Source organism: Cornus florida, unplaced genomic scaffold (genome assembly GCF_030987335.1).
Source record: "Cornus florida cultivar Cherokee Brave unplaced genomic scaffold, ASM3098733v1 CherokeeBrave_3.0.0_Hap2_Chr03, whole genome shotgun sequence".
NCBI classification, from domain to species: Eukaryota; Viridiplantae; Streptophyta; class Magnoliopsida; order Cornales; family Cornaceae; genus Cornus; species Cornus florida.
In genome coordinates this window covers 34,581,596-34,648,262 of record NW_026775573.1, presented here as the reverse complement: position 1 = coordinate 34,648,262, position 66,667 = coordinate 34,581,596, and the positions used below count along the sequence as shown (strand labels likewise).

Sequence of the window (66,667 nt, the reverse complement as noted above, 5' to 3'; positions counted from 1 at the left end):
AACAAAAGCAAGTTTAATACCAAATTACATCCCAAATTATCCAAAATTAAAGTTTGAAATTAACAAAAGATAACAAAAACAGAAAAGCTAATTTAAATCCCTTAAATGATCTATATGGCATCTACAATCTCCCCATGTTTTCAAGAGTGTTCATGAATTAATCAAAACTTGAAAATTATGAACAAAGGAATAATTTAATACATAAAAAAATGATTAATAAATTGATGAAAATTATGAACAAAGGAATCATTTGCATAGCAGCCTGACCATTTTAGAGAGAGAGAGAGAAATGACTGAGAATAGGCACATAATCAATGATTAGCAACTGTGTGTATCATAAATTTATAAAACATAAGCATCACAGTTAATAACTTAAATCATAGACTACATCCACCATCAGATCAAACAAAAATACATAGATTTACAGAAATCAAAAACCCTAAAAATCCATGACCAATTACAATATCAGAACCACAAAAATAGAGACATTATCATACGATTCATACATGATATCAACGAAATAACATTAGAGTTTGAAGAAACAACACAAGTCACGAGAGAGAGAGAGAAGGACAGACTACCTGATAAAAAGAAACAAAGCCTGTGTAATTGCGTGGATGGTGAATCTCTCTGCCTGAAGGTCCTGAAGGGCGTGATAAATGGTGTCTGGTAAGGTTTTGGACCTTTGGTGACCAGTGAGGGAGAGGTGGATCGAGGGCCTCAAGGGTTAGGTTTTTTGCTTTTTGCCTTGATGCGCCGCTCGGCTCTTTGTGAATTGTGGCATCAGGAGTATATATATTAGGGTTAGTTGTTGTACAACATAAATTATTAATATTATATATTATATTATATATTAAACATAAATTATTAATATTATATATTATATTATATATATATATATATATATATATATATATATATATATATATATAGCGGGGCGGGTATAAATCAGAACCCTTCTCCGCCCCGCGACCCGCGGCGGGTACAAAAATTATATCCATACCCGCCCCGACGGTATAATATTTATAACCATATCCCGTTATTGACGGGGTGGTAAAAATTGCCACCCTTACATATATACCACCTTCCTTGCACAACTATTTTGAAACCACATAAACCATGTCTTAGGGTTCCAAGTCTAAAATGACATACCAAATGACAAGTCCTCATTGTGATATAATGTACAATACAATACCACCAACTTATCAATTTAAATCATGCCTCAACAATAAACTTTATATACTAAATCTTAACATTAGAGTAATAAGCTTCTAAAATAATTACAATTAGTAATCTACAAGAATATAGAATTATCATCACATAAATATACTAATTCAAGTCAATAAAAATTGTATATGACATCAATAATTCTACACAATATACATACATATCATGCATGCTTAAATCAATAAATCATAAGTCACATGTGAGGATTTCCTATAATATGCAAGGCTACAATATTAAAAGCATATACACAATATATATTAAACTCCAAAGGATCATAAAACACTTAAAGCATAAACACACTACCTCCCCTACCTCAGTAGAGAATTGAATCTCTATAATCCAAAGCAACAAAGCTTAAAATGGAAGACAAAACTAGGGTTTTGTAGATGAGAGTGAGATGAAACTTTTACTTCTCAAGGTTAAAGGTCTAAGGTGAGTGGAAGAAGGCCAAAATGAAGTAATAAGCTCTAAACCAAGCTTTTCTTCAATGGAGGCTAGGTTTTGGTTTTGAGAACAAGGGAAAATGAAAGAGATAAAATGAAATGAGGTAGGTGGAGGATCTAGTATTCCTCCACTCACTAGGTGTTCTTACACTACCTCTCTCACACACACAATGCAAGACTCAATTTGGTGCCTACACTTATCACCAATCCATGGCTCCTTCCTAGGTTAAATCGTAAGCCTACACTTGTCAACCATCCAAGCCAACAAGTGCACCTATTCTAGACCAACAAGTGGGTGAATCTCCACCCTCCACATGTCATAAGATAAAGCTTCCACGTGACTCCACCCCAATGCCAACAAGTGGCTCCATGAGAGTGTGGCACTTGTTACACTTTTCAAAAATTGCAAAAAAGTCATTTTCTAAAATATCTTCCAAATTAATTTGCAAAATGGTCCCCAAGACGAAAAGTAATTATTTTACATAATTACACAAAACCCCAAAAATTAAGAATGTTTCAAGGAAACTATGCATCGATACCCTTTTACGAAAAAATAAGCAACTAATATGCTTTTCTACGAAAGTAAAAATACATATATTATGCAAATCAAATATTATGAATGCATGCAAAGTTGGAATCAAATCCGAGCACAAAAAGTGAGGTTATGTAATGAAAAACGATAAACGGGAAAAAGACGAAAAAAGAAATCATCGAAAAAGGAAAGGAAGGAAAATGACAGGGTCATTACATTATTGTTATTTGTTAACTACGGAATTGAAATTGACTACTGCAATGACAATTGAAAATGATTAAAATGATGTGAATAGAGAGACGGCTAGGGAATTGACTTCGCCATCCCCTTACAACTATGGCTAATTATGTTTATCAAGGGAAAAAAAAAAGTGAAATTCATGGCATTGATTCGTGTGGCTTATGCTCACAACGGAACCATCAAGAAGATAAATGCACATACAAGTCAAGAACTAAATATAGTTCATCTTTGGTTAGCACAAATTGTCAACCTAACTAAGTTAAACTAACATGTAGTACAACTTATCTTCCCTAAGTATGATATATCAAAGTTTTTGCTTTGTATGTCATGCAAACAATTGTATAACTTGTTAATTTCATTGTCACTTATGAAAATAAACATGTTTCCTTTAGAACAAAAGCTTTCGAAGACAAGAAAGGGTTTTATAATAAATGATTATCAACATTAAAATCTATTACAAAAATATTCAACTTGTAAACATCAAAGTAATACAGTGTCATACAAATACATTATTTTTCCCAAAATATACACAAAATCAAACCATAATTACTTGGAGATGGCTACATCAACTCCCTAGGAAGAGGTTTAGTTGTTCATGGTTAAGGTGGAGGCCTCCTTGGTGGAAGAAAGCATTATCACCAGGCTAAACTCCTTGGATGGCCTTCAATCTTCAAGAACCAAGCTTTCCCTCTCTAGAACTCTCTATTTCTCTCTCTATATTCCAATATATCTCCTCTATGCAAGATAAGATACATATATGACTTGTGTGGTCTCAAAGAGGTCAAATCTCATGCCCCAAAAGTCTACCATCAGATCTCCAAAAAGGGAAAAATTGGTGTACTTTTGGCCAACTTTTCACATACTAAAGTGTACTGGATGATCAGTTGTAACTTGTTAAGTTGGATGCCATGGCTTTTCCGCGCACGTATTGTAGGTTGTCAATGTGTTGTGGGCTGGAATTCTACGTCTGGTCGTAGATTTGCCAACTCATTGGAGTGAATTTGCAATTCGAATTTACAATTGATCTTCAAAGTCTAACATTTATGACCGGTCATAGGAATAATGCCTTGGAGCTATGACCGATCGTAGGCGTTGAATAACCAATGCTCCTTTTGGGGTTGTGTTTTTGCTTAGGCCTAAACCTTCCATTTTCAATCCAACCCAGAATTGTCCATGATTTTGGGCCAATAATCTTGATTGATATCTTCATTGAATTTTAGCCTAAGTAGAATCATCATTTGTAAGCCCGAACTTTTCGGTTTTAATTGCTTTTGAGGTTGAAAACTTGAAAATAGGAAAAACAAATAAATACCATAAAAAGCATAAAATAGAAACAACTAAAGTGCTAAAATATGCAAATAAAAGGGCTTGAATGTGTAACATTTGACGCTTATCACACTCCCAAACTTACATAATGCTAGTCCATTAGCAATACAACACATAAAATGAAATGAAACAACATAAATAAATCTTCTTTCATGGGAATGACAATTGCTTTTAACATATATAGCAAGCCTTTTGAACCCCTAGGCATTCTTGGTGAACGAGTGAAGTCTCGTGAGGGTTTAACAGAAATGATCCCCAATAATGTTAGCAAAATTGGTGCATGAAGATGCAGAAAGCTCATTCATCTCATGGAACATTTGAAACATTGAAGAAAAGATCATTATAAATATATTTGAACATTAATCTTGCAAATATCTGATAAACATGCCTAAACCTACCTTGAGTAGTCACAACAGTTGAAAATATGATCAATAGTCTCTTCATTTTTCCAACATAGAACACACTTTGAAGCTAAGGAATTCCTCTATTATGAAAATGTGAACTTGTAACCACAGCATTCTGCAATACCAGAGTAGTATGAATCGACCATCTAGGCCAAAATGATAACAGATTCACTATATTGCAAAACAACAAAATTCATACATTACAAAATAATAAGTATTCCTTACATTATAAGGTATAACAACACAAAACTTAATTCCTACTTGTATTTTACATGACAAAATAACTTAATCAATTACATCACAAAACAACTTATACGTCATTCGGTAGGAAGGAACGAAGATGGTAGAGAAAAGATTGGAAGGAAGGAACAAAGCTCCTTTATTTGGTAGATAGGAGACTAGGAGAAAAAAAGCATACTATGATGGATGAATCATCCTTCCCCCTTTACAAATTTTCACCTTTCTAAATATGGATGGAAGAGAGGAGGGAAAACAACAGAGATTATTATAAATGTTTTAAATTACAATACTATTCTTCATAAATTACATATTATTGATAGTGATAGGTAGAATGATAAACATAATTTAAAACTCTTTATTCCCTTTTCTCCTAGTGAACATAGTAAGTTGTTAACTTCTTCTTTTCTCTTCCATTCAACCAAATAAAAAGAAAGAATGACTCAATCTCTTCTCTAGGGATATCTCATCCATCCATTCTTCAATTCCTTTCATCCATTTATTTGTTTATTTATTTTTTAAAATTATTTAACGAAGCATTAATCAATTACATCACTTAGGACATAAAAGCTCACAATGCAATCACAACTTGAGAACATTGAAACCATCAAACTTCACAACTCCATATTTTGCTTCAAACATTTAAAGCTTTTACCTTAGGAATCAATTCTCAAATTTTATTTCACCATCTCAGACCTTACCTCATCAATATATCAAGTCTTATCTCAGCAACTTCAGTATCTGGGTAAAATTGTGGTTTAGATTCAACAACTTGTTCTGTAATGAAATGTATTAGCTTACACCATGCTCATAGGTTGCATTTCCTACTTGGACAAGCATAATACAACCTATCCTTATTTTTTTTATGAACCTGTAACCCTAGTTGCAAATGTTCTTCCACATCGACAAACCTTATCCATATACTTTGGTTCATCCACACTACTGCGATAGTACTATGTGTGCTTGTAGACATTGTCAGTGCGATGATCAACTAAGACATAAAGATGTGAGAAAAAAAATCCAATAAGCAATAAATTTAAGTTAGTAAAAATGGAAAAACGAAACCCTAAAATTGAAATATAACCCGAAATTTGAATCAAATTGGCTTTAAACTAACTTCGAATTAACTTGCTTCTTCTTCTTTTTTTTTTTAGCTTGCTCTAAACTGAAGTTTGCAAAAAAAAATTCGATCGAGAGCCATGGAGACGTATAATGGTTGTATTTGAAGAGGTAGAGATTTTATTGTCATTCAATGTCAATTAAGAAGGTTCAAATAGTCATTTTCATCCAATGAAGGGTAATCCTAAAATTTCTACAATTTTGATTACATGACGTCATTTTCTGTCGTTTGACCGTTAAAAAGAAGTTGAAATAAGTCAAAATAATTATTAAAATCACGGAAGAAGCCCGTGTAATTATGAAAAAATTAAGAGTAGGTAAGTTTAATTTAACCATAAATATATATATATATGTATATGCACCATTCCATCTTATTTCGACGGTGATGCCACGTCAAGTTTCCTTTCCAACCCTCGTGCTCCCAGCACCTGACACACACCCTCCTCTCCACGTGATGCTTAGCTAAGTGTCCTCACACTACCATCTCAACGTCCACAACTGTACGGCTTTGATGCTCTCTCTCTCTCTCTAAAAATACAAAAAAAAAAAAAAATTAAAAAAAAGAAAAGAAAAGAAAAAAACCGATTTCTCTAATTTTTCGAAAGTTCAATTGGGTCTCTCTCATCGTCATGTCTTAGCACACTTTTTCAAAATTATCCACTGCAAATTTACGAATAATTTGTGAGAAATTGTTACGAATAACGTGCGATTAGGGTTTCAATTTCTGTACCACTCCATCTCTGTTTAGAGAGAGAGAGCGTGGTTTGCAGATAGAAAAGTTAAAGAGCGAGATATATAGCTTGATATATATGCACACAGTGTAGAGTGATAAAGAGTGATGCTGGTATGATGGATTCGATGAACCCAATGCCACTTCAAGTTCGGCCCTCGGAAGGGCAAGAAGAAGACCACATGCAGGTTTCGATTCGTGTTGATGAAAATGGAGGTGGATTTGAAGCCGATGATGGCAGTGAAGGTTGTGACGATGATGCGATGAACAGCGCTGAAGAGGTTCATATGAATCCAACAGTCCCTGTGAATCACAGTACAGCTCTCTTGTCTCAGACGAGTGAGCTTACCCTTTCGTTCGAGGGTGAAGTTTATGTCTTCCCTGCGGTTACTCACGAAAAGGTTAGTTCTTACACCAATTTGTTTCTGAAATTTTCTTTTCTTAGCAGTTTCTGACAAGAGAATTATTTATATCAGTTTCAGCGGTTCATTTCCATGTAAATTATATGATTAACCCCAATTTGTCAGTAAAAAATGCTATACAACATGCTACGGATGGATTTGAAATTCGTGGGACTGTATTAGAACCCATTTGTGTTTGTGGATGAATTGATACTTAAAGTTCTTTTTGATTAATTATTAGTGATCTTCATATGTCATCTTTGTCTTTTGTGTAGTTAGTTGTTTGTGTCTTGTTGTTTTCCTATATTTGTGGGTATTTGTGTAACTAAATTGGGACAAATTTTCTTGTGCGCCTGGAAGGTCTATCTTTTTGGTTGGCTATATATAATTATGCTTTTGTGAATGTAATCCACATTATAAGATGTTCTCTTTTCACGTGCTTTAGAGTTGTACTGATCCATTATAGAGTAGAGGGTTAAACAGGTTTGTTTGGTTAATAGGGACTTAAGTTGTCAAATTTGGTTGATCAAAACTAGAGTCCGTACATTTACTTTTTATTTTTAGCTTAGTTATAAATTCAAAAGTAAGTTCGTGTCCTGGAAGTCGCATCTCGCTCATGGTGGAAGATGGCATTCAAGCTACATTTAAGGGTAAATGAGTAATCTTCTACACCTAGGGTATAATGGTAATTTGACACTGATGTACTCACCAATATTGGGATTCATGCATGCATGCATTAGGGTTTTTAGTGTCTCATGATTTGATTTAGAAAATCCTTTTGATATGCATGCAAAGTGTTCTGAAACTGCCTAATATGAATATTTTCCAAGTATAATTGTGCACACGAGTTTTGTTGATTGATAGACAGGTTGATCGATTGACCTGTTCGAGTTTTCAGTTTCCTTTTCAATTTAAAGCACTGTCCTACTATCTCTACAATACTAATTTACCTATAAATACACTACTCTCACAGAAAGAGATTACACAGAGCATAGAGAGATTTGTATGTTTTTGAGTGCATAAATTTTTTTCTTTACATTCGTCAATTGTATTAACATTGGCGAGTGTTATTAAAGTGCATTGACACAAATTGTTGTGGAGCTAATCGGAAAAGTTCAACACCAAAAACCTATCAAAATTTCAAAGGTTGGGTTGGATGATTAGTGGCGGAAAATGAATCACTAGTTGGAGCAACACTTTTGTGTGGAGCGAAGCCTGTTGACGAGCAGATTCATGAAAATAAGAAATGCTCATTCTAATGGTTCTAACATGTTTCTGGAGTGGTACCTTCCGAAAAAAAAAAAGAAAGTTTCTGGAGTGGCAAGTTGGCAGCAGAATGTTCGTCTTTGACGGTATTTGTTTAACAATCATCATACAATGGAGTTAAATGCCATGTCTGAAGTGGGTGCACACTTTGTTTTCCTTGCATGCACCTGGTTTCACTGCTTACTTAGTGCTGTCCATTGGGTATAGGTAGTTATGATAATAACAACAAAGGGAACTACATTTCATCAAGATAACTTGTGTTTTCTTGGTTTATATCATAAAAGTGGAACAACATAGAGAATACTTGTATGGTCTCTGCTCAAGGATCTATATTTTCTTTTAAATAAATACATAACCTACCTATGTCTGGAATTTATTAGAAAATAGAAACATTTGCTATATAGGCTTAAGTCATGGTATAAAGACGAGTATGTGAAAGTGTGATGTAATGCAAAGAAATTTGCTATTTTATTTATTTAGCTGTTTTTGATATGAAGACTCAAGGAAAAGGGATATACTTTTTTTTTCTCAATTTTGATTCAATGTTAGTGATGTTTGCAATGGACATAGGATGTCATAGTCACTGGCACGGTCATTTTGCCTTCAAACATATCTTGAATGTGGTCATTGTAGTGTCAGTCTATTGGCCTCCAAATTAAGTGCTAATTACTTTGCTTTATTTTACTACATTTTTGCAGTATATGTTAGTTAAAAACTTAAAATATCAATTCTGTTGGCCCTTCTCATTTTATGCTTATTTTAAATCATTTTGTTGACTTCCAGTTCAAACTTCAAATGGCTTTTGACATAGGAATCTTTCATTTTTTTTTTTTCTCTAATTTGTTGATATGCTTGGAATTGCTTAGATATGTATACTTAGTGACTAATTTTGCAATAAGCATGCATCATTTAGAAACTATGGGTGTAATTAGTCATCTGTCAGATTCTGATTTTCATATTCACTATCTAAGACGGATTCGCCACCTGTCACAAGTCCGTAATTCTTGGAAATATGCAATTTAAATACGTAGTTGGAGGTGGGGATGTGCTGATATGTACTTAGTGATCTCATTTCAGTTGGCTGGGGTTGGACTTGATGGTTCATTGCAAAGATGAGTATTAATCTTGATTAAGTATCTCTTATGTCCATTTTGCTATGTTTTATTTATATATTGCTTTACATCAGAGTGAAATTTTCTGCACATTGCAATCTTAATATGAAACTGTTTGTGGATAATATCAACTGCTATGCACAATATGCTGCCTGGTTATCTTGATGAAATAATACTTGATTTCTTGTAATATGCATAAGACAGGTGCAAGCAGTGCTATTGCTCTTGGGAGGGCGTGAAATACCTAGTATTGTGCCTACCTCAGAATTTTTGTTACAACAGAGCAACAAGGTATTCCTGAAACCACACTGCCTTTTCTCTCTGAGTTTTAATATAGCTGGTATATTGCTATAGTTTTATACTATTATCCTCAATGTGCTGTAGAGTGTTGGTGATGTCTCACAACGTCCAAATCTTTCTCGAAGAGTTGCATCCCTTGTTAGGTTCCGTGAGAAGCGAAAACAGAGATGTTTTGAGAAGAAAATTCGGTACTATTGCCGAAAAGAGGTTGCTCAGAGGTAGGTGAGGCAACACTAATTTGTTTTAGTAACTTACACTATCATCATTATCCTTGCCTTTCCCTTTCCCTTCCCCTTTCCCTTTCCCCCATAGGGGAAAGAAAAAAACTATCATAGATGATTTTGTGCAGAATGGATATGGTTACTTGCCGATTTGTTTATGACAGTAGCGAGTCTCAAGAATATTTCACGATAATTATTGACGATGTTACAATGATGTTTATAAGGACTATAAATGGATATTATACAGGCAGTCCAGCACTGAGCACTATTTATTTTTTAATCTATGTAATAACAGTAATCTGTGAGTAATGTAAAAGCAATAATTACCGATAAGCTTATTTGATAACACCCCCCAATCCCACACACACACAAAAGAAAAAAAAAAAAGAATAATAATAATAATATAAATAGTAGTTATCAAAACTTTATTGTGGGATCGACCAATAATATGTTAGTAAAAATACGTACAGCGAGTAATTTGACTTTTTGAAAAGCCAAAAAAGAATAATAAATTTTCAAAACTTATTTTTAGAATCAACAAGTTATTATGTAATGATAAATGGTGTGAAGATGTTCCCTTCAAGAGTATACTATTCCTTATTAGTTACTTTAGGAGTCTGTGCAGCGATTTATTCTCCTCTTTTCCTTGGAAGCGCATTTAGAGATCCAACGTTCTATTGAACATCACTTCTTTGTTTGAATGGCCTTTTGAGGGATGGTCCTCGCAGTTGATAATTAGATTAAGAAAAGAAAGTTCCTAATGAATTTGGGGTGTACTGCAAGAGATGGTGGGGATAGCTTCGCTAGTTGGTTTTTGGTTGTCTTGGTGCTACAGTATGTTCTTTATGGAGTTTGGTGCTTCTTGGTCTGTTGCGGTGTATTTGGAGTGTGAGGAACAGAAGGCATACGAGGATATATGGCATTTCTGAGTTCTGACTGCAAAGTTGAAGCAATTGCTTCAGATTGTCATTGTTTGTACACTTGGCAGTCAAGGGGAATTGTTGTGTCTTAAATGTGTATTAATTTGTTGCGTTTTTAAGTGAGATGGATTTAATCTTCGATGTGTTGGTGTTTTTGTTTTGTTTTCTTTTGTATAGCAGTCCCGTGTGCTTAACTTGGGCATGGGATGGGCTCCATTTTTGTCACTTTCTTTTGTGAGTTAATATTTATTGGGGAAAAAAGAACCATGTCCCCCCTTTAAATAACTTCTGCAACTGTAACCTTGAGCGTGCACGAGGCTTAAATGAACCTAAACGTTGATGTGAAAGTATTTGTTCTCTTTAGGAGTTGAAGGAATATAATTTTTATGGTATTCTGCTTCTCATTTGTTTTTTTTCCCCTTTCTGATTTTAGACAGGAAACAATTGAATATATGAGGTTCCATCCTTTTACCTTTTCCTTGTTTCAGGAGCTTTTGCTCCATTTAGAGTTTTGATCTCCTTCCCTATAAATTTATCATTTAATAATGGAATGTTTGTTTGATATTCATACTTAATTGTAGGGATGTGGATTACTTATCAAAAAAAAATTGTAGGGATGTGGATCATGAGGTTATCTTATAGTTGCTTTGAGGAGGATTTCTTGTCCTGCTTCCTTGTACTTATTTTTTTCCTTTTATGTAATTGTCTTTTTGTCATAGTAGAATAGTGGTACCTAAGAAGCATGGACACGGACATGGACACGATACGACATGGATATGCTAAACACATCAAATTCTAAAAAAGTAGGACACAGACATGGTGTGGACACGACTAATATAAATATAAATTTTCATTTATATATCTATTGGGTAAGAAAATTATAAAACTTTAATTACTTTATAATTTCTATACTAAAGTTTCATAGGTTAAGTGGTGAAGCTATTTGAATATAAAAAAGAATATAGTATATTATATATGATGTTACTATTCTATCTTGACATTGCTGTAATGTTTTTGTTCATAAACATACTATGACATGTGTTTAATGTCTATTTTTTTTAAAGAAAAAGAGGTTGGACACTTTGATATATGTTCGTAATGTTGATTTTAGGACTACCATATAAGACAGTGTGGGATTTGTTGTCGAGTGTTTGGAATGTGTTGATCAAGTGTGTGACGTCAAGCAAGTGTCCAAGATGTGTCGACCAAGTCTCCGAAATAATAAAAATTAATTTTAAATTATGGACACGGTCATGAAGTGTTAGAGATGTGTCCAGTAGTGTCCATGAAGTGTCGGTGTCCGACACAGAAACGACACCTCATAGAAGTGTCCGTGATTCTTAGAGAGGTACTTTCCAATAACTCTTGATATGTGGAATTCTGTTGAAATCTAAATTTTGATACTTGCATTGACTGTTTGTGATACTTTCTGTGGTAGCTTTTTACTCGTTACTATAATGATTGTCGATTGCTTTACTGTGCCTTTTCTTAATTTTCTTTTATAGGTGCATTATTTCACATTTAAGTGTTTTACCAAGCTTCTACTTCTTGAATGAATAGGCACCTTTGCTTTTTGATAGAATACTGAAGAAAGTGAAAATGTCTTTAGGAACCCATTCTGTTATTTTTGTGTGTTCTGGACCGCATTCTGCATAATATATTTGATTAGATAAAATAATTTCTAGTCAACTTGACTGTCTCTAAATTTCTACTGTACACTAATAAATACAACTGGAGCCCTTTCCATTTTGATTATTGTTGTCTCCAATTTTCTTTTTGTCGTTTTTGTTGATAGAATTTTACTGAATAAGTTGCTTTCCATAAATAATATTTATCCTGCTAGGATGCATCGTAAGAATGGCCAATTTGCAGCATTAAAGGAATGTTACAAAACCGATGCTAGTAGCTGGGATCCAAGTGATGGCACTCCTCCAGAATATGTGTGAGTTTGAAGTTTCATCTCATATCAACCCACATTGTCATCTCATATATCATATTTAGTATCAGTTTCTTTATTTTTGTGTCATGTCTTGTTACTCTTGTATTTTATCGTGTACTGTGAGATACATACAAATCATAAAATATTGAAAATAAATAAAAATATTGAAGTTATGATTTATATGAGAAACTATGCTCCAAGTGCTGATTCCATTATATTTAATTATATGTTTTTGGTTGTGGTTACTTGCAAAAAAAACCCCCTGCACGATGAAAAAACTTCTGCAACTTGTATATCTGCATTGTAACTTGCCTCCTTCAACTATTGAATATGTTGCAATTTGCCACCCTCCAATTTAGAGTATCCTTCAACATTTTCAACAGTTGAGGGGGAAAATTGCAATGAGGGGAGCAACTTGCAAAAACTTGTATAGTGTGTTATATATATATTATTTTATATTTTTTACTATTATTATAACCCTTTAGGTTTGTTTATATTTTCAGAATCTAGCATTCTGTTACTTTGATTTGATTAAAATTAGGATTAATTCGAAATTCTCTTTTAACTATTTTAGAGTTATAGTTACACCTTGTGTAAGGTTGTTGCGAAAGATTAATCATGGACTTTATTCATTAAGTATTGGATTTATTATTTTTTATAAATTTGGTACATCCTTGTTCTACGATTATTACATACAAATACCAAACGTTTTAGATTTGTCTTAAACAAAAATTTGTCATGACCTCAATCAATAACACACCTATCGAGGTCACGACTGATACTCAAACGCATAAGTTTTCATTAATCAATGATCAAAAGTACAAAGTATCACAGTTGTTCCTCAAAAATCTCACAGAGCTTCTCAGGTCTTCTCTTTTTCATCCTGGAAACTACCATGTTTTCATCCTTGTTCTATGTACTCACGTGGACAGTTAGACATTGATGACCAACACAGATAAATTGTGCAGGACTCCTGATTTGATATGCCTTCTAGCTTTTCTTGTATTGACCTGAAATATCATAGAGATGAGCACACAGCCCGTAAGAATTACTTCATCTAACCTTAACAATCATATAACATATATATATACACACACACACATACATATACATGTAGCTAACAAGTGCTTCATCCACAGAAAGTGTAAGGGAAACTAATTTGAAACTAGATTTTTATTTGACTAATATTTATAAGCATTACAAGCCTTTTATTAACTTGATGCTTCACAGAATATTATTACCATCCAAACACTCTCAGTGATGAACATGCAGACTAATGTTGCACAGTATATAATTATTAGCCAACGTTCTTGAATGATATACTGACTGGATGCTTTCAATCGCACATTTACAATGAAATTTTCTCGCACATATGAAGCATTCACAAAACACTATTTGATACAACTACTACAAATAAGCTGAACTCGCCCGACTCAACATACCAGTAGATTTACAAGAACATCTTAATACATATTAACCAAAATAGTCACCATTTAAGACAGGCCCGTGGTGAATGATATCTTCTTCATACAGTCACTTTGCACTAACACAGGCTCTTCCTTCAAAGGTTATTGAGATATTCTGGAATCAATTCCTCAATCCGAGCTTCCCTGAGTGTAACACCAGAATCCTTTCCTTGTGTGGTCAGCTCCAAAAATCAATATCTTAACTCTGGGATTACCCCTAAATGTCATCCATCATACTTGATCTCCCCTAGAGAGTCAGCACCTGAAAGAATGCAGATCGTCCTTTGTGTACGAGCATCTTTCTAATGGATCACTCTTTCAAAAACTCTTCCCACAGGTCATCCTTAACGCGGTTTGCCCAAGGTTTTGGGGAGTTGCTCCAAACATGTTTCATGTCTTCCCCCAAACCACCCACACCACACAACCTTGCCTAATCAATTCTATTTCGGATATTTTCCACAATTCAAACTTCATTCACAATGCCAAAAGATGATTTCACAGCACAACTAGTGCACAACTCAATCCAAAAAAATTTCTTGATTCGTTCATGCCACTTTTCCTAGTTCCTGTGAACATGCAAATATGTTGATTCAATTCAGGATCTTACAAGCTTCAATTCATAACTATTCACATTCATGCAAAATTATAATTAGAACCAACTCAAGAGGTCTTATCAATATTTTTTGCAAAACAAGAGATAATAGCTTGGCTTGTTTGGGTTGAGGAAACTGTGGATCACCTTCTCCTCCATTGCACCATGGTTAGAGACTGCTGGATTTTGAGGTTTGGCTTGTTTGGGATTCTTTGGTTTATGCCTGGATCCGTTAGAGGGTTGATTGAGGCTTGGAGAGGTTGCCATGTGGGGGCTCACATTCAGGATGCTTGGAGGGCTACGCCTCTTTGTGTGTGGTGGGGTATTTGGCTTGAGAGGAATAGGAGATATTTTTGATGGGAAGGAGATGTCGATTTCTACTCTTAAATTCTCTATTCTTTCCACCCTTTTTTGCTGGGTTTCAGGGAGAGATCATAGATCTTTAGAGGAAATTGTCGATTTTTTGGCCTCTTTGAAGGCTTAAAGGTCCTTTGTGGCCTTGTGTATTTCTTTTGGGCTTCGCTCCCCTTTTGAGCGCTTTTATAAAATTTTACTTATCAAAAAAAAAAAAAAAAAAAAAGATAATAGCTAAATATACGTCATATTTAGCATGCAGATAGTCACAAGAGGAATTGAAATTCAGACAGGAATTAGACAGAGAAACATAAAACTTGTTGACACATTTTCTAGCTCCTTTTAGCCTTCCCCCTTGCTCTTATCTTTAACTAACTTTCCTCTATTTATAGGGTGAGATTGCATGAAATTCAACTGGTACCTGTCAATTATTTTTCTTCATCTAGTACAGTTTTGCTCTCTGATTCTAATCATTTGTACTATTTTATTTTTGTCAGTTTAAAATTATTCTAATCATGGTTTTGGTCACTGCAAAATGTCTTGGTTTAGCCAGTGGGTGCCTTAATGCATTCATTCTTTTTCCATCTTGTTGGAGTTAATTGGGAAAGACTTGCCATGGTAAGGAGGAAGGAAGGACAAACACACTTGAGTAGTGCAACACAACAAAGAGTTGTTTGGTGTATTTGGGAAGGATGAATTTCTCTCGAAAAGGGAATTTGTCTCTCTCCATTGGATGGACTGCAGGTGCAGTGACAAATGAGCTAAAACAAAAGAAGCGTCTTACTTATTAAGTTATTATATGGTGATTTTTAACTGTCGATATACAGAATTGAATAAAATCAACTAGAAAAAACTTGAAACCAAAGGAATGTTAAATGATGGAATTGTGGTATGAACAGAATATAATGAAAGAGAACCACTTTGAGGTTCCATATGGAATGAGACATAGAATGGAGCCACTTTGAAGACGTTTCAAGAGTTACGAAGGAAGCTATGCGACTGAAAATACCTTGAACTGGTATTATTAATTGGTTTTACAAAATGTAGAAGGCGAAATTCTTTTGATAATTTTTGTAACCTTTAAAGATATTTTACATATTAGAAGACACAGCGATGCTTCTTTCATAGGAAGATGCAAATGAGTATCAGAGTGTTTCTTAAGTTTTTTTTTTTTTTTTTTTTCAAAGTGCCTTTACTACAATAGTTACTTAATCTCTAAAGAAAAAGTTTTGTTTTTTCTTCCAAAGTAGCAAAATAAAGCTATCATGAGTTGTATTTGTGTGTGACACATGGTGTATCAGATGATATAGTCTGGAAGCAGTATGTATTTTCATTATATATTGTTCTATGTATAAATTGCATCATATTTTACTTTTTGTATTTTTATGTTTAATTATGACAACAATTATCCAAATTGATAATGTTTTTTTTTTCCTAGTTGGTACTGACACACCTCACCTCCAAGAAATTGTTTGCACCTAGCAAGAATCTAACCTGAGACCTGAAGTTTCATGAGGATAATGTTTTTGATTTATCCATACTAATAAAATTGTAAGCGTTTTTTATTATTTATATACATTTTTCACTAATTTTTTTTTAAAAATTATGAAATTTAAAGAGGCCACATCAAATAGCCTATCCAATTTAATTTTTCAATTTTCACAAACAAGTGACCTTCTCAATCACTATTATATATATATATATGTAGAATAGGGTTTTTATTATTTATTTATATATACATTCTTACTACCTTTTTAATCAAAATATAGAATTTATAGAGCCACTCCAAGTGACCTTTGCAATTTAATATTTCCTTTTTAACACACAAGTGACCTTCTCAATTACTATTATCTTTATCTATATTTATATCTATACTATACTGTTAAAATGTATGAATTTCTGAATTTTTATATCCATTTTTTTTTTTTTTTGTAATTTTTTAATTTCTAATCAAAGAATATATATATATATATATATATATATAAAGCAATAAAACACTTCTAATGAAAAAAACTTTGAGTAGACTTTTAGTGAAAGGGAAAACTTTATTTTTGTATTTAAAAAAATGTTTCTAAATAATTAAAAAAACCTTACACTTTTATAAGTAGTATAGATTTGATTAGAAATTAAAAAATTACCAAAAAAAAAAAAAATGTATATAAAAATTAAGAAATTCATCCATTTTAATAGTATATATAGTATATATATAGATATGGATAATAGTAATTGAGAAGGTCACTTGTGTGTGAAAACTGAAATGTCAAATTGGAAAGGTCACTTGGTGTGGCTCTGTAAATTCCATATTTTGATTAAAAAGAATAGTGAAAAATGTATATAAAAATAAATAATGAAAACCCTATACTACATATATGGATGATAGTAATTGGGAAGGTCACTTGTTTGTGAAAATTGGAATATTAAATTGGATAGGTGTAGTAAGTCGGACGCTTGCCTTCCAACCCAAAAGCTTAAGTTATTGGGTAGTGCTGCATAACCGCCCATATATATCTAATCTCTTTAACATCCGGATCTGATGTGGGACAAGATACCTCTAACATTCTTCCCCACCTGAGCTTGCAAGCCTCTCATTGTGGTCAAACCACGCTGCCAAAACCCGGGCGGGTTCGCCTAGGCAGCTGCTTGGCCTAACATTAGATCAAGGACTCGGTCCGGTTTTGATACCAACTGTAACGGGTCGGGCACTTGCCTTCTGACCCAAAAGCTTAAGCTGTTGGGTAGTGCTACATACCACCCATATATACCCAATCTTTTTCCCATCTAGATCCAATGTGGGACAAGATCCCTCTAACAATAGGTCACTTGGTGTGGCCTCTTTAAATTTCATATTTTGATTTAAAAAATAGTGAAAATGTAGATAAATAATAAAAAAGTCTTACACTTTTATAAGTAGTATAGATATATATGGTGTCATTTAGTTGGTTTAAAATTAAAATTTCTTATGATTTTATAAGATTTCAACCACGTGCATTGCATGTGTCTTTTTTGTTAGTGTTCATATATAGTTGAAATAGTGCTTGTTACTTTGTTATTGAACTTCAATGTTTCCCTCTCTCTTTCTCTCTTTTCAATAGATTGCGTAGATGTCAACATTGCGGGATTAGTGAAAAGTCTACTCCAGCAATGCGTCGAGGACCAGCAGGTCCAAGAACTCTTTGCAATGCCTGTGGGCTTATGTGGGCAAACAAGGTAGGTGTAGTTGATCAAATTGCTGTATATTCGTAATTCCTTACACTCCCAATTTCTGATGGCAGGTTTTTTTGTCATGCTGAGTCATGGCCTTGACATATTTGTACATAGGATACTTTATTTTTCTTTTTATAATTATAAGGTCTGGTTTGGACCTTTTTTTATTAAGAGTGGAGTAGAACGCTAATAGGGTTAAGTAAATGTAATGCAATTTACCTGTGAAGTGTCCCGAAAGAGAACTAAAAGATAACCAACTGAACAAGTCCATGCTAAAGTGGAAACTAAGAACATATTAGCTTTGACTGCTGGACATAAATAGACAGACCTGAAAGTTGGATCGCTAGAAATGCTGCCTATCAGAAGACTTGGGATTTTTTGAGAAATAATATGATGTTCAAGGAACTAAATGTATTTTTTTGTTGCCATCTTACAAAACTTGATTTACCTACCTAACGTGTTTTAGAAGTAAAATTGAAATAAAATGATGCTTGTGATCAAGATTATTAGAATCAGGATCCTATATTGGATTGATTTGGGATCGTCAAGATCTAAATGTAGGTTGGATTAAGAATCATAAGATTCTACAAGATAAGTTAGATAACACCCAGTAGCATATGTGCATTGAACGACAAGATAAGTTAGATAACACCCAGTAGCATATGTGCATTAAACATTTCTTAAAAAAATAGGCAAGAAAAAAAAAAATTCATTAAAGAAAAAGTAAAAAGATTTAAGACTAGGATTGAAATGCATAAACCTCCATAGGGGTAGATGAACTGCAGTATGAAGGAGTACTTGAAGTTTCTAGATTTTCAGCACTTGGTTGACATGCTTACGGAAAGTGCGTGGTTCATTTGGTCTGTGGTAGGTAGATTCCAACCCTTTCTAGGTTGGATAAAATTTTGGCTTTGAAATATGAGATGAATCTCGGGAAGGATTTTCGGACCTTGTTCCATGTTGCTTGATTGTGGAGTGTTGAGGAAAGGCAAATTCTCATTTCGATTTAAGAATGTGTGGCCTTGATGAGGTGGAAAGGTTTAGAAGGGAGGAATGCAAGGTGTAGTTTGGGAAAATTGAATGATGGAAGAGATAAGTTAGAGATAAAAATCTAGAGCCCTTTGGCTAGGAAGAGGGACTGAAATACGAATTTCTTCCACCGACTGGTGAATACTCATAGAGAATCAATCACATTGGGAAAATTTGCATTGATGGAGAGGTGTTAAGCATAGAAGAGGATGTTTGACGAGGTATAGTGGTGTGCTTTTCCATCATCCAAAAGTCTCTTTTGTTATTCTTTTAGTACCTTTAGCCATCCTATTCCTCCTTATAATAGTTTCATCTTCTAAATTTAATATTGTTTCTTGTAGATACAAGATTTCTACTTTATCCCTTTTAAATTTCACAACCTAACCCTTGGACTTATAATTACTTTTTCTTTCTTTATTATACTTCAATATTACATGTCTAAGACTGTCATTCTTTCTCTTAGAATAACCTTACAATTTTTGTATGCGAGTCTATTTACTCTTGTGAAAATAATTAGTTGGACCTATATTCAATCCACATATAAAAGATAATCAAAAGTTTCTCTCTTTTTGGTATATGTTTTAGTTTTCACAAGATTATGTGCCATTACAAATAGGGCAGCAAACTCATGAAGAGCTTGAGCCCGTTTGATAAATGACCGAGCCCGAACAACCCATTGTTTGGCTCGTGATCATGACTTATTTATTAGGGATTGTTTGAATTTATAGTTATTTTTTTTCCTTATAATCTTCATTTTAAGCTCAAGTTTGAGCTTGAGATCAAGATCGGAATTGATTAAATGGGCTGAGCTACACTCTTGTATGAGCTTGACAATCAAACTGGAGCTAAAGGTTGACAATCAAACTGGAGCTTGAACAGCCGAAAGCTTTCCTTGGCTCAACTAGTTTGCGGCCCTAAATGCAAAGTCTAGGATAGCCCCCCCAATGTCATTCCTATCTCCAAATCCTTGTCTAACATGCACCATTTCATATCCTACACAATCTTTTTTACATGACCATTAAAGATTAGTCACAAAATTTATCTTTCCTTCGCGCAGTCCTGGAATTACTTCATCTATATACTACTAATATTCAGTTTTAATATGTTTTCTAGTCCTACTTGGGTACATAAATGCTAGTTATATTAAATAAATTTGTCACACCCCGTACACTCGGGTGAGGTTAATAAGGTTTAGAAAGAAAAAAGGGGACAACAATCCACCAATGAACAATCTGTGCAGCAAGCGATCAAAAATTCGTATAAAGTTCAATACTTATCGGATTGATGCAAACCAAAATTCTTTGAAAACTAGGCTCAAAATGCTACAATAATATGACTTTTTCCACGGTAGAAAGTTTCCCAATTAAATCAGTTTTTGAGATAAAGAAAGGTCTGCTTCAGCAGGAGGAGGAGGACTGAATATAAATCCAGTAATGAAATATGATCTTTTGGAATATTTGAGTAAGGATAAAATTTTAAGGCTTAGGTTTTTAGAAGGGGCATACAAAGAACTACCAACTTGGAAATTGTCAGAGGTCAAAAAGCGGATCAAATATATTAACCAAAACTCAACAAATCTAGTGACAGTAAGTGAGCAGCAGGTACCACGAGATTAAAAAAAAAAATCATTTACCGATCCAAATATCACGAAATTTTACAGGAATTAACTAGACTTATAATACTTCATGTGGTAAAAATTTCATAGCATTTCGAGAATGGAATCCATATGAAAAGTATGTTTAAAGTCACTCCTGCAACACATGGAATTCCCAACATCAAAATCGACTTCTAAAATTCATTTCAAACACCTCACTTAACATTTTTGGTTCAAACCAAATTTTGTACAACCTTCTACATGTCTATTTCAATCCCCAAAAATTTCGTTTTCAAGAGTCAAGTATAAGTAAGGAAAGTCTGTTTATACAAGATTCATTGATAATACAAAACATTGTATTAACCTCACCCCGGGGTACAAGGTGTGACAAATTATGAGTTGAATCCTGGTGCATATGAAGTCTGTCCAACATTTTCTATGATTTGATTATAACATATATTATTTTGACTTTCTTCTCCCTGGATGTCACTCACCTCATCTTAACAAGCCTTAATCTTATAATGGGATTGGCTGCATATTTCCATCTTCTCCCATCAGTTCTTCATAAAGCCATATCCTCTCTATGGTTAAAGATGATTCAATTGGATTCTTTAGTCTAGAGTCTACCAATATGTTATCTTTAATGCTTTATTTGTTAGGTTGAATGCAAAAATATATTTAAATCTGAACACACACACACACACACACACACACTAAGATGTCTTCTCTTTTAAATGGTTTCAGGCAATAGAATCCTTTATTTAGATCTGCAGTTTAGGTTGACACATTATCCAGTTTAATTCTGGTCATGATTTGTGTTCTGCTACTGCCTTCTTTGGCTTTTCAATTGTGAAGGAAAGGATGATGATGATGATTCAAATATCCAGCCCCTTGTATAGGGTGCATTAGCAGTTAGCACCTTTATTTTTCTGGGATTCATGATATTTGAACTGCAAAAGACAACCTCATTCTATTCGTTTAAGCTTGTACTCTGTGCTCCTGAAAAGTATGAAGGTTCATTTTTGTGAAGTTCATTGGAAACCACCTCTTTTTATGCCTGAGTATATTAGTGTCTCTTGGAGAACATAGCTCCCAATTCCATTATTGCAAAATGATGCTTTATCTTTCGCCATTAGTTGTCCAAACAATTGATGGTTCTACTTTTATATCATGTTTGTATTTCACAGTTACCTTACTGGCTGATACCAACACTAGTGGTTGTAATGATGTTTGCTTGCCTTTTCATATCTTACTAGTTGTTTTACTGGCTGATATGAACACTGATAGTTGTAATGATGTGATCATTTTGGTGTTACTTACCTTTCTTCAACATTTCATTGTGTTCTAAGGGAACATTGAGAGACCTTACAAAGGGGGGAAGGATTATGCCTTATGAGCAAAATGAGCCGGTATGTATTTTGATAAGCAACTACAAACTTTCATTTAAGTGAAGGCAATTGCTTTCCATTGTAAAAGATTAGAGGGTTCTATATATTGTTAAAATTGCTTGGTGTGGTGATAACTATTTGGTACACTCCATGTTCTTCGTACTGCTATTTTTGGGGAAAAGTTTCATGCTTGTTGTTTGCCATTTTTTTAATTTTATTGGGCTTAGTTTCTTGACAAGATCGTGCTTGCTGTGATTTAAGTGGGTTTTAATAGACAGATCATATGTAGTTGGAGTAGCTGTTTAACTCTGATAATGTTCATTTAATTGTCAGGAAACTCCTTCTGATATTAAGCCTTCAACCATGGAAATGCAAAATCCCTATCTTAATCATCTTGAGCAGGTATGATATATTTCGAGCAATTATGATGCATATGGATGAACAAGATAACACAGAAGTGAACTTGTTGATGATATATATGGCATATGTGTTGGAATTATTTATTTACTTATTGCTGGTATATTTAAGAACTTCTGCAGAATTCTTCAGGTTTGCTACCCGTGGAACTGATATTATATTTTGTCAATCTGGTTAATTATGATGGGAATGCTAACATTCCTTACAACAGGGTAATGTTAGCAAGTTCTGCTATTTTTAAGTGTCTCATCAGACATGATTAACTTGAGGGCTATCGAAGGGGTATTTTAGTATTTGATTGATTTGTTCTTTCTCATTTTCCTTCTCTTTCTTAGGCAATCTGTCCATGAATTACAGCTCATCTTCTGTGACTATCGCTTTTCATTTCTGATCATGATCGTTATCATTGTCGCCAAAAAGGGCAAACTATTACCCACCATCATGAACTAAATGGAAATTCATAGTTCTACCAGTAACAATCATCATCCATTCATAGTTAGCTCTAAAGTTGGTTCCTTACCAAATTGGTTCAGCTGGAATGTCTTGTTTAAGTGAGAAAACGGAACACCACTGCCTCGATTTGTTCAAGACTAGTTTCTACATTCTAGCCTATTTTGTGATGATCTTGCTATGGCAGCTCAATTTCGACAATTCATCCGGAATCATTACATGAAATTAAAGATAAGGTTTTATTCTCATAGACAACCAAAGGATTGTACAGAGAATGGATTATGTTGACCTTCGTCATATTCTCATATATTCTACTGTTCACACACTTATTTGTCTTCATCTTAAGAAGTTGAGGAACTGAGAAGGGCTTGGATTAGAGTTCTTTGGCTCCTTAATTTAATATTATTATTTTGGAAGTTAAAGCAAACACACACACCCATCATCCACAATATGTCTCTAGTGGGATTCAAACTCTCAACTCCCCCCTTTGGGTAGGAGAGATCATACCATTGGGCTTAATGTAATATTTTTTTAAGCTCCACCTATTGAATGAATTGAAAAATAGATACTATTTTAGTGTTGTTAGTACCCTACTGAAGGTGACAATTAAATCATATTTTAATGGACTCAAGTCCTTGCTTTGAGGCTGAAGGAAGTGATGGATTGACTCAATGGAGTAATTTCGGAGGCATGTAATGCTTTTGTTTGGAGGGCACCAAATCCTGGTTTCAGGTTTGATAGCCAGTGCGTGTGGATTCCAGACTTCGTAGTGGGGTGTCCGGGGGGGTGGGAGTGTCTGTAAGTTTGACATCGAGAAGGCTTATGACCATGTGAACTGGAACTTCTTGTTATAGATGCTAGAGGAGATTAGCATTGGTGAGAGATGGAGGGGGTGGATCTGGTTTTGTATTTCTATCATTAGATTTTCAATTCTAGTGAATGGAGTGCCTTTCAGATTTTTTGGTAGCTTGAGTTGTTTTAGGCAGGGGGGACCTATTGTCTCCCATTCTGTTCTTTATTGTGATGGAGGCTTTTAGTAATTTGATGAGGTGGGTTGTGGAGATGAGATGCATTCGAGGTTTTAAGTGGGCAGGATCACTCTAGTCAGATGAAGAGCTCCCATCTTTATTCGTTGACGACGTGATAGTTTTTTGTGATCCAGACGAGATAGAACTTAGATTTCTTGGGTGTTTTCTTATTTGCTTTTAGACCGTCTAGCTTGAAGATCAACCTTGGGAAGAGTGTGATTGTTCTGGTAAGGGAGGTGGGGGAGATGGATCCCATGGCTGGCATTTTAAGGTGTGGGGTTGGAGCTTTTCTGTTGACATATTTGGGATTACCTTTGGATTCTTTGGCGAGAAGAGTTGCCATATGGCATTCAGTTGTGGATTGGGCAGAGAGGATATTAGCAGGTTGGTAGAGGTAGTATCTATCGAAAGGAAGGTGTATTACTCTCTCGAATCTAACGGCCTAGTGATCCTTTCATTGTTCCAAATGCTGATTTTTGTAGTAAAGAGGATTGAGAAGTTGTAGAGGAACTTCTTATGGGGTAATATAGGGGAGGAATTTAACTATCACCTTGTTAAATGGGGGCAGATTTGCAGGCTGATTCAGTTAGGGGTGTTGAGGATTTTGAGTCTGGATATGTTCAAACAAAGCGTCGATGTGAAACTGGTTGTGGAGGCTTGGAGTGGAGAGACAAACTCTTTGGAGGAGGGTTATTTTTGTAAATTTGGGGAAGGCGGAGGGTGGTGGTGCTCCTTGGAGCTGAGTTCCTCGGCTAGAGTGGGGGTGTGAACGTTCATCTGAAAGGGGTGTGATGATTTTCCTAACATATTTGATTGAAAGCAAAAAGTGGGAGGCTTATTCAGTTTTGGGGAAATGAGTGGTGTGGAGGGAGACCGCTTTTGGATGCTTTTCCCGAGCCTCTTTCAGATCACGTTGAACAGATTCTCTACATTGGCAGATAGCTATCGCCTTGATGGTGGAAAATTTGTTTGAAATATTCAGTTTGTGAGGCACCTTCAGATTGGAAGGTGGATGATTTTGTTCCGTTCTTGGCCTTATTGTATGGTCAGCGCTTATCCGGAGAGGGGGAAGATGAGTGGATTTGGTCGGCTGCTTCCCACGGCAATTTGAGTTTTGCTCCTTCTATAGGAGATTGGTGGATGTTCAGGGCCTTTTTTTTTTTTTTTTTTTTTCCTTTGGAAGGCCATTTGGTGAACAAAATCCCCGTTGAAGGTGAGTTTTTTTTTGGCTGGATGGCAGCAGCCTTGGGTGATAATTTGTTGAGGAGGAGGCAGGTCATTGTTAATTAGTGTTGCATGTGTAAGAGGTGCAAGGAGATAGTGAATCATCTCCTCCATTACCCGGAGGGTAGGAACATACTTCTTGCATTATTTGGAATGAGTTGGGTCATGTTGCCTTCCACAAGGAGCATGTTTGATGCTTGGAGAGGGTGTATAGTGGGGAGGCAAGCTTGAGATGCTTAGAGGGTTGCCCCTCTTTGTGTGTGGTGGGCCAATGGCAGGAGAGGAACATGAGATCTTTTGAAGGGGTGGAGACTCCAACACGGGTGCTCAAATTCTATATTCTTAGTTCGTTATTCTTTTGGATTCATTGTTGGTATCATAAATCTGGGATGATTCCATGTATTTTTTGGATAGATTGAGATCTTAGTTGTTTTTGGGTTTTGTGCAGTAGTAGGATGCGCTTCCGTTTGAGTGCCTTTTTATGAATATTTTACTTTTAAAAGATATAAATACGGATATTTTAATGGACTTGGTGCATGTTAAGGATTTTTTGATAACCAACTTATGAAGAAATTTACATAGAAATGCATACAAATTATGACATACCAATAATGCCTGTGCACCAGTTCTTTTCATTCCAAAAGAAAAATAAAAGCAGATGCAATTAGTTTTAACAATATATTTTTTGATAAGTAATTATTTTAACTATTAAATGACAAGGAAGGTAATATATCTCACTTAATTTTTGAGGCCAAAGCTCGCTTTAATTTTTTTTTTTTTTTTTCTTTCTTTAACATCAGAAAACTCTAATTATGATAAGAATTAAGTCCTTAATTTACCCTTTATATTTTTGTTATCATCTTACAAAAAAATTGACTATTTTTTCAGTTTATATATGCTGAAGACGTACTGGTATGTATATTTCATTGAAGATAACAGAAAATAGGGGGGGAAAAATGATCTAAAGTTCTAAACCTAAATCCAAATCTTACACTCTTGATAAAAAATAAAAAAAATCTCCAATTTATACCAACCTTTCAACATGTTCTGATTCACCATCTCCATAACCATCACTGCCCAGTTTAGGCCACGTTTATTCCAGTGGTACTAGTCCATACATTTACAACCACTACCAAATTTTCTGGCCATAACTCCACGTGCAACGCCAACAGTTTTAAAACCCAGCACCACCACCATGAGCAGCCACCCATCCTGATGAAACCTACAACCACCACATTACTCAATATCAAAAATTTGTATGACTTTGTGCTGTGTAATTGACTGTTGAACAGATAAAGAATAAATTCAAAAAGGAAAAGGGAAATAGGGCATTGTGCTTCATATTTTGTAGATTCACTTGTGTATGGGGAATTTTTGTCAAAAATACATAGAAATTCCTCATTTATGGTAATACTTAATACCATATCAACCCAGATATAGCAGTATATTTTTTGGATTCCATTATCTTAGCCTTGCCTTTGCTTTGGTAGTTTAATCTATACTCTCTGAATTCACTACTATTATCATCGTCAGTTTTGTCCCCTTTTCCTTTATTTATTTTTATTTTTTATTATTGTGTGTGTGTTGCGGGGGGGGGGGGGGGGGGGGGGGGGGGGGGGGGGGGGGGGGGGGGTCGGGGTTTGTTTGGGGGGAAGGAAAGCAGTTGTGCTTTCATAGGAAGTGAGTGGTTGGACATTGAATTAAACAGGGGGGCCTGGAAGAGACGAAGCCATTATGGATTGAGTCTGGAAATTCTTCAGTGAGGCAGAATAAGCTGGTATGGACTGTACGGTTTCTTTCTGAATCTGGAAAATAGATATATTTCTAGTAGATGATTGGGGTTTGGTAAATCTTTGATTTAGTTTGTAAGTTCTAATTAGTTAATTACTTTTCTAAAACAGTATAAAGATGCAAAAAACTAATGATGCACTGTATAAGAATATGAAAATGAGAATAATATAGCATTTGATAATTTAAATTTTATATTGAAACATGGTGAGCGAATATCCTGTGTTGCAGTGTTAATTTTATTTTCTGCCTTTATGCTATTTTTTTTATGGGGGTAAATTACAATGACCTCCCCTGTAAATTGTCATAATAACAGGGACCTTTCCTCTAGTTTCAAAAATAACACTCACCTTCCCTATAGTTCTGGTCCAAGTAACACTGTCCTCCCCTCTCAAAATCTGTCAGTGTTTGTCTGCTAATGTCATGCTTGAAATTTACTAAAAACCCAATTTTGCCCTTAGAATGATTGAAAAGACATTTATGTCCATACGTTGTAATGGTAAATGGCTTAAAATCCCTCTACATAAAATAAGAAGGCAAAAGTGCCCTTTGGTCATTCTTCACAAAATCCCATCTCCCCCACCTATTTCACCTCATTTCAAACGCTCTATCTCGTTACCACCATTTCAAGCTTCATTACCACCAGTTCATCTCTCTCTCTCTCTCTCTCAATTTCTCTCTATATCTATCTATCTTATCTACCTCAAAGACTCAAATACTCACTCCTATTTTGTATTAGTAGTATTAAAACACTATGTTTGCATATATATATATCATAGAAGCGCTTCATATGTATGCTTTTGTTAACGCAAAGACCCTCCTCTATTTATAGCACGAGGTTCCAGAATCACGGTTTTTTTTTTTCCCCCACAAATTTTAGAGTAAAACCACAAGATATAAAATACCTGCATATAGATTTATGTCTATTTCTCTCTCTCTCGGCGCACACACACACACACACACACACACACACACACACATATATATGAAGAGAGAGAAAGTAGAGAGAGAGTGCTACTGCCTGCTGGACGCTTGGGTGAGTGGTGTATGGTGGGAAGACAGCCCACCAATGTGTACTTTTTTCTGCAAAATTACAAATGCTTTTAACAGTGATTTGGGCACCCCACTTTTTCACATTTCAGGCACCCCTAGTATTTATCGGACTCTATTTACCCCCTCATATACAGTACTGTTCATATGCACTATGCAGTGACTGGAGATTTTAGCCTTTTTACTAGGGTTACCCAAATTTTTTTATTATTTATCGTTGTAAATTGAAATTTTACAGTAATGTTTTACTTTCTAATATTTTGGGGAGGTTTCGCACAATAGTGAAGTCATCAGTAGCCCAACCGCAGTATCAAAGCTAAAGTAGAATGTGAGAGGGCAGTTTTGACTTTTAAATGTCAGGATTTTTATGAATAAATAATACATAAAAGTACATGGGCGTTATGGTCATTTCACAAGTTTTGTTAACCAACATCTCTGACAAGGGAGGTCAGTGTTATTTTGAAAACCATAGGGGAAGTCCCTGTTATTATGGGAATCTACAGGGGAGGTCAGTGTAATTTACCCAATTTTTTTGCTCACGCTATCTAAGAATTATGTCATATATCGCAAATGAAATATATGTTGTATCATATTACTTGTTTATACCGATTTGTAATGCTTATTTTATGTAGATCTTTCATAGCATACTGGATCATGAATCTGTACTGCATCCATTCAAAGATTAAGCAGACCTAATATTTCAGTCTTTATTGGCTTATCTACTTTTTTGGTGTTAATTAGTAAATCTACTTAATGTTCAGGATTTCCTGGAAAGTGCCGAAGCTTTTACTGATAATTCATCTATGCAATTGGAAAATTCATCAGGCAAACTTGACGAGCAGGTAATGAGCAAGTACACTCATTATCGCTTTTGGCTTTTTCTTTTCCCTTTCAATCGAGTAGTATTATACGTCATGTTTGAAGACTCGAGATGCATTTGAAACAACATTTTAAGTTTCTAATGGCATATACACAATATGGATGGCTTTTTCCATAAATTTGTAAGTGCATAAATTGTTTTACCTAGTATATGTTGCCCCGGTGGGCTGTGGGTAGGGGTAGGGGCAGGGGCGGAGCCAATTAAGGCCTACGGGGGGGCACGTTCTCCCCTTGGCCTGGCCCTGCCCAATAGAATATATATAGTTAATTTGATAATTGCGAGAGTGAAATTTAGAATAAAATTGTTCAAGATTGTGTTTGAGGTAAGCTCATGCCCTTAATCAAACGAGGAGGGAGTAGGCATAAATAAACTTCATTTGCTGTGTTGGTGCAACGAAAGCGCGCGAATAAGAAAGATCCAACTAAAGCCAATAAAGCAATCACACACAAACACAAGATATAGATGGTTCACCCAAACTCAGGGCTATGTCCATGGATGAGAAGAGATTCTACTATGATTCATAGAGATATTACAACAATAGAGTACCAACACTACGTACATGTCTTTTCATCATGTACCACTCCATGAGTCTATCTCCTCGCTTCCAGTGCCAATTGTGTTTTTTTTCTACTCTACCATTTCATAAACTACCTTTACCCATCAACTCCCTCATGAAACTACATCTCTCTCTACTCATAACCTAGGTACCTATTTATAGAGCTCCAAACCTGAGCCCAAGACTTGCTTGACAAGAAATTTCCAAACATTATACAAATCTAAAATAGAAATCTAATTAGAATAGGAATTTGAGACACAATTTCCAACAATCTCCACCTTGACTCAAATTCCACCAGCTTCCAACGGCATTCATCAGGACAATTCTTTTGCAGCTTCAATCTTGACGATCCTCCTGTAAAACTCCGATTGTCCACACTGTACATTGCTCGATCAATCAAACCTCTAAGGCTCCACCTTTACTACTCGAACTTCATGCCATGAACCCATCACGATTTTTTGGCATCATGACTAATCAAGCCGATTGACTCCACCTACAAGTGAAACTCGTTGAGACTCCTTGTGTTTTTTGGATCTCCTTCACCTTCGTCTCTGATACCAATTTGTTGGGGGCAGCGGAAGCGCGCGAACACAAGATATAACGTGGTTCGACCAAAACCAGTCTACGTCCACGGATGTGAAGAGATTCCAATATGATTCATCGAGATATTACAACAATAGAGTACCAACACCACGTACATTTCTTTTCATCATGTACCACTCCACGAGCCTATCTCCTCGCTACCAGTGCCACCAGTGTTTTTTCCTACTCTACCAATTCATCAACTCCCTCATGAGTTGGGCTGCAAACGAGCTGAGCCGAACCGAGTAGGGGCAGGTTCGAGCTCGGCTTGACTATATAGTAATGGTGATCGAACTCGGCTCGAGCTTGACTCGAGTTTCTACATGAGCGTCCGAGCTCGGCTTGACCATGATTGTAAAGGTTTTGAGCTCAGCTCAGTAGGTCGATTAAATAATAACCACGTCGATTGTGTGTACATTCATATATACACACACACACACACAAAATACAAACTGGAACAGAATACATAGTTTAATTTCTGAAATGAAAAACAGATTTCATAGTCACTCCCTCTCTGTGTATACATCAGATCTCATAAAATAATTGCCACACACACACACACACATATATATATATATATATCATAGTCACCCTCTCTGTGTGTATACATTATATATATACACACACATTCATACACATATATACACACACATTCATACACATATATACACACACATCCATACACATATATACACACATTCGTACCTGCTACAATAAATCAACACCATTCTCCACCCAAATCTGAAATTTGCTTCAATAATCACGAGGGAGTGACCATTCTTCTGATCTTTGCTTCAACAATCACGAGGGAGTGACCATGTATTTCGGGCATGATTGAGTGTGTCATCGTCGTTGGCGTTGAAGAGCAGGTTGCCGCAGTGCTCTGGCCAGAACGCCGCTTTCAATAGAGGTGATGATTAGGCTTAGGGTTGGGGATCGATATGGGTGGGAAATGGATATGGGTGAGATTACTGATGATTAGGGTTTATATATTTTTTTTGATAAGTGATGACTAAGGTTTATATGACGGGCTTGGGAATATGGGTTTGGGCTGATTTATTTTTAAAAGGCTTATGTTATGTTATTTGCATAGGTTGGGTTGGAATGGGTGGCCTGTTATATACATGTATATATATTTATATTCACGAGCTCAGTAACGAGCTTGTTGACGTACGTGTTCGTGAACAAACAAGCCAAGCTAGGGTATGTTTGAGCTCGGTTTGTTTATTAATCAAACGTATATTTTTTGTTCGGGCTCGGTTCGTTTGTTATATAAACGAATGCGAGCCGAGATTTTAACAAATCGTAGCTGCTGTTCGTTTGCAGCCCTACTCATGAGACTACATCTCTCTCAAAAGAACCAAGTATTTATGGCATTTCATTTTGGGATATACAAAAGGTGCAGCACATGGAAGAAATGATGCCATGGTTGAAAAGCTTGTCTTGTGTATTCAACTTATTACTTAATGGCTAACCATAGTACAAACCGAATCTGGGAAACGAAATGTCACTCTTATACCTTCTTCACTTTTCTCTTCCCTAGATTTTTCTGTTTTCCTTCTGAACATGATGTAAGGGCTTTTGTTTTGTTTTGTTGATCACTCTGGTAAGTATTCGGGTTGACATCCCACTTCTTACAGTTGAAATGGTTATAGTATTTTTAATTTTTGAAACTTCTATTGGCATAAATATATGTTATTTTGAATTTCAATCTTGTCTTTAGCCTGGTGTCTGCACTTGCAGGAAACTCTAGATGAGCTTGCCAATGTGTCTGGGACAGAGTTTGAGATCCCTACAAACTTTGATGAGCAGGTATTGATATTTTAGTAATGCGTACGCCAACCTTCTAGCGATTTAGCATTTGCGCCATTTGGGTTTGAAGCTGTTAAGTCGCCTCGTCTTCATGGATATCAACACACAGGTTGACATTGATTCCCACTTGGGGACTGACTGGTCGGGGACTCGAGACAATGTCATCCATGATTTTTGAACTCTTTTGGGTGCATCGTCCTCTCTGGTCTGGACAAGGATGCTGTCGCGGTTTCTGCAAATATGAGTTGGTTTTTGTTTATAGGAATTGATAGATCGTTCAAGCATTTAGTGGCTCAACAGTCTCTTAGTATCTTGATAAGCATTGGGCTTTCTTTTCGTCTTGAATTTTCTTCTTTATTACTCATTAAGCCGATGGATTTTTTTTAGTATCTTTGGTTGAGTAGACCTTTGATGTCACTGTGCCTGTCTAGCTAACTTTTTCCGAGGATGTGAAATGTAAAAATGGGTGAATGGTTCCTTTCTCTGCTCAGAATCATTTGGTGATATAACCTCTGTCATTGATTTTATTAATATTTTTGGGTGGTTCTTTTCCTTAATTATCAGCATATTAAACTTTTTGAAAAATAACCAACACTCTGTTAGTTAGAATCCATTAGAATACTCAACATAGTTAAGAATTTTATCAGCATATTAATTCATGAACTATACAACACAGACTTTCTTCTTTTCCTCTTAGTTTCCTGGAACAAAGTTTGTAGCAAAGGGCCAGGCATTGTTGTTGACTGGGTCTGCAAGGTGGTCTGCGAGGTTTTCTAATGGCCCTTTTCCGGTCACAATTGCCTGAACGAAGAACCCAAACATAGAAAACATGGCAAAGTCTGCCATTCTTGATCTCCTTTACTTTAAGCTCAGCAAAAGCTTCCGGATCATCAGCAAGGCCCAATGGGTCAAAGCTTCCATCGGATCGGTCACCTCACCGAGCGGCCCACCGGCAATGCGGTAGCCCTCAATGGCGCCCATCAAGATGACTTGTGTAGCCCAGATGGCCAGAATGCTTTGGGCATGAATCAAGCTAGGGTTGCCCAAGTAGTTAAGTCCACCCTCGCTAAAGATTTGAGCTCTGGCCTTGAACCACACAGCCTCACCGAGCTTGACACCATTACAGGCCAAGAGCTCCAGGAATACACACCCGAGAGCTCTGAGCATGGCCATCTGCAGTGGATCACCTCGAGTTTACGGTTCTTGGCCAACGTTTACGGGGCAGCCGATAGCCCAGCAGTGTTCCAACCATAGTCATCCGAGAATTCACCTATGAGGTAGGATGGGGGCTCGCCCGAGAATGGGCCCAAGTTCTTGACTCGGTCTGGGCTGTACCACGGCTGCCGGATGAGACGGGCTTGGTTTGGTTACGGCCTTCCTAATACAACAAAATGCAAGTGAAGCCTTTCAAAACGTATGGTGGTTTACAAAAAGAGTTACAGTTGTTTAAGTGAAGCCTGGTCATGAACCTCCTAAACAGAAATTGCCTACTTGTGGGAAATCCACTCCATTAACAAACAAGACCTTCTGGTATATATTAATCACCTTGAATGCTGATCATTTAACATTAGCTTTCACACTTGGGGATTGGATAATAACTCAGTTTATAACTGTTGATGCGAAAATCCTCGCAACCCGGAACGACGGCATTTACCTGCAAAACGCCGGGATGTCACCTCGAATGGCACCGGTAGGGTGTCGGCCGAGGGCCCTCCGAAGATCAAATTAGTACTTTTTTTTTTCCTAGTTGGTCACACACACGTCTCTTCTAAGACTAACCTCTAACCTCCCTTTGAGAAGTAAGAGGCTACTGGCCTGTTAGTTAGTATTTGTAATTGTATAGCAAAATAATTAAATCTGTATTGAATACTCGGGTATCTTTTTCTCATATCTGATTTAATGGCTCGATGCCTTATTTATGGCAGTCCATTGAAATCAAGATCGTTCCGCACATGTCGATGGTTGAGATCTCCCTCATCATCAGTAACGGAATCTGTTGAGGTGTATAGTTGGTTGTGATATTGGGATATACCTTATCCTCTTTGTAAGTTGAATAACAATATCCCTATATCCTCAAGTTGGAGAGGAATGGCGGCGAGTCAACCCTAACGTTATTTTTCCCTTGTCAATTACCTTTTCGTTCACTTGGATCTTTGGATTCAGGTCATGACAAAAAATTTATGTCATTTTATTACTTTTTGTAATTAAAATTCATTTTTTTCAATTTAATTGTTTGATCAGATGTCCATCTCATGTACTTTATTTATATACACATTGTATAATATAAATAATATAATAATGGTATGTATAATATATAATATCAACAAACATATAAAATTACCAACATGTCAGTGGTCTAATGGTTATATCAACAAACATATACTCACTCACGCCTCCCGTGCGTGAGTATTAATTAAGAAAAAATCACAAAAAATATAAGTCTATTTTTATGTTTTTTTTTTTTTTTAACTACAAAACGCTACAAGTCTTAGGGGATTAAATGCGGTTTACCCTTTATTTATTCCAGGCACAACCATTCCACCATCAAATTTTTGTAATCAATTTAATTGGTTAATTTGGGAGGTGAAGGGTTAGTTGTTTGAAAGTTGTTTGAAAGATTTTAAATTGTAGTGAGAGAATAACCTAATTGAATAACACATTTCAAGAACATTAAGATCCATTTTGAATTTTATAGAGAATATGATATAAGAAGTCATCTCGCCGGAGATCTTGTTAGGGTTACGGCTGTAGAATTATTGCCTGAGACAGTTGAGGACGCTCTGGTGTCACCGGAGATGGTTGAGATAGGCACCACTATGGCCAAGAACAGTTGCAACAGTGGCCTCACCATGAGAAGGCTTGGAGAAGGTGGACTATGTTAAGAGGGGAATTCCATGGAAATTGCAGATATTTCTTCAGAAAAACAAAATAAAATTACATAAATAAAATATTGAAGCGTTCTTTTCAAACTAGGAACCATGAATAAATAAATAGATATAGGAACATACAAGCATATTTAGTTAGGTTGAAGGTAATATTGTGGTAATTGGCTCAACGAACATTTCGATTGTATCCATGCCCAACGAATTGAAAGCACTCGTACAATCCTGCAAGTCCTTCTCGCAGGCTATTAAAACCTGATCACCTTCATCATCAGTATATTTGATCTTAAAACTTTCAACATTTAACTTCAACCTTTTGGAGACACTCTCTTTCAACTCCACCAGTGTTGATGAAAAAGGTAGTAGAAATTTTATAAAATCTTTTCCATATGTTGCCTTTATAATTATGTCCCTTACTTCTGATGGTGTTGTTACAAGTGGAGTAATGTGAGCAGCACTGGCAACAAATTTCGAACATGGAGGGTCTCGTCTAGAGGAAGGGGAAGAACCGCTGACCTTATTTCTCTTCACCGGTGGCCCTCTGGAGATTCCATTCTTTCTAGATGGACGCTTAAATGTAGATTTGCTCACTGCAAAAATAAGAATTCAATAACAAAGGCTTATATAGTTTGTAAGTTTCTACAAGAAGAAACACAGAAGTTGAAAATAGAGCAAAATTACAAGCAATTATTTCAATTAGTGTGTGAGCTTACCATCAAACTTTTGTGGGACATCTTCAAGTTTCTTTCCAAAAAATTTTCCGATGTCCTTATCGGTAAAGGCATCCACCTCCTCTAAATGTGGCTGCATCGTCTCTTGTCCATTATGTAAGACTCCAGTTTCAAGCGGAGATCTAGTACTTTGGCATTGAGAAACAGGTTCCTTATTCATGTGATCCTCTGAACAAGAAAGAGGAATGTGATTTTGATCTCCAATGACAACATCCCCTCCATTGTTTCTATCATCAACTTCACGTCTTAATTGCTGATTTGATGAATGTGTCTGCATCGTCTCTCGTCCATTATCATGCCCGGGTGGAGATCCAGTACTTTGGCATTGAGAAGTAGGTTCCTGATTCATAAGACCCTCAATTGAACAAGAACAAGGAATGTTATTTTGCTCTACATAAACATCATTCCTTCGATTATTTATATCATCAACTTCAACTTCATTTGATGAATGTGGAAAAGAACCAAGTTCCTGAGGCATACCAGATTCAATAATTTCAACTTCATCTGACCAAGAATCCGCCTCCTCATCAAAAAAAGAAACCGGAGTGTTATTTCCTTCTGCATTAACAACATTCCTTCCATTGTTTCTATCATCAACATTAACTATTAGTTGCTCATTTGATGAATGCGGAAAAGAACCAGGTTCCTGATGCATGCCAAGTTCAATAACTCCAACTTCATAAAACCAAGAACCTGCCTCGTCTGAACGAGAAACATGAGTGGTATTTCCTTCTGCATTAACAACATTCCTTCCATAGTTGATATCATCAACTTCAACTCTTGCTTGCTGATTTGATGAATGTGGCTGCATCGTCTCTCGTCCATTATCAGGCCCAGGTGGAGATCCAGTACTTTGGCGTTGAGAAGTAGGTTCCTGATTCATGCGAGCCTCAACTGAACAAGAAAAAGGAATGTTATTTTGCTCTACATAAACAACATTCCTTCCATTGTTTATATCATCAACTTCAACTTGATTTGATGAATGTGGAAAAGAACCAAGTTCCTGATGCATACCAGGTTCAATAATTTCAACTTCATCTGACCAAGAATCTGCCTCATCAAAAATAGAAACGGAAGTTGTGTTTCCTTCTGCATTAACAACATTCCTTCCATTGTTTACATCATCAACCTTAACTATTAGTTGCTCATTTGATGAATGTGGAAAAGAACCAGGTTCCTGATGGATGCCAAGTTCAATAACTCCAACTTTATCGGACCAAGAACCTGCCATATCTGAACAAGAAACATGATTGTTATTTCCTTCTGCATTAACAACATTCCTTCCATAGTTGATATCATCAACTTCAACTATTAGTTGTTGATGTGATGAATGTGGTTGTGTCTCTTGACCATTATTGAATACCCCAGGCTCATATGGAGATCTAGTACTTTGGCAATGAAAAGAAGCAGGGACCTGATTCATGCGAGGTTTAATAAATTCAATGAATAATTCCTTCCCGAGTTCCTCTCCAGAAGCTAGCTTACAGCTTTGGAAATTTTGCTTCATTGTTTCTAATAACGAGAACAAGAAGAAACTTGGGTCTTCACCATATGTGTTTTCAGTATTCAGAAAGAACTCTAGAATGAAATCAACTTTTCCTGTGTAAATACTCTGCAAGCAAATTGCGAAACAGCCGGTTAAACCAAAATGGCGTGCACCGGGTCGTAAGGGGTATTCAGTTAGGCTGAGTCGAGTTATATCTCTGCAGAAGCATGATTTACGTGACAAATATGCCCTCCCAACAACCCCCTGCCCCTTTCGGAAGTCATTTCGCATACTACACCATAAGAATCCTGCCAGAAGATTATCGTCATCTCGAACATAGGATGCTGACCTTTGAAGGTGCAAGCCTTGTCCCATATCATGCCTGCACGGAACCCACATCTGAGCCAAAGGTAACCTGTGAGTTCTGCACACCACTTTCAACCCTTCGCATATTTCATTCAGTGTATCTCCGTAACCTTCATAGGAAATCTGGATTGCAAGTGTTGTGTAGTTAGACATTTGTTGATGAGAACAGTACTGAGAACAAATAAATAAACAAAAAAGAGCACCATATATCACATTTGCATATTACGGCTGTGACTTACCCTAGAAATTAAACAACGACACAGAGAACTTTTCAAATCTGCATGCTGCAAGAGAAAAGTGAATAATTTTGTAAGGTTCAAATTAATGAAAAGGCAAAATCATATCTCCAAATATTATGCATTCATTTCTCAGCTCCTCAGCAAATTAATTTGAAGAATATTACAAATTAGGGGACAAACCTTGAGCAGAAGCTGCAAAAACGAATAACACATAGTGTTTAAGGTTCTGAAATGTGTATTAGTTACAAACTCAAGTACTCCAACACAGTTCTGGGAAGAGGTTTGAAATACTGGGAAAGCAAAAGAAGCCAATATATTGCAAGTTAGAGCAAGATTGAGCTGTGGGTACTCTTCGCTAGAGTAATACCGCACATTTGGAATACACTCGTGCAATTTTTGCCGGAATACACGTCCAGAGATTCCAAGGTGTTGTTCCCCATCCACATTCAACTTATATTTCAAACAATGCTTCCTATACTCGAGTAGTCCTTCATCAAGATGAGTAAGACCAAAAGGTTGGTCCGAAGTTACAAGCAAACACCCTGCTTCTGTTGTGATGGGTGCCCAAAACTGAATTAGAACATGATCCAGAAATTTCAGATTAGTATCATGGAAGTAGTGTAGAAGCGCGTATTTGATCTTCTCTGTAATGATCCATTGATTGGTGGTGGGGATGTGAGTTACCAAATCCGTAATACCACCACCTACACATTGAAAATTTCCATGTCAAATAAATGAATTCTAGCAAATGGAAGAACTTAATGGTCTAGCAATTGAATTTCTTATCTTTTCATTTTTTTTTTTTATTTATTTATTTTTCTTCGGTGAATGGTAAGCTGCCATTCAATTGAAAATTAATTTCCAAAAATAGATTTTATGCAGATTCTAACAAACTGATCATGTGAGTGGATCAAGTGTAGTACAGCAGCGCAAGTGCTGTATTGAATCTGAGGGTTCACAATCCTTTGAATATATACAAAATGTTTGTATTACAACAACAATGGCTTCAATATTTCCGCAGATGCCCCAAATTATGTAATCCCTGACAATATATAAAAACCATACTCACGCAAGGGTAATGTAGTTTCCACAGATGCCACAAATTATGTAATCCTGATAATATATAAAAACCATAATCACGGTAAGGATAATATTAGCATAATCGCTGCGGAAATATTTCCATAAATGTTATAAATCCCTTATTTCAAAAATAAGGGATTTTGAGTTATGAACTCAGCAATCATTATCAATATAGCATATTCGCCGAGTTTAGAACTCAAAAAGGTCAAATGTGTTTTTTCAGTTGGGATTTTGAGTTCTGAACTCAGCAATGGCTTCAAAGGATAATATATGCTGCAATATATGCTCTATGAGATTTAATGTTTTGGGTAGTTTGTCAAAGTTACAACCACCGAAACGTAATAAAACAGTGTATATATATGATTTATACGTGCAACCCCACATAAAGCTGAGGACATAAAAGGGCTGCTTCATGGAAAATCACTTCTCGCTTGCTCTACATATATATATATATATATATATATATATATATATATATATAAAATAATTACATAATCATAAAACATAAAACATATCCATAAATCTTACACATAAAAGGTCTGCTTCATGGAAAACACCTCACTTTCTCCACACACAAACACAGACAGACAGATATCTATATATATATATATATATATAATGGTTCACTTGTTAGAGCAAAGTGTGGATTCTATTTTCAAGCTATTCTATTCTCTCTCTTCTCTCCTGCTAGCAGACTAATCAGTTCTCTGCATTGATCAAGAAAATGAACTGTGTCTATATACACACTATAAACATTTAAAGTATGTAAAAACGTCTCATGTAACAAGCAATAGTGTTCTTTAGTATCTTAGGATATAACATTAGTTTTGAAGAAATGTGCAGCAGTGTTGTTTAGCATATGGATCACGAAACATGGATCTAAAAGGGTAATTAATATGTGTATACTTGCTTTAACCCCCAAATTTTTTATTTTTATTTTTTATTTATTTATTATTTTTTTTTTATAAAGTGTAAATATATGAGATATATATATATATATATATCATGGAAAATCAGGTTAATGAATCATAATAGAGATGGAAAATCAGGTTGGTATTACCATACAAATGGTGCATATAATTTTGATAACCAACAGATGAATCTTATTTAGGATTCTTCTCTGTTTAACAGAAAATAGATGCACTAGATTAGTATGACAAAACTAATTACAGTAGTTGGGTATTTGTTTATGCAAAATATAGCATTTAAACCTAATTTTGGTTTAGAATTTATTTCACAAAAAAATAATCTGATAATGTAATACATAGATTTAAAGAATTTACAACAATTTTACACATAAAAATGTACAAGAACAACACTGTATGAAAGATAATAGTGACCAGACACACACACACATATATATAAACATCTAATTAGGCCAAAAGATTTTCCGATTTTGAATTTCTTTTCTTTTCCGTGATTAATGGTAAGCTGCTATTGAATTAAATATAATGTTTGTGTTAATAAGGAAATTTTAACAAGAAATGAAGCACTGAGAAATTAAGAGAGAGAGAGAGAAGCTGCTTACTACAAGGAGAGAGAGTCGTCGGGTCACACCCAAATGCCCACAATGGGTTTTTCGGCGTCCGGCGCCGGACAGACACTGCAGTCGGCATGTGTTTGATGAAATTGTTGAGCTTGTTTTCTTCATCATGTTCCAAAAGATGACATGCCATCTCCGCCATTTTCGATTAGCTTCCTGGTTAAGAAAATTAAGACCTGTCCAACACATCGATATATATACTATATATATATGTGTGTGTGTGTGTGTGCACACTATAAAGTTATTAACGAAATGAACAATTTTCCACAGGTTTAAAAAAGATTCTCGTCAACTAGGAAGGGGTTAAGAAGGTTCACCGTCTCTCTCGCCACGTTGTCAAAAGACTGTTCTCTAGTAGCAAGGGGTTCATCAAACGGTTTTTTTTTTTTTAAAAAAAAAAAAAAAAAAAACGAGGAAGAAGTTGTAACGCGTAAACACTACGTCAAAAAAAAGTTTGAAACCCGCGTCTTTTCAAGATGGAAAATACCCGGTACCTCCCAATGAAAATGCTTCATTTCTCGGATATTACTAGGCGGGGTATTTGGTATTTGGATTTAGAATGGATTGTATCCGTGGAATACTCGATTCTTATTTTATTTATATATATTATTTTCTTTGATCACAAATATGGTCTCGGGATTTGGGGCGTGACACGTTTAATTTTAGCAAAAACACTTGATTTAGGATCTGTTTGGTATGTATTTTGTTTTAAGCGTTTTGTTTTTGACTAAAACATAAATAGAGTTTTTGGTGTAAGAGTGTTTTGAAAAAAAAATCGAAAACATGTTTAGGAATAATGTTTTGCTGTGAAAATGTTAAAAATAGAAACATACAAAATATGTTTGGTAAGTCTATATGTTTCAAGAATTTTAAAAACAAAACATATTTTTATATATATATTTTTCTATTATCACAAATATCTTGAGACTTGAGGCGTGACACGTTTAGTTTTAGCAAAAAAACACTTTTTGGTGAAGAGAGAATTGGTGAAGGAGTCCGTATAGTATGGTCATCTCCGAGAATGGATAGTGATGGGAGAGAGGCTGTGTCTCCCAACTCAGGTAAGGGTCTGATTAGAGAGTAATGAAAATTTCAATTACCATCAATAATGTAATCACTAACAGTTGATTTCTCACCATTATGAAAATCGCAGAGGACTGATTAATCCAAGATACAAGAGGGCTCAAACTTATCAGTCATCAAACCAAAAGGATGTGAGGGTGCCATTGCCTATGCAGTGTTTGTTGAAAGGCCTAGCCAAAGGTCGGAAACAGATACATGCAAAACATGTTTGGTAGAGGTCTATATGTTTCAAGAATTTTAAAAATAAAACATATTTTTATAATATTTTCAAAAATGTTGAAAACAAAACATGTTTCAAAAATGTTGTTAACAAGCCCCAAAGTCTCACAATGGAGAATCCTTCATTCTTTCCAATTTACAAATTTTTACCACCTATTCAATGTTGAAGAATTTTTCATCCAAACAACTTTTTGGTAAATTATAATAACAATAATTTTTTTTTTTTTTTTTTTTTCGTCGGTGAAGAATTTGTCCAATTCTTTTAAGTGATTATGACTGTTTTGCCCATACGGGCACCAAAAAATGCATTTTCGGGGTTCCATCATAAGGTTTTTGGATGCTTCAGAGGCATTGGCGGAGTCCATTTGCAGGAAAAATGCTTTAATCAACATGTTGTAGTGTGAAATTACTATTTTACCATTTTTTTTTTGAATTAGGGTGATCGGATGCTACGCACTTATGATCGTAGCGAACTTTAGGTGCTTTTTTAGGTTTTGGGGAGCCCAGAGAAAGATAAAGGTGTTGGATTTTGTCAGAGACCAACCGGAAAGGGTGAAAAATGCGGTGTCTACAAATAAAAAAAATATAAAACAAAAACAAAAATAAATAAATAAAATAAAATAAGGGCAGTTTTAAAATTTTTTTTTTTAAAATCCCAAAAAAAATAGTTATTTATTATTTATTTATTTTATTTTTCTCTTGTTTTTTAATTTTTTTTTTACTTTTATGTTTTATATTTTATTTTTTTATATATTAAAAAATATCTAAAATTTACTTAAGGGTATTTTGGGATTTTTATAATAAAAAAATTTGATCAAATTGATGACCAGACGCAATTTGCTCTAAATTTTTAAAATACAAGGATTTATATGTACATAATAAATAATAGGAGTTTTTCTTGCATAATTTCTATTTTTAAAATACAGGAATTTTTTTGCATTTTATCCTAAAAAAATATTAAAAATTATATTTTTAAAAAATTAGGTTCTCAAAAAGGGATTCTTTTTGTGGATTGTGGGAATATTTAAGTGTCATTTTTGGAGAATCAAAGAAACAAAAAAAACAAAAAAATCATTCACGATGATTAATATAGTCCATGCATGCTTTTAAAAAACAAGACTTGAAAATTTTAATTTTTTCATAACCCAAAACAAGATGAAAGAATTAAGCATAAAAAAATTGGTGTGGGTCTCTCAGACTCTCACCTAATTATTCACTTGTCAAAAATAATTTAAAGACGTGATTATTCACTTGTCAAAAATAATTTAAAGTTGACCAATAATCAATATTTTTTTTTATGACACGTTTCAAGTAATTTCTTCCTAAATTGGTGCAAATTAATGCTCATAGTATATTCAGTATGGTTCCAATTCAATCTTCAACTCCAAACTTGATTCTTGTAATTTAGTAAATCTTTTTTTGTTTTTCCTATGAATAGTTAACTTATATACGCTAAGTAGAATAAATAGGCAACATTTTCTTTGACAATATATAAATATATATATCATTTCCTAAAACAAAGAAGAAAAAAAAAGGCAATTTTTTATTACAAGAGAACAATTTGCTAGCACCATTTTTTTCAAAACCATAATCACAACTTTCCAATCCTCTGTATATATATATATATATATATTTATATATACATTTTTCAACCATTAACCACAACTTTCTTTACAAACCTATATATACATATATATATATATATATCCTCATTTTTAACCATAGCAAACAATATGAAGACAACCCAAGGGCGAAAGAAGATTGAAATAAAAAAGATAGAGCAACTGAACAATCGTCAAGTAACCTTCTCCAAGCGCCGAGGCGGACTCTTCAAGAAAGCCAGCGAGATTTGCATCTTGAGCGGTGCAGAAGTCGCCGTCATCGTGTCCTCGCCAGGTGGTCGCGTGTTCTCCTTCGGGCACGAAAGCGTCGACGCCGTCATCAACAAGTATGTCCATGGTGGTTCACCCTTCTCCTCTAAACAGCCCGCCAAAACTCATCACCCTCCTCCCATGATGAAGCATGATGAGTTCAATAACAAGTACAATGAGATTTCGAAGGGGTTGGAGGCGGAGAAGAAAAGAAGTGTGATGATTGAGGAGGCGAAGAGTGCCGGCAACGGTGGTGGGTTCTGGTGGGATAGGGCGGTTGATGATAGCATGGGTTTGGAGGAGATGGAGCAGTACATGGCGGCGTTGGAAGAGTTGAAGAGGAAGGTGGACATTAGAGCTGATGAAATGATGATGATGAAAGCTTCTTCTACCATTCCCTTTACATCCATGCTTGCAACGGATGAAGCTGATCATTCCATTGGGTTGGGCCTAGACTACGGGTATCCGGAGATTTGTCCCGACTAATTCAAGTGCGGAATGAGTTTTAATTAATTAGTATAATAAAAATAATAATTAATAGACATTGGAAAGAATATCACACTATATGTGACCCTTACCAATGATTCTGTTTGGTTTTCTTTACTTTGGCATTATTTATTCCATCCACTCTTGTTACATGTATGATCAAATGTCTTTGTTTCTTTCATTTCTTCTTGTTACAAATCAATATCTTCGGTTTAGACTGAATGTGATGGTTGATTATGTTTTTTTAGTATGAATAATAATTTAGAGTCTCAAGTAAAGATAATTCTAAGCAATTTATGTGGTGTGATGATTTCAGCATCTAACATAAAATTATTCTGTCAAAGTCTCTTTCAGTAATTTTTATTTAATTTTTAATTTTTTTTGTAATTAAGGACATAAAATTATTCCGTCAAAGTCTGCTCCTATCATTAGTCTTTTAGTATTTTTTTATTTAATTTTTAATTTTTTTTTGAAGGGTACTCCAATAAAATAAAGTTGTTCACAAAGAATACTTCTCAATCAATGGGTATAAAATCATGGACAAGACTTGTATACTTATCAGTGAGTAGGTCATATCTATTCGGTTGATGTGTCCACTCAGGCGCTAAATGGGGGAGGTGATTGAATTTATTTAAAAAAAAAAAAAAAAAATTGTACTTATCACTTTTTTAATTTTATAATTACAGATTATTTGTACCTTAATAACTAAAACATATCACGGGTGGGTGAGTACGCAAATCTTTTCCATTCATTACTCCTTTAATGTTAGAGGACAAACTTCATTTCCTAAGATCAAGCTCCTGTGATGGAGGAGCAATCAAGGAGCAACAAAAGCCTAAGATCTTGGCAATAGATGATCTGTGAGCTGAACAATAAGGCAAACATTACGCAAGCATGATGGAATAATCATATCACTACTGAATAATCTAATCGAATAATTTTTGATTGATTATTTATGCTCAATACAAATAAGTGGAGGAATTCACTCCCTTATTTGTTGCATAAATAACGAATTAAAGATGATAGGTTTAACCATTCATTATCATTAATCATGCAAAAATCATCTTCCAAATTAAAAATAAAAAGTCGTCTTTTAATATCATGATATGTAATATATTAACACTAAATAATATTTATTTGAAAAATTATCCTTCTTATTTTTAGGTTCATTACTAATTATGGAACCAAACCAAATTAATCATTTTATCCATGTTAAATACTAGCTAGATAGAAAACGAGTTTGCCGAAGAAGTAATGAATTGGAAAAGCAATTTCAGGCATCATTTGAATTTTTTTTTTTATCATCAATAAATTATCTAGAAGATAAAAACACCCATAAAGGAAGTTTAAGGAAAACTACCATGTAATTTTGGATCCAAAATTATCAAAATATTAACTTAAAAGGTTTACTTTGAACTTTCAAAAAACAAAAAATTTTTAAAAAGGTTCAATTTGAGAATTACCATAATCACGGTTCAAGTTTGCCAAATTGAATTGAAAAAGCAATTCCAAACATTATTTGAATTTTTGTATTATGAAATAAATAATCTAGATTTTGAGTCTTTGACGCCATCTTTTTGACAACTTTTTCAATATATATATATATATATACATACTAGTAGTTTCCTTATTAAAAGATTGAGAAAAATACCTATATTTTTTTGTTTGGTAAGTGAGAAAATTTTCTATATATGTATATTAAAGCACCAATTTTTTTTCAGAACCATAACGTACCATTTACAACTTTCTTCACAAAATCCTCATAACAAACAACATGAAGAAGACAACCCAAGGCCGAAAGAAGATTGAAATCGAAAAAACAGAGCAAGTGAACAACCGCCAAGTCACCATCTCCAAACGCCGAGCCGGTCTCTTCAAGAAAGCCGGCGAGCTTTGCACCTTCAGTGGCGCAGAAGCTGCCGTGTCCTCACCGCCGCCACCGGGTGGTCACGCGTTCTCTTCCCGCCACGAAAGCGTCGTCCACGACGCTGTCATGGTCGACAAGCACGTCTGCGGTTCATCAAGTCTCCCTTCCATGCAGTATGACCAGATTTCCAAGGGAATAGAGGCCGAGAAGAGAAGGAGCGTGATGAATGAAGAAGGAAATAGAGTGGGTGGCGGGTTGTGGTGGGACCCACCAGTCGATGATGATATGAGTGATGATCGGGTCGAGCAGTACATGACTGCATTGACTACATTGGACGAGCTGAAGAAGAAGTTGGACATAAAAGCGAATGAAATAACGATGATGAAGGCTTCTTATACCAATGCAATCAATCATCATATTGAGATCATCAAACTGTGTACTATTGTAATCATAGGGTTAGTCATAGTTTTGATTTTGGTGGTGGGCAGTTTTGTGAGGTGTTTTTAATTAGCTAATCAATAATAATAATAATTCATAGACTTGTGAGTTTTTATTTATTTAATTATTTTTTTTTATGAAGCTGATTAAATTTGATTGTCTCTTTTAATAGTGTTTATATTGAATGTGATGGTTATGTTAATATATATATATATATATATATATATATATATATATTATACTTCTAGTATTGGTGGACAAACTTTAGTTGAGTATGGCTTGATTTAGATGAGTGTGGTAGTCATTGTTGATCCAAGTTTTTAGGCAAGTCCAATATGTAAAACCGATTCAAATCCAAACCATTTTTAAGGTTCTCTAAAACTGTGTTACGAGTTTTTAAGAACAGACCAAACAGATTTGATATTCGAACATTTTCTTCTCTCATTGTTTTGTGAATATATATATATATATATATATATATATATATATATATATATATTTAATCACCCTGGTAAAAGCATTAGTATCTACTAAATCAGTATCAATTACACTAGAAATTTCACCAAACATGTTATTGGATCGCATGTTATTTGTGATGTTATAAGTAACTGATAATTGCTTTGCTTTTGGGTTGGGCTGTTTGGTTTTTGGACTGGAGTTGACCTCCATTTCAATATTTTTTTTTTTTTTTTTTTTTGACCTAATATACTTGACATAAATCACCAATCGACATTTTGCATTTAAAATTAAAAAAAATTAATACACAATTCAAATTAAATTTTTAAAATTAAAAAAAAAAAAATTTATTAACAATTCAAATTAAATTTCCTCCTACTCCAATACTCCCAAAACATAACATTCTTGTATTGCTAATTCAGCTCAATGCCATGTTAATAGTACATTCCAAGGATCCCTAAAATTTGATATTATATATATATATATATATATATATAGATCCTTGATATGTATGAGCACAAAACTCAGGGTCATGTTACCAATGCCACCACAAACAAACATCATTTATTGGCCGAAGACAAGGGTAAACCGTACTGCATAAAAATTATTCACTGATACTAGTGGATAACCAATGAAACACTATAATCACTTTAAGGTTCAATTACAGAGCTTCCCAAAATATATGGTTACTATACACTACTCTTCACCACAAGACTAATCTAGAAGTAACACAGTAATTAATTAAAAAAATTAAATCACTCTAAGCAACCAAATATAATTGCTTTTTTTACTCGAGTTAAATGCATTAAAAAAAAAATGCTGGCCTATTATAATAGAGGGAATTAACTGCTCCTGTTATTCTGATAGGAGCATTGTAACACAATGCATTTATAACCAACCATATATAACAAGGAACAAAAGGGAATTTATAAGTGGGGTCAAAGCAGATCTTAAAAAATAGCTACCGATATTGTGTGAGAATGTCGGATAGTGAGTAACCACAAGAATACGATCGCATGCATTCTTTCAAATTGTTTACTGATCAAAAACCGTAGGATAGAAAATTGAACCGCCATTACGTCCACTTCCATTCCCGTTCGAATCTGCATTAGCATAGAACGGTGACTGTAGTTCCCCGGAATGAGATGACGTACGGGAGGTCGGGTTCCTAGGAGAAGCTGTGTAGGATTCAGTTGAACCATTGCTCATGGAATATAAAGATGACGATGGAAGCCCGTGGATCTTTGGCAAGCCCGTTGGATAACCCCGCTCAACCGTATCTGCATCAAGTGGTATTTCATCCAATGTCTACAAGAGGAGCAATCAGTCAAAACCGGCTAGAATTTTAATGATGCGTTTAGGCATTAGATGCTGCAAACTTTTGGCGAAGCACCAGCCTAGGAAATTTTGAAAACTAAAATTATACTTTTATTAAACTTTAATAATTAAGAATAAAATTCCATGAGAAGAGTAACAGTCCGTGGAAAATGCAGAAAGCCAACCCCAAAATAAAATAAAAAAGATATGTATACATCCGTGTATATTTCTCTATACATACACGCACGCGCGCACACACACATCTATATATATATATATATATATATGGGTGTGTATTTTCCATTTGAAGCTAGGAAAGAAGCCTGAAATGTAATAATTAAAAGAAAATATCTCTTTTATATCTCTGAACTCCATAACCAGTTTAGCTGATTAAAACAAGCCAGTAACCATGAGTGAATACTGGGCAAGTTGTTCATCCAGTTTTCCCACACCCACTACTTCATGGGGAAAGTAGCAGCACCAACAGAAAATATGCTAACCCGGCCAATATATCGTCGGCACAAAAATGGACAAGAAATTTTCTAGAGGATGTAAAAGTAATACAAAAGAACTCACACTGGACGCCTGTTGAAGAACATGAAGTGTGTCTCGGGTACGCTTTCTCTTCGTTGCCACCTCATCAGGTTCCTGCAACATCTCTTCGAATAGGTTGTCTCTGTTTTGGATCACAAGATGGGAAAAAATAAAACATCATAATCGTTTCACAAACCAAATATTTAGCAAAAGCTGAATAGTTGACTTGAGCAGCTCCAATGCTCGATAGTCCAAACAAAAGAAGACGAGTCCAATCTGATATTTAAAGGGAAAAGAAATGTGTAAAACAAATGGTATCTGAGCAATCACAACGCTTTATTACCTGTAAAGCTTTCTAATGAAGACATTATGCAGCTCTCGTTTTGTGTGGTTTACCTGGTAATGAATCAAAAAGATTGAACAAAAAGGTCATCAGAATTCACGACATACCAAGTGACTCAGAATACGGCCTCCAGATGTTGCACACTAAGAAGAGCATAAAAAAAGAAGGTAGATTAGATTGGCCATATTTTATGGATATTACAAAACTTTTAAGTTAATGAAGAAGAATAAGCCCAGGGAAGCTAGAAATTCTTATATTTATTTGGTTTTTTTTTTTTTTTTTTTTTTTTTAAATAAAGGGTTGCAGTAGCTTGCATTAATTGGTTTCAAGTTTCTAAACCCGATGGGTCAGGGACGGATTTGAGTGGGGCTTAGTAGGGGAGCTGTGGCCCTACTAATTGTTCGGTCTTAAGGTGGTGAGTCAAGTTTGCAACTTGCAGTAGATTGGTGATCTTTCTTATAGAAGGTTGGAAACCAAAAGAACAAGGAGTACACATACATACATGCATGCATAGATACATATATATATGGATGAGAACAAATCAAATGATTTGACATAAACTTCAGAGTCAGTTGTCTACTTGACACCAACACGCCTGCCTTTCACATCCGGCCTTGGGCAATGGGAGTGTGAAAAAAAAAAAAAAACTATGTTTATGTTTTCTGAATACTGTTTACCCTATAATAACCAAAACTTCCCAAAATTAGAAAGACTAGACTTGGATGGTTTGGACACAAAACAGAAATCTACAGATGTGTCAGTAAACATGAGGAATACTAGGTTTCATAGAAGGTAAGAGACGGAGGGAGTCAGCAAAAATAACATGAACTGAGATCGTCAAAAATGACTTTAAAAGTTAAATATGGTGCAAGAAATGCCTTGTAATAGAAGAAGAATGGATACACAGATTTCAAGTGGCCGACGCCATTCACATGGGCTTAAGACAAGGATTATTGTCAGATAATGATGATGTTGCACAATATTATATTTTATATATATATATATATATTCATTTTCTGGTGACCTTGGCATTGATCCTACCAGTTAATACTACCACTATAGAGACATATTTAGTGAAGTTATAATGAGATTACCACACAATGCTCTCAAAATATGATGAAAATTCGGCAAGGACAAACATATAATCACTTAATATTTAAGTTCATCAATTTATAGTTTTAGTGCAAATTATATATATAATATTATTGTTCAAACTTCAAAGTTGAGCCTCTAATACAAATTCCAGCCCGTCGCTGCTAACTATTAGGCTTTCAGAATGATACAAGACGTAAATAAAAACAATACATACATGTCCGCATAGATTAAAGCATTTCATAAATATTCAAGTGAAAAATGAGTATTAATTTGCAATATAGAGGATAAGAACGGAAATAAAAAAGAATCCAGGGGTAGAGTTGAGATTTTTCTTATCAAAACTGAGTTAAATTTACAATTTCAAAATGAATACAGTCTGCTTAGGTATAATTGAGGCCAATTCTCCACATAAATGCCCAATCCTAAGCACCAATTGCTAGTTGCCCAATCAGCTAGTCCAAATATAAGGTGAATGCGCTATTTACACCCACTTCAATTTTGAATAAATCAGTTTTTTTTTCCCCATTGGCAAGAAACACACACACACCCAATTGCCCCTACGGGGGTGTGAACCCTCGACCTTCTACTTTAGAAGGTGAGGAATTACAATTAGTTGTCAGAAACATTAAAGAAAGAGAAACACAGAAGCAAGTAGCAACTTTGTAGATACATAACAATTACCAGGAAGTGCATAATTGCTTTAGGAACAGAATCCTCAATGTTCTTTCTAACAATGTCATAATAGGACCTCAAGAGCAGCTTTGTGACTTGAATTTCGATAGTCTCCTGATCCGTATGCGTTTCTGAAGGCCTCAAGATGGATGGCGGCTTAAAAAATATCAAATAAGTATCACACGAGATATAAGCTAATTAAAACTCACAAAAATCGACATATCTAAACAATAGAAGATTAATAGAAATTAATTGAGTCTGGACAGTAGATCTTATGCACATACCTCTCTCAAATGGATCATAGAGAAGGCATGCTCCATGCTCTGAACAGGCTCATCAAAAAACTTGCTTGCTGAGTCCTCTTTGATAGGCATACGATTATTGGACCCACCAAAAATTGATGAAATCTTCCAACTTGAACCAGTTGTGTTTCCTGATTAATCATTATAGTAAAATTAGGTCTTCCATAATTATTCTACTGCTCTTCACTTCTTACAAACAATAGTCAGGAACAATTTGTGCCTCAAAAACAGCTAAAAAAATCATAAAAATCTAGCAAACTCCCTTCCCTCAAATCATGCCAAAGAGAATCAAACTTCAACTAGCATAACTCAAATTATAGTTCACACACACACACACACACACACACACACACACATATTTTCCAATGGAAATTAAATTCAGGTTCATAACAGTACTGAATATGCAATTAGATATCATCTAATTATTAAAATAATACTTTACCAGAAGCCGTCGTTTTCTCGAAATCTGCAACAGTCCGAACTCCCTATTAATCATCATGCAACAAAGCCACAGCAATAAGAATAATTAGATAATCTGAATCATGTTGGATCTTACAAAAGCAACTCCGATAAAATCTCTCAGTGACGATGTTGGTGTGAGTTGTTCAACCCAAAAGAAAAAGAGATTTTCAATAGAAGACAATAAAACAAATCAATCCTACCTGCTCAGGGATCATTCCATTCACTGATCTGGAAATAATAGCACGTGATTTGAAACTTCTTTCAGATGTTGATGCTTTCTCTGAATCTACTGCATCCTAATCAACAAAACACAAACCAACATTCAAAAACTAATAGTACCAGTATAGAGAATAAAAAAGATTGATCACAAAAAATGATTTTTTTTCCCCCCTCAACACAAGATACTTGCGACAACCAACAGGCAACAGCACAATTACATACCTTTTGCCTAGGAACGGATGCAGCTACCCTAGAAGAGTTGATCTGTTGCAATGCAATCTCTACAGCTTTACTCCCACCAATAAAATTCGGATGTGAAGTGTTTATGTAGTCCATCTACAAAACAGAATCACAGAAGTTGCAGTAATTTAAAGATTGTAGAAAAGCGTCAATAACACAGGCATTATTTATAACTGCTAGAAGGCTTTTATTTACAACAAAGAGCACAGAGAAGAATTTGGCTTTAGATCAATGCTCCAAAATTCAAAAAAAAAAAAACCGCGGCAAAACTGTCACTTTGGTGTACACAATAGTTGCATATTCAACGTACAACAACATTCATGGAAGCAATCCAAAAGGAAAAGTCAACACAGCCTATCATAATCAACCATCGTCACAGTATCTACACAAAGGATTGGCAAATTGCCAGGAAATGCCAAAAACAGCATACAAGATATTCTCATAAGGTCTATGCACAGCCAAGGCTAATAACATTATTTATGAAATAATGTCAGATGAGCATTATAATACCCAATGCTCGTCATCCAGGTTTGTTTATAAAGAAAAAAAAATTATGCTCTGGAACTCGTCTGCTTTAAACAGAACAAGACAGAAGTTAAAACGGTTCCCTTTTCCTTTTTTTTTTTTTTTTTTTTTTTTGGGGGGGGGGGGGGGGGGGGGGGTTTGGGGGTTTGAAATTAGAGGAAAGATTCACAATTAGGGTGCCCTACGAATATCCCTAATAACATCTACAAAAGGCGAGGCAATAGTGATGAAGATATAAACAAGCAGCAGTAAGTTTAATCCAAGGGAACAGGAAGACCAGAAAGGACATGATTAGTACTGGTAGTAGGAACTAGGAAAAAAGGTTTTTCTCAATGCCTCGTGCAAGGCCATGGTATTTGAAAAGCTAGCAACAAAGAAACTGTGGAATCAACCACAACTTGTTGGGATAAGGAATTGTTGAATGAATTGTCATAATGCTTATTTAAAGCATGGAAACTATATCCAGAATCATCACTACTTTAGTAAGGTCTACAGAGTAGTTTAGAATAACTTTAACGAAGACTTAAGAATTGGACTAGCAATTAAGTGTGAGAAGCAACCAGGAATTTTTTTTGAACATACAAGTTTCAGCATACCTCCATTTCAATAATGTGTCCAATCATTGTCTCTGAGGGTTGAAGGCCGCCTTGTAGAAAGTTCTTTATAACCTCATCCATGCGTCTTCGTAGAACAGGAAATCGCTGCAGTTCGTTGACCATACATCTATGGCTCATCTGAAGCGGAAACACATCAATATATCAATTATGGTCAAGATGATGATAATGCTTTATAAAGAACAAAGAGAGATTAAGAATTTCCATACCGCAAATAACTCATTGTAAATGAACCTAGCACATTGAAGGCTTGGGTCTAACAAACGAGATATTTGCCTCCGAATAAGAACTTCAAAAGGAACCTATATAAAAGGAGATTAATATAAAATGATATGTGTTAAGACCAAGATTAAACCAAAAAAGTAAACGCATGGGGAAAAAAAACATTGGACTATATCAAATGAAAGAAAATATATATATATAATAGGATGAAAATGGGACATATGCACTGAGACCTACTTCTGGTACAAACAATGCAGATCTAGGACCGGTTGCATTCTGAATGGCAGTACGAATATCATCATCAGTTAAGTCCTCACATGGGTCCACCTCCTGCCAGAGAGATCAATCTTGTCAAATTTTTATAGCAGCTTCAAGTTCAGCACTGAGTTCATTCACAATTGCAGTATTGACCACAATCACATATAGGACAAAAGCGAGAGAGGACACGTAAAAGCAGATTTAAAATTGCAATTCTAGGTAAGACCCCAGATACGATTATATCATTTTCCTTTACCATTTCACCCCATTTTATTAGTCAAAGAAGAGATTAGAAGATAGAGATTTTGAACCTCAGAGTCATTTAAGTTCCATATTGTGAGTGTCAGATTTTAAATTCCTTATCTTCCCCCCATATTTTCTCAGCTACCAATAGAACATTACCATATAAGAGGAATAAGTGAGGCATACATGACAGAAGGGCCGGAGAAGTGCTGCGGAAAGTAACAAATGACTATACAAAAAATGTTTCACAATTAAACATAATGTGGGAAAAATAACACATTAAGAAATTTTTTTTTTCCAGGTAAATAACACATTAAAAATGATTTAATATAATAAGAACCTGTAAACATTAAAAATGATTTACTAAAATAAGAACCTGCAACCTAGAATTGCAAAAGATACGTCAAATGAAATTAATATCAGGAACACACCTCCAAACTCTTTACAAATATTGACTGGAAAATATAATGGATTCGGGCTCCGCCGGACAGCTCAGATGTTGACATTTCTTCATTTTTCCCCTCTATCATTGAAGAGAATGCTATTTTCAACAAGAAATTAACGATACCGTCAATGAGCTCCAGAATTAATATCAATGCGGGCTGAACTATAGAAAGCAACTTAAGCCACGGTTACCTTCAGAGTATTTTGAAAGAAAGTTCAGAAGAAGAGCTCCCTGACCTGCCTATTTGTCAAAAAAAAAAAAAAAAAAAAAAAAAAAGGGGATAAGAAATCACACAAGTACAAAAATTAATAGAAAAACGTCAGCATGGTCGGTTGATAATCAAAGCTTCCAACTATCAACATATTATGCAAATGCATTGAAGTAAAGCTAAACAGAAGTTATAACATTCTGTGAAAGAAACTATTAACCTCAAAAGAAACGAAGAAATATATCATTAGAAACTGAATTACTGTCAAGACTGCCTCGAATCCAGCCAATTACATTAGGCAGTGGATTACCAGTAAAAAAGTTCCCTAAGTCCACTTCTGCCTACATATAAGCAACACACTAAGCCAAAACTACATTTACCTATATGCAAGGGGCAAAACCAGTGACCACTTGACTGGAAATGGTCTGGCAATCAATTTAGCAATGATCTCAAGCATTATGATGAATTTTGACAGTTAGAACAAACCTTTGATTCTGTGATTTCTCCATAGCTAGCATACTCCTTTGCAACAGAAGACAGTGCATTATTTATGCGTGCCCTCACTTCTGGAAGGATATTCTTTATATGTTGTACTAGGATCTGCATAAAACAAGGAGCAAATTTACATGAAATCTATGGCCTTATAGAAAAACGTGATGCATATAAGAGGTCCATTTATCATGAAATTCCAGATTGATCTAATAAAATGTAAAAGAGAACAAAAGATGGACTGTATACATATATATATATATATATAGAGAGAGAGAGAAGGGGGAAGAGAGAGACGCTACCTGCTGGAGGAGACCATTAAAGCAGGGTGCATTATTGAAAACCACATTGAGGGTAGAGCATGCTTAACATGGAACATCTATTTATAAGGAGTAAAGAATGTTGCGTATTTTTACCTGGTTCAACTTCTTTGCTAATTGGGGAACACCACAACGATCAGCGAGATCACTATAAACCTACATAACAGCAAAAGATATAAGTGAGCAGTTGATAATGAACACCAAGCCAAGACATGAACAATAATTTAAGGACATCATTGTCATACTGGACGACTGCGAAAGAACTTCTCTTCAGCCACGAGGGCATCCTTAATAGTGCGGTTAAGCATAATATCCTGTTTAAGAAAGATATTAGACAACCAGAACAGAACCAAAAAACTTACAAATGCATATACAGCCAATCAATAAAATAACTTGTTGATCTAGTGATTCTAAAGAGTTACGGTAAAAAATATGTGCTATAGATTATACGGACTACAATTTTGAACGATCTATGCCAATTCCATATCAGCAACTTTGCCTAACATTTGGATATATCGTTATTTGAAAATCGAAAAAGGAACAGAAAAATATGAACAATATACTTGATGCAGTAAATCAAGGATATCAAACAGGACATACAAATTATTGTTCTCAACATCGTCAGCCGCCACTCTTTTTAGCCATCATACAAAAAAAACTAGTGCCATTTCCAAATGTCATCAGAAAATCTTAGCCAAACCAACAATTTGCTACTTATTTGATAGCTCCATTAATAACATTTCATTTTGTATGTTTGTGTCCTTCGTAAAGTAACAAAAGACTCAACTGAGAGCTTCCCCTTCGTTGCAATATCCTAGTGGAGCAGTTTCAGCGCTTTGGTTTCCTGGATTAGTCTTGGGACCTTCTCCCATGTACTTTAAAGCTTAATGTATATCAAAGTACGAGTAAACCGTACAGAGGTTCAACTCCTAACTGAAGGGGACAATTAAATCTCTCACAAAAAGTATTGATCTATTCCTAAGGGTGGTTGTACATCCTCAATTATGATCTTCCATTGATCGTCCATGCTTTCAAGTCTCAATGAAAACTAAAAACAACAAGTATACTGCCCTAATAGATAGTTCTGCAATTCAACTTAAAAAATCATCTTCTTGTCATTTAAGTATGGTTCTCATGACTACAAAGTTCGCCACACTTCAATACCTATTAGCAGCCACACGGCAGTTTATAAGAACTTCAATTGACTATTCAAGTAGCACACAGATAAACTGGCACCCAAAATAAGTAGAATAAAAGAACACTTTTATCCCAAACAAAATTTGAACTGTCAACCTCCTTATTCGGAGGTGGAAGAGATACAGCAGTCAGTACAACAAAATGTGAATTGGGGAGAAAATGAACAAGATATGTTAGATACTTTGCTACACACAGCTGTCATTGTATATAACCTATCTAATAATACAATGCATATTTCGACAAAATAAAATTCCAAGAAAGACAGCATCCATAAGACTATCATCCAAAATTGCTAGAATCTAAACATTTTTTTTCTCTGAACACTTTGAAACAAGTTTTTTGAAGCGATGATGAGAATTTGAGTCGTAGAACTGCCACTTTGTACAAAATAATAACAAAGGTCATGCTCGTCTCAAATCATTGCCTCCCAGCACTTCGCATAGAGGGGACACGCAGTGGATGATGCCTTATAAAACAATTATAAAGAGTACGAAGGTAAGAGAGATGAATAGGAAGAGAACTAGCATCTTTCTGGATCACTCAACTTCTTTTTATTGGATGACAACTCACTCAGCTTCTTATGAGATTATTCATGTATTTGAATTAAAAATATAAACAGGGAAAATAGCAGTAATAACATTAGATAATAGATTATAGATATACAATGAAAAGGGGGAGGCAAAGGAAGAACGAAAGTTAGGGAAAAGGCATAACATGAACAAAGTATCATTTAATTGAATTGTTTCTTCTTCTTCTTCTTCTCCTTTTTTTTTTTTTGAGAAGTAAAATTGGAGAGTAAATTATAGCAACGGAGTGAACATGTACAAATTGTAAGAGGTTTACAAATAAAATGTATAAACGATAAAAAAAGATGTTTTCTGCCTTGGTTCGTCTAACACCTTAATTGGATTGCATAACTAGCTAGGTTTTTCATGAAGTTAAAATATTACCTCCTGACTACGATTCACAACACCTATGTAACCAAGTCGAAGGGGAATCACTTTTCCTAGCAAAAATTTGCGGGCGTCGGTTCCTCTATCCATGATATCCAACTGAAGCAACAAACTAAATATGATAAGCTAAATTAAAAATTAAACAACGGCTATTAAAAGATAGTTATATGCATGAGAAATTAACGGTCACTTATACTGCACCTTTGTGATTACACCAATTGTCCGGTTACCTGCCAAATCAAAGAATCATGTTTAAGCTATAAAATCAAATAGTGACCCCATCCTAATATGGCCAGTATTCCAGCTTTGTTCTAATAATAAACATATCGACAGTAGGACTTACCATCAGGATCGGCATTTCCAGCTATCTGAAGAGCATCTGAGTTTGCTAGGTCAGAATTTGCTGGTGTAACAGCTAGAATTAAACAGGTATCAACCCTAATATATGACATTATCATTGTTCGGATTCGTGCTTCAATATCAGAAGGCTGGTCACCAACAGGAACCTTTGTTATACCCGGCAAATCAACCAGTGTAATATCAAGAACATTTGGAGAAAAAATTTTCAACCGAATCTGCCTGTCAGAAACACCTTTATTTCCTCCTGTTTCCCTATCTGTCTCAGCCTAAAGTCAATTGTGGATTATTAGAGTAGAAAGATAAGTGTTTAAAAAATCTAAAAGAAACATCAGCGTTTAACAATTACAGATCCGAGCTTGCCACAATCTGAACAAACTAACTTCAGAATAATTTATAAAACCGTAAGAGTAGCTAGGAAAATGAAGAGTCACTTGATATTGCCATAAAGGTACCTTCCTTTTAATTCTATAATATCTAAAATAACTACATGCAAGGTTAAATCCTTTTCTGTTTTTATAATCAAAATAACTAAATGCAAGGTAGCATACACGATAGGTGCAGTAACGACCAGAAATGTACTCTCTCTCCTTGCTATTTCTAGATATTTCCCTTATACTCTAGCTAGATATCAGCAGATTTCACTATGAAACCTGCAATGTTACTCAATTGACTTTATATAATGACAATAATGCACTTTTCAAGACTGAACACTCCACAACTTACTTCTGTTTCATTTCACTCTACAATGATCATAATGAAGAATTAAAGAGCAAAGAGAACAGTAAAGAACTTGAATAACATGACAGGCACAAAGATTAGCTTAGACTGTTAAAAGCTTCCAGTTCATTAATAGATTATCACATGCAACATTGTGAATGAAAAGCAATAAATATCACAGCATATCTGAAATAAAGTGATTTAAAATAAAATAAAAGGAAAAAAAAAAAAAAAAAAAAAAAGAAGGCGGTGTAAGGTACAAGAGGTGTCGTCATGGAATTGCTATATAATCAGGCTAGGGAGGGGTGATCCTCCTTAATCATGATTCACCAACCTCAAACCTGGGTAACATGTGCTTCCTTCTCCCCAAGCTCACACCAACCTGGTTTAATTGCATTCCAGAACCTGTCCAACTAGCAGCAGGGCAGGCTGCTACCAACAAAATCAGGCCTTCCATTGCCAACCTCTGCTCTTACGTAGGATACCCTAAATTTTCCATTGATATGGTTGGAAAATGAACCGTTGAATATGCCTCTCCTTCTGTCATAGAACGTTTTTCTAGATCCAAAGGGGCTTCTATTTCCTCTCTTATTGTTGCTTTCAATGGTCATTTTGTGGAATTCCAATTTTTTCTGTCTTTTCAAATACATATGCCCTCAATGTATAGACAAAATCCATAAATTCTTGTTAGAATTTACATGTCCACCCATTACAGTACCTATGCTACACCGAGGATGGTGTTTGGCGAAGTGTTGATATGGGGAGAAGGGGTTGTGGAAGCCTATGCTACATTATATCAGAATGTCTGAAATACATATCCAGGGACACATCGATATCGATATGGTATAGTCTAACAAATCCAGTTGGGCAAACACTAGTAGGCATATTATTTGATAATAAACTACCATAAATTATACATTCTTTTGTAACATTATTGCTTCAAGATGAATGAATTGTCTCATTCTATAAAAAAACATAGATAAGTATTAAAAATTATATATACTTCTCTAGTTGTGCCTTCATGTCATTGGTTTTGAGATCTGATATACAAGAGGAAGCCTGAGTTTCAGTAATAATGCACTACTGTTCGGTGAAACAAATACATGCAATTGAAATTATTAAACCAACGTTTATAATACAGAAATAGAACAAAGTTTTTAAGATTTTTCAACCTACAGAAATAGAAAAAAGTTCTCAAGATTTCTCAACCTTCATTATAGGATATTTTTAGATCAAATTTTAGAATTTAAGACTTTTTAATCTTGGGGTCATTGAAAACCCTCTGTTGGGTACTTAGAAGACAATTTCAGTAATTGTGAATAAAAAATTCACACCTCGAAAATTATCCAAATGAAAATAGTTCATTATATTTCCAAACTACCACATTCCAGAAATATGTTTGACCCCTTATTCATCATATGATGAATAAACAGCCTCACCTAACAGCATAGACACAATTCTTTTCCTTGAAAACCTAAAACATCAGAACTTACACACATTTTTCAGTACATTTGACCCCTGCCCATTCAAAGAAAAAAAAAATCAAGCTTGATTCTTAAAAAATAAACAAATCTAATCCAACTAAGCTAGACAGTTGTAGTAGCCTTCATAATGTATAATTTACTGTTTTGATAAAATCACTTGCGATAAGTATTATTGCTCTCTCAAATTCAATCAATAAAAAATGAATACCAACGAGGCATCATCTGTGTCTAAACACAGAGTTAAGAAGAGTTGCAGCGCGATACAAAACCATATCATATAAACATACCTGAATTTCCTGACGAATTTCATTGAAATTGAAGAACCTCTTCCCCGGCAAGTGCAAGAACTCACCATACTCCTCTTCAGTGCCATCAGCCTTCCGCTTCGTCTGCAACAGCTGAAGGACCAAAGGCCGCCGCGTACAGATGTCGGAGCCCCTCGGCAAGAAGTCGCGGCCGACGAGCGCCTCGAGGACGCTAGATTTGCCGCTGCTTTGGCTTCCGACAACGCACACCTGAGGAAGCTCGATCACCGATAAGCTCCCGACCTGTGCGAAGATGTCCTGGAGCTTGTTCACGATTGGGATCACAGAGTGACCTAACGGAGTAGCAGATGAAGACGAGGACGAAGAGACTGGCTCGTCGGCCATGGATAGTGAAATCGAGATCGATTCGTGTAGTGAGAGAAAGTAGGGCGAGAGAGGGATTGGGGATTGGAGTTGCAGAGAGATCGGTGAAACCCTTGAGTTGAGTTGTGACGGTGGAAGAAAGAGAAACAGTTTGAAATCTATAGAGAGAGTGAGTGGGGGCGTTTCTCGTACCCCCAAGCAAAGGGAGAAAAATCTTGGACTGTGAAGGGAATTAAACTACGCACTTCATCTGAAAAGACCTTTGTGCCCTTCTGAATATCACTTTTTCGCCAAGTTCTTTTTGTCAGAACTTTTTCGCCAAGAAAATTGAGCAAAACTCTACCAATATGATTGGAATGGTCCGGCAAGTATTGTTATATGCAATTTTTATAAAACAATTCGAAAGAATTTTAAATAATTAAACACAAAAATATAAAATAATTTAAGTAATATCATTGATCAATAAATATTCTGGAAATAAGTAAATATCTGATCATTTATTATTAAAAATCATACAAAAATAATAATTTGGATAAATACACTTTGTAATGTAAGAAACCGTTTAAAGTTTATTATTGTTTTTTTATTTTCTCACTTCGAGCATGTGTATCGGCCTCATAAGTCAAAAGTGCGATTCGAGCGCAAAACCTCAAAAACTTACCTTCTGGATCCGTGTATGCCTAGCCACTGGAGACTTAAAGTCTATTATTAATATGAGTCTGTTTGGTAACGTTTATTTGTTATAAAATTTGTGAAAGTAAAAATATAAAAATATGTTTAGTAAAAATATGTTGTAAGTTTAAAAATGTTCATTGCTCCGGTACCAAATCTTACATTGTTTTACGAAACTTTTAACGCTATACAAAACAAAATAATTTTTACTAAATAATTTTTTACTGTTCACCGCTATAGTACCCAACAAAAATAAAAACAAAATGCCAACCAAACTGGTCGAATTAGATGAAAAGTTCAAATTGTTTTGCATGGGGACTACCTTTGGATGCCTTGTTTGAATTTAGACCACGATATTGAATGGTTGGGTTACGGAGCCCAACTAATTGAAACAACGAAAACTAGTAAAGATCGGGAGGCAGAAACCTCACAATAGTTCAAAAGAAAGAACAAATTGACCAAAAAATATTTAAAATACACACATACATATAAATATATATTAACATTGTTGAGTGGGACGAACAAAAAAGAGTATTGCCATGTATAGTCCAAAAATGTTAAATTCAGTCATCCTCCTACGTTGGAAAGCTGTGGGCTTTTTTAATTCCCTCTTGCTTTGGTTTGGGCCTCTCTCTTGTGGGCCTGCGGTTAGCTGTTTGCTCTCTTTGTTCTCTTTTCATCAATACAAATTTTCATTTATCAAAAAAACAAGTGTTACCTTCCAAAAACAAAAAACTACCCACAGTAATAATCATACTCTTCAGGATATATGTAAATATACTGATTCTGATAGAATTAAACTAAACAATATTAAAGTATTCACAAAATACCCGAGTGTATAATGCTACTCTATAACGCGTTTACCATTTTTTTTTTAAAAAAAAATTGAGTGAGAAGAAAACAGAATAATTGGAAAAATATTTTTTTTTGTTGAATTCTTGCATGATGCATATATAATGCCAAGAACATGAGATTGTTGCCTAAAAACTAAATATTGCATACATAATAAGAGCAGCTAAGTAACAGTAACAAAATCTAACCTTTACCAGTAACTAAATTCCATTTTATGATGGGTTTGGTATGTATTGCCATGTTTGGTTGGCATAGAGTCACTGGCTTGAAATTAGAATAGGAAATAAACTATATCGAATTTAAGTTTCAAAACGCCAATTCCATTATCATCACCTAGTGCAAACAAATGTAGTAGCTAATACACTTTTTTCTTTTTTTTTTTCCTAATTGGTATTCACACACAATTGTCTCTTTTGAGACTTAAACCCCTAACCTCCTTTTAGGAAGGAAGAAGATGATACCGCTAGGCCACTGCCCCGTTGATCAGTAGTTGATACACTTCAATTCTCTAATTGATTGACATGCCAACTCTAGATGAAGAAACAAACAAAGATTCAACCATGTCATGGGTACTATATTATATACAAAACACGATGTTTTCTCCAAAATATAAAAAATATATATATATTAAAAAGTTGTTTCTTTTGCTTTGAACAAGCCATATTAAATTTCAATAAGCTTTTCTCTTTGAAATTCAAATATTGTTCTTTAGTCTTAGACTAGAAGACACAACAACAATCCTAGACCAACAAAGTGGATGTACCGACATTAGATTCATATCAACAGAGTTTGGAACACACCTGCGAAATCAGTCAGGTTGAAGGTGATATTTGTTTCACCGGCTCAATGAGCATACTGATTATTGCATTCATGTCCACTGGATTGGAAACACACATATCACCACTCAGACAATCTTGCAAAACCTTGTCACACGCTATTAAAACCCAATCGCCAAGATCATCTTTATATCTGATCTTGTAAGTTCCTCCCATTAGCTTCAGTTCCACGTGTTGCTCTTATGATCCATGTGGTGCTGCAACCGGATTCACGTGTGGTGGTGGTGTTGCAACTGGATACACAAGTAGTTGTGGTTCTGCAACTGAATTCACGAGCGGTAGTGGTGCTGCAACTGGATTCACGAGTGCTTCTGGTACTGCAACTGGGATCATGTCAGCTACAGTAGCCACTAGTGTCTTACCAAGCAAATCTGAACTAGAACCATGCTTGCTTCTCTTGACCCGTTGCCACCATTCGAAACCAGAGTCTCTGCATTTATGCTTAAAAGTTGATCTGCTGACTACAAAAATTAGAATTCAATAGCAAAAACTCAGTTTGTAAGTGCAAAAGAATAATCTACTAGTTCTAGAAGAAGAAACTGAAAAGTTGAAACTAATAACAGCAAGATAACAAGCAACAATTTCAATTAGTGTGTAAGCTTACCACCCATTATTGTTGCAGCCTTCTTCAATCTTCTTTCCAAAAAACTACTGAAGTACTGAGAACTGACATTATAAAATTTAGACTATCTCTTTCTTCAGGAATGGTCGAGTTGGAAGAACAAGTGTTCATGAGGTTGAAGCTAATTGGAGGAACTTACAAGATCAAATATAAAGATGATCTTAGTAATTGGATTTTAATAGCATGCGACAAGGACTTGCAAGATTGTCTGAGTGGTGATATGTGTGTTTTCAATCCAGTAGACATGAATGCAATAATTATGGCCATTGAGGCGGTGACACAAATATCACCTTCATCAACCTGACTAATTTCGCAGGTGTGCTCCAAACTCTGTTGATATCAATCCACTGTCTGTACATCCACTTTGTTGGTTTAGGATTGTTGTTGTGTAATATTAGAATTTCAAAGAGAAGAGCTTATTGAAATTTAATATGGCTTGTCCAAAGCAAGAGAAGCAACTTTCTAGTTCTGCAACTGAATATGATGCATTCATATCAGGATTTTCAGCGTAGGTGCTTTGCAAGTAAGCTGCAAAGCAACCCTTCAACCCAAAGAACCTAGCACCTGGAAGCAAGGGGCACTCAGTTATTCTGAACTGAGTAACGTCACTGCAGAAAGTTTCAACTGAAGGTTTTTATGATTTGGACTCCCTGTTGTTAAACAATGATGTTCATTTTGAGGAGCCTAATTTTTCTGAAGGGTTTTTATGATAAAGAAGATCAAACACAAGATCGATCCCGTTGTTTAACCACAAAGAGTCCAAAGATAACCCTTCTAAAAAAATCAGGATCAAGCTCGTCATAAATCTGGGAGGGGCTGCCATCTCCAACAATGAGCTACCTGCCTGATTAAGAAAAGTAATGTGGAAAACATTAATATCTATAAGGCTGAGTTTGGTTGCAAACGAACATAGCAATAAGGTAAAGTGCAAAAACACCCTTTGTCCAACCTGAGCAAACACAAACCCATTTTCTAAAGAGAGAAAAGTATACAAGAAACCTAGTATTAAACAGAGCAAATACAAAACCAAAGAGAGTAGCCTCCATTCAAGAACTAGAACACATAATTTATATACATACATACATATATATATATATATATATATATATATATAGATATTGCAAATGAGGGGGTTATCAATTGCGGTTATTACAAGAAGAAAAAAATCTATAATAATAAACCACATATGACTCCACTGATTATTTGATGCTAACAGGACACTTACCTCCACATGTTTGTTTGCATTCAACAATTATCTTTAACAATGACTAAAGGGTTGTTACTTGCCATGAACATGTCTTGCACAATGAAAATATATTTCAACCGACGGAGGTTACTCTTTCTGGGCTTGTATTTTCACCAAGTTGTAGAGTTGTGATAAACATACCTTTAAATATATATATATATATACACACAAACACATATAAATGGCAAGAGAGGGGGTTATTGCGTAATTAAAAAAAAAAAAAAAAACTATAATAATAATTAGAATCAAAGGGAAGTGAAACCCTAGTTTTGGCAGAATCGATTTGAACCCTCAAATCATATCAACAGCAACCAAAAGGGAAGTGAAACGTTATTTTGTAGATCCGATTTGAAACTTAAATCGTAAATCAAACAAAAATCAACTATGGTAAAAAGAGAAAGCAGATCTGTCAAATACAAACAGTTTCAAAAACAGGAAGAAGAACCTCAGATCTGTAAGTAACAAATAACTTCATATAGATTAAGGAAGAGGAAGAAAAAAGAGACCGTACTGGCCAAAGGCTGACCATTTCAGGCGACGGTGAGGCGGTGGTTCTCTGCAAGTCTCGAGTCTCATACGGCTGAATGAGAAATGCGGACCTGATCCTGTAGCACTTCGTTAGATCGGAACATGTTTAGTAGGCCATTTGCACCGGGTTGTTCGGATTTTTGCTCCCTAAATATGTCACATCCACGTCAGCAATTCCAAGAACTGTGCGTAAACACTATATCAAGATTACTGAATTTTCGCTCCTCAAAAAAAAAAAAATTTAAAATTAAAAATATATATATATTTTTTTTTAACTTTTCCTAAATGGCACTAATTGGAATAAAAAAAATAAGAATTACAAATTCTTATGCGAATAAGTTGATGAATTTGTAATTTTAATTATTTTATAAAAAAAAACTTTAAAAAATTTTTTATTTTTTTAAAAAAAAATTATAGCTGTTAAGACACTATTTGTATTCACCAAACAATGCCTTAACGGCCAAATGCATTGTTTGTGTTTCACATTTAAAATTTAAAGAAAAAAAAATTAAAAATAAAAAAGAGCAAATTTTAAGAGAAAAAAACAAAAAAAAAAAGTTTTTTAATTTATTTTTGGACAAAAAGGGCCTAAACAATATATTTTTTATTTAATGAATTTTATTTTTTTAAAAAGAGCTCAAAATAACATATTTTTAGGTTTGTTCCATGAGCTTTTGAGAATAAAACAAAAAAGGCAACCCAAAAGCGTCGTTTTGCAACAAAAAAAAAATATAATGATAGTGGGTCGGCTAGCGATATTCCCTGCTCTTTTTAGCTAAGCCGGTGCAGCAGCTTTGGGCTCCCATATCTCCAAAAGTGGGCTTTAGCTAGCCCGTTGTGGCTGCTTGTAAATGGTCCTTATACTATAATACGAATCTTGATTACTACTATAGTATACTATTTTTTATTTTTTGTAACTCTTAGGACGTAGCAACATTGACAAGAGGTGTATTCTAGGGTGATACACGTTTTCTAAGAAAATAAAATAAAAATTAAACAAATGATTATCTTAAAAAGTACATTTAATAATGCATTTAAATAAGACAAATTTACTAATAAGGTGGCAATTTAAGCCCAAACTCATTAAATCGCCCATTAAAATTATATTATTTGGATATCCAATTTTATGTAAGTATGTCAATAGTGGGTAAAAGTGAGTTCAATAGTGAATGGTGGATTAATAGTTGGTATACATCTTAACCCGCTCAAATAAAACTTTATTTCCTTTTTACAATAATTATCATTTTCAACTTGCAGTGAGTAAGAAACCTGCTGTTGGAGAGAGAAAATTATACTTGTAGAAAAAGAAATTTAAAAGAGAAAAGTCAAAATAATATGTCGTTTAAATGATTTGTAAGGTTTTGTAAAAATTTATTCATTTTTTTTATTGGACCATACCAGAACACCTAATATTTTCTCTCAACCTGGTTTTCTCCCTTCTTTTTTTTTTTTTTTTTGGGTAAAATGTTCATATGTTATCGGTCC

General features: G+C 34.9%; 5 protein-coding genes and 1 pseudogene across 7 annotated transcripts; 3 read left to right on the top strand and 3 right to left on the bottom strand.

Moving 5' to 3' along the window:
* The first annotated feature begins 5,993 nt into the window (after positions 1 to 5,993).
* On the top strand, positions 5,994 to 32,388 carry LOC132300238 (GATA transcription factor 28-like). 2 transcript variants are annotated; one of them, XM_059797247.1, is made up of 10 exons: positions 5,995 to 6,659; positions 9,242 to 9,328; positions 9,422 to 9,555; positions 12,322 to 12,420; positions 17,922 to 18,036; positions 22,006 to 22,065; positions 22,378 to 22,446; positions 28,763 to 28,843; positions 31,763 to 31,831; positions 31,941 to 32,388. In XM_059797247.1, exons 1-10 carry the CDS (start codon positions 6,375 to 6,377, stop codon positions 32,007 to 32,009), a joined length of 1,068 nt encoding a protein of 355 aa, XP_059653230.1. In that variant the 5' UTR covers positions 5,995 to 6,374; the 3' UTR covers positions 32,010 to 32,388. The 2 variants fall into 2 exon arrangements, with proteins under 2 accessions (XP_059653231.1, XP_059653230.1); XM_059797248.1 differs by lacking the exons at positions 31,763 to 31,831; positions 31,941 to 32,388 and adding an exon at positions 31,346 to 31,654 and having other exon boundaries at positions 5,994 to 6,659.
* A 136-nt stretch (positions 32,389 to 32,524) lies between these two features.
* On the bottom strand, positions 32,525 to 34,682 carry LOC132301425 (chlorophyll a-b binding protein of LHCII type 1-like; annotated as a pseudogene).
* LOC132300237 (uncharacterized) lies at positions 34,500 to 40,703 on the bottom strand. Of its 2 annotated transcripts, XM_059797246.1 has the most exons (6): positions 40,144 to 40,703; positions 37,716 to 38,239; positions 37,536 to 37,580; positions 35,427 to 37,419; positions 34,840 to 35,303; positions 34,500 to 34,744 (listed from the first exon to the last, which is right to left on the bottom strand). In XM_059797246.1, exons 1-5 carry the CDS (start codon positions 40,298 to 40,300, stop codon positions 34,852 to 34,854), a joined length of 3,171 nt encoding a protein of 1,056 aa, XP_059653229.1. In that variant the 5' UTR covers positions 40,301 to 40,703; the 3' UTR covers positions 34,500 to 34,744; positions 34,840 to 34,851. The 2 variants fall into 2 exon arrangements, with proteins under 2 accessions (XP_059653229.1, XP_059653228.1); XM_059797245.1 differs by lacking the exon at positions 34,500 to 34,744 and having other exon boundaries at positions 34,751 to 35,303.
* Positions 40,704 to 43,193: 2,490 nt separating this feature from the next.
* LOC132301423 (agamous-like MADS-box protein AGL62) lies at positions 43,194 to 43,817 on the top strand. Its single transcript, XM_059798673.1, has one exon. The coding sequence runs from the start codon at positions 43,194 to 43,196 to the stop codon at positions 43,815 to 43,817; it is 624 nt and encodes a 207-aa protein (XP_059654656.1).
* Positions 43,818 to 45,591: 1,774 nt separating this feature from the next.
* Positions 45,592 to 46,191, top strand: LOC132301422 (agamous-like MADS-box protein AGL62). Its single transcript, XM_059798672.1, has one exon. The coding sequence runs from the start codon at positions 45,592 to 45,594 to the stop codon at positions 46,189 to 46,191; it is 600 nt and encodes a 199-aa protein (XP_059654655.1).
* A 981-nt stretch (positions 46,192 to 47,172) lies between these two features.
* Positions 47,173 to 60,640, bottom strand: LOC132300236 (dynamin-related protein 3A-like). The gene is made up of 20 exons (XM_059797244.1): positions 60,085 to 60,640; positions 57,580 to 57,862; positions 57,438 to 57,466; positions 57,234 to 57,335; positions 55,332 to 55,400; positions 55,183 to 55,242; positions 54,764 to 54,877; positions 54,261 to 54,309; positions 54,056 to 54,165; positions 53,361 to 53,453; positions 53,111 to 53,203; positions 52,884 to 53,021; positions 51,745 to 51,858; positions 51,504 to 51,599; positions 51,284 to 51,326; positions 50,824 to 50,972; positions 50,549 to 50,695; positions 48,773 to 48,825; positions 48,472 to 48,571; positions 47,173 to 47,886 (listed from the first exon to the last, which is right to left on the bottom strand). Exons 1-20 carry the CDS (start codon positions 60,445 to 60,447, stop codon positions 47,614 to 47,616), a joined length of 2,478 nt encoding a protein of 825 aa, XP_059653227.1. The 5' UTR covers positions 60,448 to 60,640; the 3' UTR covers positions 47,173 to 47,613.
* Between the last annotated feature and the right edge of the window lie 6,027 nt (positions 60,641 to 66,667).

Bases quoted from the DNA above. Each gene is read 5' to 3' on its own strand.
- LOC132300238 (XM_059797247.1), top strand. From the start codon at position 6,375: ATGATGGATTCGATGAACCCAATGCCACTTCAAGTTCGGCCCTCGGAA. The intron at 6,660-9,241 runs GTTAGTTCTTAC...TGCATAAGACAG, and splicing joins CTGCGGTTACTCACGAAAAG to GTGCAAGCAGTGCTATTGCT. The intron at 18,037-22,005 runs GTAGGTGTAGTT...TTGTGTTCTAAG, and splicing joins GGCTTATGTGGGCAAACAAG to GGAACATTGAGAGACCTTAC.
- LOC132300237 (XM_059797246.1), bottom strand. From the start codon at position 40,300: ATGGCGGAGATGGCATGTCATCTTTTGGAACATGATGAAGAAAACAAG. The intron at 37,581-37,715 runs GTTTGTCCCCTA...TTTCTCTTGCAG, and splicing joins TTTTGCAGCTTCTGCTCAAG to CATGCAGATTTGAAAAGTTC. The intron at 35,304-35,426 runs GTAAGCTCACAC...TTATTTTTGCAG, and splicing joins TGTCCCACAAAAGTTTGATG to TGAGCAAATCTACATTTAAG.
- LOC132301423 (XM_059798673.1), top strand. From the start codon at position 43,194: ATGAAGACAACCCAAGGGCGAAAGAAGATTGAAATAAAAAAGATAGAG.
- LOC132301422 (XM_059798672.1), top strand. From the start codon at position 45,592: ATGAAGAAGACAACCCAAGGCCGAAAGAAGATTGAAATCGAAAAAACA.
- LOC132300236 (XM_059797244.1), bottom strand. From the start codon at position 60,447: ATGGCCGACGAGCCAGTCTCTTCGTCCTCGTCTTCATCTGCTACTCCG. The intron at 54,310-54,763 runs GTTTGTTCTAAC...TTTGACAAATAG, and splicing joins GAGAAATCACAGAATCAAAG to GCAGGTCAGGGAGCTCTTCT. The intron at 47,887-48,471 runs GTGAGTTCTTTT...CTCCTCTTGTAG, and splicing joins TTCTTCAACAGGCGTCCAGT to ACATTGGATGAAATACCACT.